This window comes from Sus scrofa, chromosome Y (genome assembly GCF_000003025.6).
Source record: "Sus scrofa isolate TJ Tabasco breed Duroc chromosome Y, Sscrofa11.1, whole genome shotgun sequence".
NCBI lineage: Eukaryota > Metazoa > Chordata > Mammalia > Artiodactyla > Suidae > Sus > Sus scrofa.
The window spans coordinates 10,116,883-10,188,971 of NC_010462.3; the positions used below are offsets into that span (position 1 = coordinate 10,116,883).

At 38.2% G+C, this 72,089-nt stretch overlaps 2 protein-coding genes across 2 annotated transcripts; both read left to right on the forward strand.

Annotated features, from left to right (window-relative positions):
* On the forward strand, positions 7,929-15,802 carry AMELY (amelogenin, Y-linked). The gene is given in 6 exon segments (NM_213800.1): positions 7,929-7,974; positions 9,389-9,454; positions 12,096-12,143; positions 13,508-13,552; positions 13,824-14,240; positions 15,655-15,802. Coding segments are annotated over 5 exon segments (570 nt in total). The 5' UTR covers positions 7,929-7,974; positions 9,389-9,400; the 3' UTR covers positions 15,661-15,802.
* On the forward strand, positions 46,665-48,850 carry LOC110257905 (thymosin beta-4-like). Its single transcript, XM_021080912.1, has 3 exons — positions 46,665-46,818; positions 47,886-47,999; positions 48,414-48,850. Exons 2-3 carry the CDS (start codon positions 47,900-47,902, stop codon positions 48,446-48,448), a joined length of 135 nt encoding a protein of 44 aa, XP_020936571.1. The 5' UTR covers positions 46,665-46,818; positions 47,886-47,899; the 3' UTR covers positions 48,449-48,850.

Below are 72,089 nucleotides of genomic sequence, written 5' to 3' on the forward strand. Positions count from 1 at the left end.
CTATTAATATAAGCATGCTATGGTCCCCTACAATTATTGACCAGTTTCTCATTTTATGTCTGTTTGTATATGCCTCATATACTTAGGTGCTCCTGTATTTGGTCCACATTTGTTAATGAGTACAATTTCCTCTTTTAGTACTAATCCTCTCATCATTATATAATACTCTTTTTACTCTTTTTTATAGCCCTTGTTTTAAAGTTTGTTTTGTTTAATATGATTATTACTCCTCCAAATTTTGCAATTACTTTTTTGCATAAGATGTCTTTTCCATCCTCTCATTTGACTTTGTATGTCTCTAACTTTAAAGCGAGCCTCTAGCCTTAGTTGCTACATCGGGTGTCCTGGGGTTGTAATTCTTCTGCTCTCCCAAAAAAACTCACTTTCAGAAACTCCATTAAAAGGCTCTGGCCTTTAATGCTCCTGTCTCTGCCACCTGAGCAAAACCTGGAGCTTCCTTGGTAGCCCTGTATAGTATGCAGTGACTCCCCTTTGGCATCTGTTTAAAACCCACACTGATGAGAGATGCTTCCAAGTCAAATGGGAAGAAGTTCTCCACCCTGAGGTTTTACCAAAACTCAAGATCACTTCCAGCCTTGCTCCATCCTTGTTCCAGCAGTGGCAATGAGATGGCTATAAGATGAAGAGCAGAGTATACATCTCAAAAATTGGCAGTTCTGTTTCGGAGGCTTAACAATGCAGCAGATGTTATAACAAAGGAGAAGATTAAGATGGTGGACTAGAACGACTAGAGCTCAACTTCTCTCCTAAAAACAACAAAATTCACAACTAAAGACTCAACATTATTCACCCAAATGGACCAGAAACCTTAAAAAAGATATCCTACTCCAGAAGAAAAAGAGGAGGACACATCAAGAGGTAGGAGGGGGTGATTTCGCGATATATAAACAACCCCATACCTCCCGGTTGGGAAGCTTCACAGACTGGAAACTAACTGGTTCACAGAGACTCGCCTACAGGAGTAAGAGTTCTGAGCCCCAAATCAAATGCTCACATGAGGGGAACTGCCCCTGGGAGAAAGAGCCCTTGAAGTATCGGGAATTGAAGGCCAGTGGGGCTTGTGTGCAGGAGCTCCACAGGACTGGGGGAAATGGAGACCCCACTCTTAAAAGGTGCATACAGACGTTCACGTGCACTGGGTCCCAGGGCAAAGCAAAGTCTCCATGGGACTCTGGGTCAAACCTGACTGCAGTTCCTGGAGGACATGCTGGGAAAACAGGGGTGAATGTGGCTTGTTGTGAGGGAAGGACATTGGAAGTGAAGCTCTCAGGAATATTCAGCATTTGCCTTTCTCTGGAGGGGGCCATTCTGGAAAATCTGGCCCCACCTGTCAGTCAGCTCTGAGAAGGCCCAGGGCAAACAACAATCCAGGTGGGATCACAGCCCCACCCCTCAGTAAACAGGCTACCTAAAGACCCCTCAGGCACACAGCAGCTTCTAATCCCATCCAGAGTCTAAGCCCCACCCACCAGAGGGATTAGAATCAGCTCCTCCTACCAGGGGGCAGGCATCAACCCCTCCCATCAGAAAGCCTACACCAAGCCCCCATAATGACTTCAGCCACAGGGGGGGCAGACACCAGAAGTAAGAGAGGCTACAACTCTATTATCTGTAAAAAAGTCACCACACCAAAAACCTATAAACATGAAAAGACAGAGGACTATAACTCAGATGAGGGAGAAAGAAAAAAACCACAGAAAATCAGGTAAGCAATGAGGAGAATCTCAGCCTCCAGGAAAAAGACTTTAACTGTTTATGTGGAAGATGATGCAAGACATTGGAAATAAACTGGAGGCCAAGATGGGTAACTTACAGGAAACCCTAAGCAACAAGATATAAAACTTAAACAAGTAGAGATGTAAAATACAATAACTGAAATAAAAAATTCACTAGAAGCAGCTAACAGCAGAATACAGGAGGCAGAATAACAAATAAGTGAGGTGGAGGACAGATTAGTGGAAATTATGGATGCAGAAGAGAAAAGGGAAAAAAGATTGAAAAGAAATGAATAGAGTCTCAGAGAACTCTGTGACAATGTTAAATGCACCAACATCCATATTATAGGGGTGCCAGAAGGAGAAGGGAGAGAGAAGGGGACAGAAAAAATATTCCAAGAGATAATAGCTGAAAAATTCCCTAACATGGGAAGGAATCACTCACTCACATCCAGGAAGCACAACAAGTACAATATAAAATAAACCCAAGGAATAACACCCTGAGACAACTATTAATCAAACTGACCAAAATTAAAGACAAAGAGAAAATCTTGAAAGCAGCTAAGGAAAAGAAACAAATAACATATAAGGGAACCCCAATAAGGTTATCGGCAGATTTTTCAGCAGAAAGTCTGCAGGCCAGAAGGGAGTGGCGTGATATACTTAATGCGATGAAAAGGAAAAACCTCCAACCAAGATGACTTTACCCAGAAAGGCTCTCATTCAGATTTGAAGGAGAAATCAAAACCTTCACAGATAAGCAAAAGCTGAGAGAACTCAGCGACACTAAACCAGCCTTACAACAAATACTAGAGGAACTTCTCTAGGCAGAAAAGAACAAGAGAAGAAGGAAAGAAAAAAGAGCAGCAGAAGCAAATCCAATGCAATTAATAAAATGTCAATAACAACATACATATCAATAACTACCTTAAATGTTAATGGACTAAAGGCCCCAACCAAAAGACTTAGATTGGCTGAATGGATACAAAAACAAGACCCACATATATGCTGTCTTCAAGAGACCCACTTCCCTTCTAGGGACACATGCAAATTGAAAGCGAGCAGATGGAAGAAAATATTTCATGCAAACGGGGATCAAAAGAAAGCTGGAGTAGCCATACTCATATCAGACAAAGTAGACTTTAAAATGAAGACTATTTTAAGGGACAAGGAAGGTCACTACCTAATGATCAAAGGATCAAATCCAAGAAGAAGATGTAACAATTTTAAATATCTACACACCCCACACAGGTTCACCACAATACATAAGGCAACTGCTAACAACCTTAAAAGGAGAAATCGACAATAGCGCAATCATAGTGGGGGACTTGAACACCCCACTTATAGCAATGGATGGATCAACCAGACAGAAAATCAATAAGGAAACACAGACCCTGAATCATGCGTTAGACCAGATGGACTTAATAGATATTTATAGGACATTCCATCCAAAAGCAACAGAATACACATTCTTCTCAAGTGCACATGGAACAGTCTCTAAGATTGATCATATTCTGGGTTGCAAATCCAAACTCAGTAACTTTAAGAAAATTGAAATCATATCAAGCATCTTTTCCAACCACAACGTTACACACAGCTGGACATCAACAACAAGAAAAAAACTGCAAAAAAAACAACCACGTGGAGACTCAACAACATGCTCCTAAAACAACCAAGGGATCACTGAAGAACTCTAAGAGGAAATTAAAAAATACCTAGCAGCAAATGACAACAAAGATACAACACTCCAAAACCTATGGGATGCAGCAAAGCCACTCTAAGGGGAAAGTTTATAGCAATACAAACCCACCTCAGGAAACAAGAAAAAGCTCAAAGAAACAAGCTAACTTTACATCAAAAGCAGCTCGAGAGAAAAAAACACACGAGACCTAAAGTTAGTAGAAGGAAAGAAATCATAAAGATCAGAGCAGAAATCAATAAAATAGAAACAAAGAAAACAATGGAAAAGATCGATGAAATGAAAAGCTGGTTCTCTGAAAAGATCAACGAAATTGATAAACCCCTAGCCAGACTTATCAAGCAAAAAGGAGAGAGGACTCAAATCAATAAAAGTAGAAATGAAAAAGGAGAAGTAACAACAGACATCACAGAATTGCAAAGGATCCTAAGAGACTACTATATGCAACTATATACCAATAAATCAGAAAACCTAAAAGAAATGGACAAATTCTTAGAAAAGTACAATCTTCCAAGACTAAACCAAGATGAAATAGAAAAGATGAATGGACCCATCACAAGAACTGAAATTGAAACTGTGATTAAAACACTTCCAACAAACAAAAGTCCAGGACCAGATGGCTTCACAGGCAAATTCTATCAAACACTGAGAGAAGAGCTAACACCTCTCCTTCAGAAACTATTTCAAAAAATTGCAGAGGAAGGGATACTCCCAAACTCATTCTATGAGGCCACCATCACCCTGATACCAAAACCAGACAAAGATACCACAAAAAAAGAAGACTATAAGCCAATTTCACTGATGCACATCGATGCAAAAATCCTCAACAAAATACTAGCAAACCACATCCAACAATACATTAAAAGGATTGTATATCATGTTCAAGTGGGATTTACCCCAGGGATGCAAGTGTCCTTCAATATCCACAAATCCATCAGTGTGTTACACCACATTCACAAACTGAAGAAGAAAAACCATATGATCCTCTCCATAGACACGGAAAAAGCCTTTGACAAAATCCAACACCCATTTCTGACAAAAACCCTTCAGAAAGTGGGCATAGTGGGAGCCTACCTCAATGTAATAAAGGCCATATATGGCAAGCCCACAGCAAACATCATTCTCAATGGTGAAAAGCTGAAAGAATTCCCGCTGAGATCAGGAACAAGACAAGGATGTCTGCTTTTGCCACTACTCTTCAACATACATTTGGAAGTCCTAGCCATGGCAATCAGAGAAGTAAAGAAATAAAAGGAATCCAAATTGGAAAGGAAGAAGTAAAACTATCACTCTTTGCAGATGACAGATATCATACCTAGAGAATCCTCAAGACTCTACCAGAAAAATGTTAGAGCTCATCCACGAATTTGGCAAAGTCACACGATACAAAATGAATACACAGAAATTGATGGCATTTCTATATACTAACAATGAAAGAGCAGAAACAGAAGTTAGGGAAGCAGTCCCGTTTACCATCACATCCAAAAAAAAAAAAAAATACCTAGGAGTAAACCTACCTGAAGAGACAAAAGACCTGTACTCTGAAAACTATAAGCCACTGATGAAAGCAATCAAAGATATCACAAATAGATGGAAAGATATACCATGCTCTTGGATTGGAAGAGTTAATAAGCTACCGGAACAAAGGCAGACTAGAGATCAGTGGAACAGGAGAGAAGGCCTAGAATTAAACCCACACACCTACAACCGACTCATCTATGACAAAGGAGGCAAGAATACACAATGGAGAAAGGACAGCTTGTTCAATAAGTGGTGCTGTGAAAACTGGACAGCCACATGGAAAATAAGGAAATTAGAACACTCCCTAACACCATACACAAAAATCAACTCCAAATGGATGAAAGACCTAGATATAAGACCAGACACTATAAAGCTCTTAGAGGAAAACAGGCCAAACACTCTCTGACATAGGTGACAGGGACATCTTCTCAGATCCACCTCTTAGAGTACTGATGGTAAAAACAAAAATAAACAAATGGGACCTACTAAAACTTCAAAGTTTCTGCACAGCAAAGGAAACCCTAAACAACACAAAAAGACAACCCACAGAATGGGAGAAAATCTTTGCAAGTGTTTCAGCTGACAAGGGATTCATTTCCAAAATTTACAAACATCTTCTGCAGCTCCATACCAAAAAAACAAACATCCCCATCAAAAAAATGGGCAGAAGATCTAAACAGACAGTTCTCCAAAAAAGACATACAAATGGCCAAAAACCCCATGAAAAGATGTTCAACATCACTCATTATTAGAGACATGCAAATCAAAACCACTCTGAGGTACCACCTTACACCAGTCAGAATGGCCATCATCCAAAAGTCTACAAACAATAAGTGCTGGAGAGGGTGTGGAGAAAAAGGAACCCTAGTACACTGTTGGTGGGACTGTCACTTGGTGCAACCACTGTGGAAAGCAGTGTGGATATTTCTCAGAAAACTAAACATAGAACTACCATTTGATCCAGCAGTCCCACTCCTGGACATCTATCCAGAGAAAACCACGACTCACAAAGACACATGTACCCCAATGTTCACAGCAGCACTCTTTGCAATAGCCAAGCCATGGAAACAACCTAAATGTCCATCGACAGAGGAGTGGAACAAGATGTGGCACATATACACAATGGAATATTACTCAGCCATTAAAAAGAACGAAATACCCGCATTCTTAGCAACATGGATGGACCTAGAAACTATCATGCCAAGTGAAGTCAGCCATACAATGAGACACCAACATTAAATGCTTTCACTGACATGTGGAATCTGAAAAAAGGTCAGACTGAACTTCTTTGCACAACAGATGCTGACTCACAGACATTGAAAAACTTGTGGTCTCCGGAGGAGACAGTTTGGAGGGTGGGGGGATGTGCTTGGGCTGTGGGATGGAAATCCTGTGAAATCAGATTGTTATGATCATTATACAACTACAGATGTGATAAATTCATTTGAGTAATAAAAAAAATCAAGTAAAAAAAATAAAATGAGCTTCTATTAAACAGCATGTAGATTTTTTTTTTAACCTACTCAACCACCTCAGCATTTAGTCCATTGACATTTAAAGCAATTTTTTTGGGCATATACTTGCCTCAGCCCCTCTTTTTTTGGCTTTTTTTCATTTGGTTTTGTAATTTTTACTGGTATTTTTTTTTCTTTTTTTACCTGTGTTTTGATGATTTTCTTTTCTTTTACTATTGAGTATAGTTTTTTTAAAAATTTTTATTTATTTTTGTATTTTTTAGGGCTGCACCACCAGCATATGGAATTTACCAGGCTAGGGGTTAAATCAGAATAACAGCAATGACAGATCTGAGTAGTGTCTGTGACCTGTACAGTAGCTCCTGCCAATGCTGAATCATCCACTGAGTGAGACTAGGGATTGAACATATGTCCTCAGGGATACTTGTCAGATCTATTTTCACTGAGACACAATGGGAACTCTGATGATTTTATTTAATAATATGTCTTTGTTTGTTTCTTTTTAGTTTTTGTGTATCTATGGTAAGTTTTTGACTTGTGCTTATCATGGGATGTATATATGCTAACTTTTAACTTTATCTACTTGTTCTAAAGTGTTTTGTCACCTAAGTTCAAACACATTTTAGAAGTTCTATGTTTTTACACATTCTGCCACTCTTTGTGTTTTCCATGTCATATAGCATGAATTTAACAACCAGGTCATAATAGTTCTTTTTTAGGCAAAGACTATGCTGCCGAGAACATGGGGACAATGAAAATAAATAGACAATTAAAAGGTTCTGAAAAAGGGAGAGATTTGGGTTCTTGTATGAAAGAAAATAGCAATGAACTAGAAATGCCAGAGAGAAAAATGGCCTTAATGCTAAGAAAGACTATTGCTACATAGAATGGTGGTATATACTCTGTTTAAGTATATGTGTATTGTGTATTTAAGTATATGCGTTACATGCATATTGCCTTGTCTTTCAGACCAGTATTGTTTAAAAGTATTGCTACTATGATAACCTATCTTGCTTTGGTGGCCAATACATTTTACACTGGGGCTAAGGAAGATAGATTTTTGTCCCTTATTTGGGGTAGACAACTACAATGGTGATCAGGGGGTAATCACAGGGAAAAGAAGACACACCTTCAATGAAAGCAGAAAATAGAGCAGTGTTGATTCCAAAATGGTAACTCCCTCAAATACAATGTCATAACATGTTCTTAAAAGTAAACTTGAACACATCAGCAAGTTCAGTCAGCCAATTTACTGACTTAAAAATAGTCCAGTAAATTCTTTTTGCTTGTTAAACCCATTATTTCCTATAATGAAAAACTGTGTACCCTAATCACAATATATCATTTTAAATTTGCCTACATTTGCTAAAAAATCATGATACAAGGATTTTTAGTTATATTGCACACATTTTTCTCTTTCCAAAATATGATTGGTTGTTCTAGATACTATGAATGATATAAATTGAGCTCATCCTTGGAAGAAATCTAAAAGCTCCAGCATCCTTGATTTTCAGATAGAAGCTCTCTCTGGGTACATTCAAAGGTGTGTAGATTTTATTCATGAATTCATACACTTTCTATCATGTATCCTTTCTGTTGTGCTTCTTGGTTTCTCTGTATTTCATGTTATCAGATGCAGAGATATTCCACATTTCTCATACTTTATGCTTCCACAATAACATTCTTTGGACTATAATTGAATTAGTCTTTGATTATTTTGATGACTTAAAGTTTTACTTTTTAGTGTAACAAAGTATTTGCCTATTTTAATTCGAGTTCCAGAACTTAAAAAGACTTTCTAAAACCAGGAAATATTTATTTTAATCTTTTACCTATTACTAAAATTACATTTTTAAGCTATGATTTATTATGCTTTGAAAAATATTTTATGTAAGTACATCAAATAACTTATTTTAAAATACAACAATTGACTACATTTTTAAAACACGTTTATCATTAATTCACAAGACAATAGAGCTAAAATACTTACAACCATATTGCAGTTCCTGTATCAGTTTTATGAAATATTATATTTGCTTTTTATCAAAAAGAAGTTTAAGATTTTCTACTTATATTTTCAAAGTGAGTCATAAATTTGGGACATGAAGCAATGTGCATTTCTTAGGACATTTGGGTTTTGCTTCCTATTCCATATGTGTAATTTGTAGAGAAATTGAACAGTAGCACCTAACAAGAGGAAGATGCTATTGATTAAAAGTAGAATCTTTTGGGTAGAAATCATTCCATATTCATGGAAGAATAAAAGAGTAGCAGAGTAAAAAATTAAAAACCTCTATTTCTGAGAGAAGTTCTGTTCAACCACATCTTTGCAATGGGATACTTGGAACTAGAGCTCTTACTAGAGGGTCTTATCTGAAATCCTTAAGAGTTAGAACAACTAGAACTAAATCCTACCCATTCCTTAATTTTTTTTGACAATTTACTTAGTACTCTTTTCTTGAATGATTATTCTTTGTTTTCAGCAGTAGCAATACCTAGTGGAAAACATAAGAAACATTTCTGCTATTCCTTTTTCTATCATTATCACTATGCAATAATGATAAATAGCCTAATGTCTCCTGAACTTTTAGAGCCAATTCTATTCCTTTAATCATTACTTATAAATTACATTTAGATTTGTGAGTATAGGTGGCTATAAGGCTGAATACAGAAGTATATAATAATGGTATTTTAAGTTATAAGGTGATAAATAATTTATTTCCCCCAATTTTTTTTGCTCTCAACCTAAATTAAAAACATCTTTATACTATAACCAATCCAAAAATAATGAAAAAAACTGAAAACTTAAAATCATGTATAAATGAAATAACCTCACTGAAAAATATCTCAATCTTTTGCTAGCAAAAAAACCACTGAATTATATGTATATTATGAAACACTAATTATATGCATATTTTATGTGAATTAAGAAAATTGGATGTTGACCTATATTTCAGGGCCATCAAGAAATGGGGACCTGGATTTTCTTTGCCTGCCTTTTGGGAGCATCCCTTGCTATGCCTGTGAGTATAAAGCTAAGTCCAATTTCATAAGCTTGGAAATAAAAAATTGCCACATAGATGGTAAACTTCAGGGCTTAAAACAAGACCAGATGGGAGTTCCTCTCTTGGCTCAGATGAATCCGACTAGGAACTGTGAGGTTGAGGGTTCAATCCCTGGCCTCGCTCAGTGGGTTAAGGATCCAGTATTGCCGTGAGCTGTGGTGTGGATCTCAGATGCGGCTCAGATCTTGTGTTGCTGTGGCTCTGGTGTAGGCCGGCAGCAACAGCTCAGATTAAACCTCTAGCCTGGGAACATCCATATGCCTTGGGTGCAGCCCTAAAAAGCCCAAAAAAAAGATTGGTTGTCCTCAAATATTTCTGGGTTTAGCAAACACTTTAAAGAGCTTAAACTTTTGGATTTCCCATCATGGAACAGTAGAAATGAATCCTACTATGAATCATGAGGTTGCGGGTTCCATTCCTGGGCTTGCTCAGTGGGTTAAGCATCCGGCATTGCTATGAGCTATGGTGTAGGTTGCTGTTGAGGCTCAGATCTGATGTAGCTGTGGCTGTGGTGTAGGCTGGCAGCTGTAGCTCTAATTGAACCCCTAGTCTGGGAACCTCCATACACCACAGATGTGGCCCTAAAAATCAAAATAAAGAAATAAAGAGTTTAAAGTCTTTTTTTGACTTTTATTTCATTTCTTTTAGGACCACACCATGCCATATGGAGTTTTCCCAGGTTAGAGGTTGGATCAGAGCTGTGCCACAGCCACAGCAACATGGGGTCCAAGCCACATCTGCAGCCTACACCACAGCTGATGGCAAAGCCAGATCCTTATTCTACTGAATGAGGCCAGGAATGGAACCCGCAACCTCATCATTCCTAGTCGGGTTTGTTTCCACCATGCCACTACACAAAATCCAAGAGCTTAAAGTCTTTAAACACTTTTAAAGAGTTTAGAAACACTAAAGAAGTCTTTGCTCAGGAGTGTTCATTTTAACAAGCACACTTGAAGATTCTATTAAAATAATTAGTTTGTAATAGATGGAGGAAATTTTGGAAGGGACTCTCAAAAGGTTCCCGGAGTATTTAATCAGCCTTAGATTAATATAAAAATATCATTTTTACTGAAAATGTAATTTCCTACAAGTTTTCAACTATTTTCCTGTCCTCCAAATTACAGTGCTCTTATCTTTTAGAAGGTTAGATTTATGTGTTAGGAATTTTCTTGAACCATCTTCTTGTTCTCAGAGATCTTGTACTTTTGGGTGCACCTGCTAAGAACATGATTTACATCTGCTTTCCTGGAATCCTAACTATGCCCAACTTAAAGATATATTTCACATTCATATATACCAAGGACCTAAAGTCTCATCCATTCTCACAAAACGTAGGTACATAAGAGCTTAGATCACATGCAGGCAAAGCAGGATCGGTCTGTTTTTCGGGGGCACAAAGGGCAGTTGATACAACCAGAAACCAGCTAAGCTTGCATATCTGCATCCTGTCTTCCTTTCTCACCGACAAGACCAAGATGCTGTGCTCTGACTTCCTGAAATCCTGCATTGTGGCAATTCCTCGTCCCCAAGAGGTCTGCATTACAAATTCAGTCCCCTTTCCATGCCTAAACTCAACACCCCTATTCTCGGAGGGCTTGCATCAAGAAGATAGAGAAAAGGCAGTTCCCTGATTATAATAATCACACTCAGATGAGAGGAATAAGCCCTCTTATGAAATACGAGCATTTGAAAAACTAGAGCCTTAATCAGCTCACTGTCTGAGGGAGATGATCTGTATGCCTCTCCGCCTTTGCTCCTTCCAAGGCTTCTACATCAATCACTTGGCTTTCACTTTTGATAAGACATTCTTGGTATGGATAATTATTCAGGTTTTTTTAAATTGTGAGCTTTAGCATTTTTCTTCCATAAAAACGCTGACAGAATAATTTCTTAAATCACAAAATAATAAAAATAATCACCCAGAAATTCATAAATCTACTCTTTCATTTTCCACGAGATTTATAATGTTTCCACTTTACTACACCCATCATGTTTTCACATTCATTGACAATTCACACACAGTTTTTTCTTTGGTTGTTGTTGACGCGTTGTTTATTTTGCATGCCAGTTATGAAGAATCTCTTTGGTAATTATGCATTTATCTACCTCCTGACCTATAAGGTAATTCTATTATTGTTGAGACAATTCTACTATTGTTGGGTTTTGAATTGTGTTAAGAGAAACATATTACTCTTCCCAACATGCAATGAATTTCATCAGGAAAGGAAATAATGGGTGGGCTAGAGTAGGATTAACTGAGCACAGGGGTGGGAGGGGTGTCTGAAGATGACTGGAGGATAAACTGCGTGCTGATTTCTGCTTCCACTGTAAGGTTACAACCTCTGGGAAAATCATTTTGTTACCCTGGCCCTGTTTAAGATAAGAGGGCTCCTCTCCTACCCAGCATACATGTTCCAACTAAAAGTAGACCTCCAAGATATTCTGCACTATATAGATTTTGTAAAAGTATCTTCAGTCTCTCTTAATGTGAAAATTGCATACTGACTTATCTCTTCCCCTCTCTCTCTCCCCCTCCCCCCTTCCCTCTTCCCTTGCACCCCTCACTCTTCTTCTTCTCCTTTCCCCCTTCCTATAAAAGCTACCACCTCATCCTGGGCACCCTGGTTATATCAACTTCAGCTATGAGGTAATTTTTCTCTTTACTAATTTTGACCATTGTTTGACTTAACAATGCCCTGGGCTCTGTAAAGAATAGTGGGTGGATTCTTCATTCAGGATGTTTGTCAGTCCCATTTTTTCAGTTCTCACTGCCAGCTTCCTAGTTTAAGCCCTGATGGGTCACCTCAAGCCTGCATTGCCCCAGAACCCTCCTACCTGCCCCCCCCCGACTCAGTCTCTCCTCTGTATACAGCTGTAAAATGAACACCCCCTGGAGGGGGGACGGCATGGTAGGGCAGAAACTGAACTCTGGCTGACCAGAGTTCTATCCCGGCCTGGAAAATATGGGGACTCAGGTAAGATGTTATCAACCTAAGGTCCTTTCCAGCCAGACCACTCCTGGTCCTAAGACGTGCACACTCTACGTGTCTCCCTCGCTGGTCTTTCGGAAAGATGAGTGACCAAGGGGGCTGTGTGACATTCTGCAGAGCAAGGGAAAGTATGAGGTGGCTAGAAATTGGGTTTGAGTGCTTCTCAAGGCCATACGAACCATGGGACCTTGGGCAAATCATTTTCTCTCTCTGGAAATTTGGTTTCTTCGACTGGAAAAGGGAAATAATTATAATACCCACACTTTAAAATATTGGTTTTTTGAGAAGGAAAATAGTTAAGCAACATAAAAGGTGCTTCGCTACATATAACTTTAGCAAGGCTAATAGTTGTTTATTACATTAATATCAAATCTTATTGCTATATAGAATCCCTGGACCTCTGGTTAACCAAGGTATAAGTATATACTATTTAGTAAGGAAGGAAACTCTCACTTCTTTTGTAGGTTCAGATGACAGTATGTTTATTCCTACAAGCTGAAGACAACTGTTGATAAAAATTTGAAACAAGATTTTCTGTTAAACATTAAAAGATTGGCATATTGGACCTGAAACCTTTTGTTTCTAGGATGAGAGACAGTGTTGTTGTCTCATTTATTTTTTTTCATTGTGACATCAAATTTAAAAAAGGATATAATTCATATTATGTCTCATTAATTTTTTTTGTTTGTTTTTCTCTTGCAAAGTAGAGCAGGAGCTGGGAAATGAGACTTACTGCTTTTGTAACCTCAGTCAAGGTTATAAACATTCTTTAACTCACCATCACCTTGTCTGTAAAAATGAGGGTGATGCAACTTGCCCCAGAGTATGTGAGAACACATGAAAAATGTGTGTGATGGATGTAAGGCAGTGCCTGACACACAGGAAGCCCCTCACCAGTGTCTGCCTTGTGCTTTCTGATGTAGGACTTATACTTGGAGGCTATCTGTATTGACAGGACTGCATTCGTGAGTCTATGGAGCTAAACTAAAACAAATGCCTTCTAATGTCTCTTTCTCTTAAGGTGCTTACCCCTCTGAAGTGGTACCAGAACATGATAAGACATCCGGTATGTAGGTTTTTTGGTTCTTTCTTCCCTTAAAATAGTAAGCGTGCACTTCAGTTCCCTTTGAAGACAGGTAGCATATCTATGCCGCACATAGACACTAATGGGAAATCTAGCTTGTAAAAGGTCCTATCCGTATACACAGTTAGAAAGTCTTGCACAGGAAGAGGTGGATAAATATGAATATTGTCATCATGACAAAGAAAGCATTGCTGCTTCTCTAGTTGGAAGTCGAAGGAGCGGATGGTAAACCTGACTCTTTGTTTCTCACCAGTACACTTCCTATGGTTACGAACCCATGGGTGGATGGCTGCACCACCAAATCATTCCCGTGGTGTCGCAGCAGACTCCCCAGAGTCATGCCCTTCAGCCTCATCACCACATCCCCATGGTGCCAGCTCAACAGCCCGGGATCCCCCAGCAGCCAATGATGCCACTTCCTGGCCAACACTCCATGACTCCAACCCAACACCACCAGCCAAACCTCCCTCTGCCCGCCCAGCAGCCCTTCCAGCCCCAGCCCGTCCAGCCCCAGCCTCACCAGCCCCTGCAGCCCCAGTCACCCATGCACCCCATCCAGCCCTTGCTGCCACAGCCACCTCTGCCTCCGATGTTCTCCATGCAGTCTCTGCTTCCTGACCTGCCTCTGGAAGCTTGGCCAGCAACAGACAAGACCAAGCGGGAGGAAGTGGTGAGTATACCCTAAAGCCACTACAACGTCTATGAGAAACGGGAAAGCAAAATTGGCCCCCAGCCTCCTAAATTCTCATACAATCCAAGGTTAGAATTTCACTATCTACAGTTAAATGACTCTATTAACCCTAACATTTGTTAAAACTTTATACTATAAATGAGTTTTCTATCTATATGGCATGTTTATTGTGGGTTCAAAGTCTACAATCATTTTGAATTCCAGCCACAGAATGCATTACTGATATGCCTTCATTTTAAAGACAATAGTTCTCCTTATCTTTCAGTGATTTGACTAGCAATAGTAGGCTAGAATTACACTGAAACATACAAAAAGATTATTTTTGTGAATGATGATATGCAAATATCAGAAAAGTTTAAAAAGTGGGAGGTAGGAAATTCTTTAAAGATCTAGCTAGGAATATTACATTAGGTGGTTTTTTGATGTAATTTGGAGGCAACAAAACTAGACAAACATTTAGATTCCATTCCTTTGCTAGGATTAAATACAAGATTTTAATAGGAATTTTTCACAAGTTAGTTCAAAATTTCCTTCCATTACAGGAAGGAAATAATGCAAATAAATGAGAAGTAATTTCTACAATTTCTATACATTCATTTCTATAAACACTTATTGCTTTATATATGAGTTTATGTAATTGTACAATAAAACTGTTAATGATTTGCTACTTAGAAACAGTGAGGGGAGTGTAGAAATGACCCAAATGTGTAGCCAGAATACATGATTCTAGCATTGGCTTTGCAGTAAAGTTCTAAGTGTTTGTTTTCCTCTTTCTAAAATAGGGAAAAGTGATCATTTTAAAGTCTCAGTTTAAGTATTTTTATGTATTGTGCAAACAGTAATTTTAAATTTAATCAAAAATTAACTGAAATTATTTAATTAACAAAATATTTTTATTAAAAATAATTTGCCAATAAAGCATTTTATATGCAACATAGGATTTATGAGAAATTTAGACTGAATATTTAAAAACTGATTATATCTCAAAAACCATGATAACTATGGTTAATTATTTTTGTCTAAGCTACATGTTCTGTCATTATATAGAAAATACATTGTTTATTAACAGATAAAGCCATGGACTTTACCATGTCAAAGAAATATATGGAAAGATGACTTTGGTTGGGTAGTTTAAACTTGTTAAGACTAGTTTCTCACTGGGTAAAATTAGGGTGTAAATGGATCTTCTTAGAGTTGCTTATGGATAATAATATAAAGTGATTACCTGAGAGTCAGGCAGGCTGGAGGTACTCAGAGAAAAACAGCTTTTATTATCTGAATGTTATATAAAGGTTTTAAGGCAGGGGTTATCTTCATGGGCATCTCATAATATAATGACAATGAAATGACAATATTTGTAATTTACTTTAATGTTCTTTTTTCTTTTTTTCAGGATTAAAATGAGAAAACTAAATTAGACATTTCAGTTGCTTTTAGAAATGACACAAGAATAAAATGATTTGTTCCTATGATCAATTGACCAGTACATTCTGTAACTAAAAATAAGTACTATTAGAAGCCAATAAAATGTTTTAAACATTATACTTGAATTATTTTGAATTAAATATAAAATTTCCTGTCACTTGGGGAACATAATTTACCACCTACATACTGAGGATTTGGCAAGCAAGTAAAGCTATTTCTTTCATTCTTTCTTTTCTTTTTTTTTTTTTTTAATGTTACTAACCAAATGTCATTCCATATGATTTTCATTTGTTATTTTCTAGTAAAGTATAGTTTCTTTACAATGTTGTGTCATTCCTTTCTCTTTTTTTCTTTTCTGGCCACATCTGCAGCATGTTGAAATTCCTGCACCAGGGACTGAACCTGCAACACAGCAGTGACCCAAAACATTGTGACAATGCTGGGTCCTTAATCCATTGAGCCACAATAGAACTCCATAAGGCTATTTATTTTCAGAGAAATTTAAAATATACTACTTTAAATATTTTTAATGTTAGTTTATACATGATAAAGTAAAAAAAAAACATAACTATGTAAGGTCACTGAACCTAAACTCTTGAAAAATATTTATATTACAAAATGAATCAGCACTCAGAACACTGATATTATACTTCATACCGTTTATCAAAATCTAGTCTATACTGATTCCATGGAGCAATATTTTTAAATGAAATTCTGTGATATGCATAATAATATACCAAATATAACATTACTGTTAGTTTTTATAAAGAAAATTTCTATTTAATTGGAAATTTCCATTAAAAATATAATTTACAGCATTTACATGGTCCAAAAAAATATGGCCATCATCTTCCAATGATGACAAACTTTCCTGGCTAGGATTCAGAATAATTAGTTTGTCAATAACTTTTTTAAAAGGGAATCCTGTATGTCTCTGTCCATGTCCATGTCCACATTCATCCCCATGCCCACATCCATTCCTATCTATATATCCTTCTAAGTGCTCCTCAGTGCATCCCCCTCTGTTGGCTTTTTATGGTTCTTGAAAATACCATCCTTATATTTATTACCCCTTTTTTTTTTGGTCTTCCTAGGGCTGCACCCATGGCATATGGAGGTTCCCAGGCTAGGGGTTGAATTGGAGCCATAGCCACTGGCCTACACCAGAGCCACAGCAATGTGGGGACCAAGCTGAGTCTGCAACCTACACCACAGCTCATGGAAATGCCAGATCCTTAACCCACTGAGCAAGGCCAGGGATCAAACCCACAACCTCATGGTTCCTAGTAGAGTTTGTTAACCACTACTCCATGACGGGAACACCTACTGCTGGGAAATACTTTTAAGACAAAGTTTAACTTCAAGACTACAAAAGGAAATAAACTGTAACCATGACACCTATGATCAATTAATCTTTAGGAAAGGAGGCAAGAGCATAAGATGGGAAAAAGACAGTCTATTCAGCAAGAATTGCTGGGAAACCAGGACAGATGCATGCAAATCAAAGAAACTAGAACACACCCTCACACCATGCACAAAAATAAACTCTAAATTGCTGAAACACTTATTCATAGGACAAGGCACCATCAAACTCCTTGAAGAGAACATAGGCAAAACATTCTCTGACATCAACCTTACATATATTTTCTCAGGTCAGTCTCCCAAAGCAACAGAAATAAAAGTAAAAATAAACAAATGGGACCTAATCAGACTGACAAGATTTTGTGCAGCAAAGGAAACCAAAAAGAAACCAAAAAGACAACTTACAGAATGGGAAAAAATAGTTTCAAATGATGCAACTGACAAGGACTTAATCTCTAGAATATATGAACAACTTAAATAACTCAACAGCAGAGAAACTAACAAGCTAATGGAAAAATAGGTAAAAGACCTGAATAAACATTTTTCCAAAGAAGATGTACAGATGGCCAACAAGCACATGAAAAATGCTCAACATCCCTGATTAGCAAATCAAAACTACCATGAGATACCACCTCACACCAGTCAGAATGGCCATCATTACTAAGTCCACAAATAACAAGTGCTGGAGAGGGTGTGGAGAAAAGGGAACCCTCCTGCACTCTTGGTGGGAATGTAAACTGGTACAGCCACTATGGAGAACAGTTTGGAGATATCTTAGAAAGCTATACATAGAACTTCCATATGACCCCACAATCCCACTCTTGGGCATATATCTGGACAAAACTCTACTTAAAAGAGACACATGCACCCACATGTTCATTGTAGCAGTATTCACAATAGCCAGGACATGGAATCAACCCAAATGTCCATTGACGGATGATTGGATTTAGAAGATGTCATATAAATACACAATGGACTACTACTCGGCCATAAAAAAGAATGACATAATGCCATTTGCAGCAACATGGATGGAACTAGAGACTCTCATACTGAGTGAAGTAAGTCAGAGAGAGAAAAGACAAATACCATATGATATCACTCATATCTGGAATCTAATATACAGCACAAATGAACCTTTCCACAGAAAGGAAAAGCATGGCCTTGGAGAAGAGACTTGTGGTTGCCGAGGGGGAGGGAGAGGGAGTGGGGTCTTGGAGTTACTGGATGCAAACTATTGCCGTTGGAATGAATTAGCAATGGGATCATGCTGTGTAGCACTGAGAACTATGTCTAGTCATTTATGGAGAATGATAATGTGAGAAAAAAGTATGTATACATGTATGTGTAGCTGGGTCCCCATGCTCTACAGTAGAAAAAAAAAATTGTGTTGAGGTAATAACAATAATAAATTTTTTTAAAAAGGAAATAAACTGTGACACAACTAGATTAATAAACTAAAGTAGTGGTGTGAATAGCTACGGGAATCACAGGAGAAACACCGTTTTAACCATCTTCCCACATTTCCAGACTTGTTGGCATATAATTGTGTTTAATTCTACTTTATCAAAAAAATTAGTAATCAAATTTTATTTGCTGTAAAATGCTTGTTAATTGGAATTTTTTGTTTACGGTTATGTGATTTGGCTTTTCATTCCTTTGCCCTGATATAAATTAAATGTTTGTGCCCCCTACCCATCACCCAATTCTTATATTGAAGACCTAATTTCCAATGTGGATTTGCTTAGAGATTGACATCTAAGGAAGAATTTAGGCTTAAAAGAGTCCTAAGTCTATGCCCAGATTTGACAAATTACTGTTCTTATAATAAGAGACATCAGAAAGCTTTCTCTCCTACATATCTAAGCACATAGAAAGGAAAGGCCATGTAAGGAGGTACAGGAAGAAGGCAGCCAAACACAAGCCAGGAATAGAGTTCTTACTAGAACCAAAGTTGTCCAACACCTTAAACTTAGACTTTTCAGCTTCCAAAAGTGTGAGAAATAAATGTCTGTTGTTTAAATAACTTAAAACTGAGGTGAAGTCTTGGGTAAGCTTGAGCCACTTATTTCATCTGGAGTCTATCACCATGAATTATTGGTTGGTACTTAATTACTCAAAAATGTATTGCTGCCAGTCAAAAAATACGTCTTGCCCATCTAGAAGATAAACAATATGCTTAAATTGTATTGGTGGTCCAAAATATTAACATAAATAAATAATAGTTTACAAAAATATAAAAATATTAAGATCAATAAAGTTTTTCAGCAGATAGTAACCCTATGGTCAAGAAAAAATACTTTATGTTCCAGTATTTCTTTTCTTCTTGCTAATCCAAAGATAACAATGTTAAAATACCTAAATGCTGTCAGAATACCTAAACCTTGTTTTCCTCTCCAAATAATTTTCCATACTTTGAATTTGTGGAAGATGAATACAATATGATCAAAGCCAGAAAGCTGTTCTTCTTTTTAAAAAGTTTTCTTGTCAGTTTGACTTTGCAAAGACCTGTCACATAACTAATATTAAATCAAACAAAAGAAATTTGGTCAAAAACAACTTTGTAGTTGAGTGGTAGAAAAGAGTTTACTCTTGTGGAGTTCCCGTCATGGCGCAGTGGTTAACGAATCCGACTAGGAACCATGAGTTTGTGGGTTCGGTCCCTGCCCTTGCTCAGTGGGTTAAGGATCCGGCGTTGCTGTGAGCTGTGGTGTAGGTTGCAGACGCGGCTCAGATCCCACGTTGCTGTGGCCCTGGCGTAGGCCGGTGGCTACAGCTCCGATTCAACCCCTAGCCTGGGAACCTCCATATGCCGCAGGAGCGGCCCAAGAAATAGCAAAAAGACAAAAAAAAAAAGAGTTTACTCTTGTAATAAACTGCCACAACAGAGAAAAAATTCTGTAAATATGGACAAGCACACTAATTCTGAGAAGGCCACAGGTTAGGAAAGCCATGGCAATTAGATAAGACGAAGTATCCCATCTGTACACAGCAGTTCAGATCACCCAAAAAATTCACCTAAATTTTTCTAGTAAAAGCTGTAAGTGAAAATAACAATGTCAAATTCTGAAAATCAAGGCTTCCTCCCCTATGTTCTTTCTCAGGTAGTCCAATAAGAATGTCAATATAAACACTCCAAATAACAGATTTTAATATACCCATATTGATTAATATAATTATGTTCATTTCAGATGATAACACAAATAAAACTCATTTCACTTTAATTAGAAAATTCTTTACAGACAACAAATACTCAGATTAAGCTAATTTAATTCAGTGAAGTTCTGTTTCCTAGTGAGAAGTATTAATGTGATATTTTGTTTTACACTATTGAAAATAAACTAAATATTCAACTTACAGTAAGTTGTTGGGATACAGGTCTTGAACTAAAAAACAAATAAGAAAAGGACCTCTCTGAAATAAAATATTTTAACAGATAACACTATTAGTAAAAATAAAGAAAATCAGCATTATTTCTATGACAAAATTTATTATGCAAATATTTTGAAACTAATCATCTCTGAATTTTAAAAAGTATGCTACCTGATTGCTTTTTGACCTATCCACCTAATTAATATTTCAGTTTTCTCAAACATAACTTAACCACTCATGATCTCTTGCTTCTGCTAGCAAATATCTTTGCAAAGTCTCCCCCACCTCAAGAATCATGCATGAAGCAATTAGCAAAGTGTCTAGCATGTGGCACATGCCCAACAAATGTTACTTAGGAGTAGGAAGAGAAGAATAATGATTATGATGATGTCAAAATCTGAGTACACTGTTTCCCCTTTATTGTCAGGGGATACTCTGTCCAAAGTGAAAGAATAGAAAAAGTTATTCCTTGCAAATTGTTACCATAAAAAAGCAATAACGGATATCTATTATCAGACAAATGGACTTTAGGTCAAAATAACTACAGGAAACAAATAAGGAATTATAGATTGATAAAAGGGATAACTGAAAAAGAACATATTGTAATTGTAAAGATATGTTCATCAGACATCATAACTTCAAAATATTTAAGCAAATATAAAAAAATTGAAGGGAGCAAGACATAGCTCTAAATAATGGTAGAAAGCTCAATATACCATTTTTAATAATGCATAAAAACAAACTGGAGATTAATGAAAAAACAGGTAGTATATATAACACTTTAATCCTGCTAAACTTAATAAACACAAAAAATTCTCCATCTACCAATACAGAATACAGATTTTTCTCATGGAATATTTTTTGAAGAATTAATATTAACTTACCGTCATGAATGTTATGACTTTCCATTTATTTGTATCTTTTAATTTTTCAGTAATATTTTATAGTTTTCAGTACACAAGATTCATACTGCTTTTTTTTCTAGAAATAGAAACAATCTCTCTATGTGAGATAGAATTTAAAGAAACTTCAAATAGTCAAAAGCATCTTGGCAAGAAAAAATGAGAATTCACACTTCCTGATTTCAAACTTACTAAGAAGTTATAGAATCAAAACGTGATTCTGGCATAAGGATATACATATAAACCAATGGAATAAAAAAGAGATTACCCAAATAAAGTTTTGAATCTGCAACCAAATGATTTTCAGCAAGGATGCCATAGCCATTCAATGAGTAAAAGGCAGTCTTTTCAACCAACTCCAGGAAGAATGAGGCATCACATACAAAAACACAAAACTGGACCCATGCTTTACAGTGCATACAAAAATTAACTTCAGATTGATTAAAAATCTAATGCTGGGAAGTTTTAAAAGAAAATAAGGAGAAAACTAATGGTACTGGATTTAGCAGTGATTTAAAAAATATATTTCACACAAAAATTTAATATGTAATGGGGAAAAATAAACTGGACTCCCTCAAAATTAGAAAATTTTATGTCTCATTATCAACAGAGTGAAAACACAACTGGAACTATGAGGGAAATATTTGCAAATCATACTGGATAATAGACTGATGATTATATAAAGAAATCCTATAATTCGACAATAATAAAAAACAGTTTAATTCAAAAATAGGCAAAGGATTTGAATAGAAATTGCTATTGGTATATTCAAACACAACTAGTGTTGAATGTTTATCATTAATAATGCAACTTTGCTGCATGTATTACCTCCAGTACTTTCGGTGAAATAACTGACACTTTAAATATAAGACCACATCCCTTCTGAATAGAGATGGTCTTACTTCTCTAATTTATATGCTTATTTTTCATTTTGCTCATTTATCTGGTTTGAATTTCAGTAAAATTATTTTTTCCTTTAATCATGTCAATGTTTGTTTCATGTATGTTATGGGTTTGGTATTTTTTTTTTGATGTATTAATGATTTTAATTGATGTATCTTATTTTTTCCAAAGTATTAAAATTCTAATTTACTTCAAATGTTACATATCAAAATTGAAAGTGCTTTATCATTATCATTATCATATGGTATAATGTAAGAAGTTTGGGTTGAGTAGTAGTAGTATTATTATTATTACTATTACTATTGTTTCCCTTTCACTATATGTTTTCTTGTTTGTATTTTTTAAAGATACAAATGACATATAACACTATATTAGTTATAGGTGTAGTATATAATGATTCAATATTTGTATATATTGTGAAATGACTACCATAAAAACAAAGTCTAACTAAATTCCACCACTGTAGGTAGCCACAAATTTTTTCTTATGATGTTTTAAAAGCTTTACCCTCTTGAAGTTCCCACTGTGGCTCAAAGGGTTATAAACCTGAAGATGAGGATGCAGGTTCAATCCAAGGCCTCACCCAGTGCATTAAGGATTCCATGTTGCTGCAAGCTGTGGCATAGGTTGCAGACATATTGCACAGATGCTTCTTGGATCTGGCATGGCTGTGGCATAGGCTGACAGCTGCACCTGATTTTACCCCTAGCCTAGAAACTTCCACATACTGCAGGTGTGGCTCTAAAAAGCAAAAAATAAAAAAAAAGCTTTATCCACTTAGTAACAACTTTCAAATACATAGTACAATATTATTAACTATGACAAAATGCAGTATACTATATAAATCTAACTGTTTATTTCACAGCTGTAAATTTGTACTTTTTAACTCCCTTCACCCATTTCACCTACCCCCAATGCCTATCTCTGGCAAACACCAATTTGTTCTCTGTATCCATGAACTGTTTTATTTATTTTTTGATTCCACATATAAATTAGATCATATGAAATTTGTCTTTCTCTTAGTTTACTTAATATTATGCCCTCAAGGTCTACCTAAGTTGTTACAAATGTCACTATTTCATTTTTATGACTGAAATATAATATTTTCATATATAATATACATACTTTCTGAATATTCATTAACCAAAGAACATTTAGGTTACTTCCATATCTTGGATTTTGTAAATTATTCTTCAGTAAAATTGGGGTGAATATATATTTTTGAGTTAGTATTTTTTTTCTTTTGGATAAATACCCAGGAGTCATATTGGTAGAGCACATAATTATTTTTATAATTTTTGAAGAAAGCTCATTTTGTTTGCCATAACTGCTGCACCAATTTAAATTCCCAAAAATGGGAGGGGAGGAAAAGATGGCGGAGGAGTAGGGGGACACGCTCGCCCTCTCCCACAAACACAACAAAAAAAGCACATCTACAGAAGAAATGACTCGCACAGAACAGCAACCAATCACTGGCAGAGGAACCTAAACTCCAATAACGGCAAGAAGTTCGTGACATTATTGGGCAGAACGGGAGAAAAGAGGAGAGTGAGAGAAGGTGAATCCGAGCGGGACGGGCGCTCCCGAAAGGGAACTGCGGAGGAGAAAGGGATCCCGCACCCTGGAAAGTCTCCTACTGGGCGAAAGATCAAATGAACCGGAGGAATCCCCAGATGCAGAGAAGAGTGTAGCAGTAAGTCGGAGTACGGAAAAACGGATCAAGAACCCAACGGACCATCTGAACTACGGGCACAGTCACCAAAAATTGAGACGCCTGGGTGGGGGCTGGGCACCGAATCCTCGGCTCCAGAGGTTAGTCCCCGGGAAAGGGCCGGGGGACGCCTGGGTGGGGGCTGGGCACCGAGACCTCGGCTCCAGAGGTTAGTCCCCGGGCTAGGGGGGCGGGGAAGAGCGGAAACTGCTTGGGAGGTCTCTAAACCATTTGACGGGGCAGAGACTGCCTGGGAGACTAGAAAACAAAGCTGTCGCAGAGGAAGGGAGCAATACTCTAGGGGCGGGGAAGTGGAAAGCCGCCTCAGAGGGAACCTGGGAGAAGAGCCTGGTCTGCACCCATGCTGGGGAGCGGAGAGAAGAAGGGGTGGGTTCCCATAAAATACCCCCCACGCCACAGCAAGCTTACAGGCCCGCTAGCTAGCAGAAAGCTGTGCTTCCCAGTGCATTCCCTCCCCCCACCCCCGCCACCCCCTATGCTCTCGCAGAACCTGGGGCTGCCTGCCATCCAGGAGGGCTGGCCTCAACAATTGCCTGAAGCCTACCACCGCAGGGGCTCTCCCTGCACAGGCCTGCTTGCCCTTTGGAGGGGCTACACTTCCACAGAGCAGCACCAAACACCACCAGCCCCCTAGAAAAGGCCTGCAGCCCAGAAAAGCTAGAACAAGCCTAGCCAGGCCGTGAATAGATCGACCTAATTCTCCGACGGTTTTTCTGAGACGGGCTCCCCCGGGGAGGAGCCTCTTGGGTCTCCAAGGGCCTTGCTACCCACCCAAGACCCCAGGGGGTGCTAAGACCTAGTGGGCCAGCTGCATAGGACTGCCAGCTCCAGGCAGGACCCCCTGCAGCCCAGAAAAGCTGCAACAAGCCTGGCCGAATCAGGAAAAGATCTCAGACGGTCTTTCTGAATCGGGCTGCCTTGGGCAGGAGCCTCTTGAGACTCCAAGGGCCCTGCTACCCACCCAAGACCCCAGGGAATGCTGAGCCCTAGTGGACCAGCTGCATAGGACTGCCAGCTCCAGGCAGGACCCCCTGCAGCCCAGAAAAGCTGCAACAAGCCTGGCCGACTTGGGAAAAGATCTCAGATGGTTTTTCTGAGTCGGGCTGCCCTGGGGAGGAGCCTCTTGAGTCTCCAAGGGCCCTGCTACCCGCCCAAGACCCCAGGGGGTTCTGAGACCTAGTGGACCAGCTGCATAGGACTGCCAGCTCCAGGCAGGACCCCCTGCAGCCCAGAAAAGCTGCAACAAGCCTGGCTGAATCAGGAAAAGATCTCAGACAGTCTTTCTGAATCGGGCTGCCCTGGGGAGGAGCCTCTTGAGTCTCCAAGGGCCCTGCTACCCGCCCAAGACCCCAGGGGGTGCTGAGAACCAAGTGAAATCTGCTACCATCGTGGGGTGGACCTCCCAGTCCTGTCTGCCCTCAGGAAGTCCTCCTTTGCTTCAAAGAAACACTGTTAGTCCCATCAACACTCCAGAAAAGCCACACTGCCTCAAAAAAGATTGACCAACAACGCCAGCCCTCAGGAAATATTCCACGGCAGTGACAAGGCAAACACTACCCGATAATGGAGAGTACAGCTCCCTCAGGAGAAAGAAGACAACAAGCAAGATGAAGAAGCTGAGAAACCACCCCCAGTCAAACCAACAGGAGAACTCACCTAAAACAGTCAACAATGAAACAGATCTCTGCAGTCAGACAGACCTGGAATTCAAATGAGAAATAGTGAAAATACTGAAGGAATTAAGAGAAGATATGAACAGTAATGCAGATACCCTCAGAAAGGAGCTAGAAAATATAAGGAGGAGCCAAGAAAAACTAGAACATTCATTTGCAGAGATGCAAACTAAACTAGGGGCAGTAAAAACCAGAATGAATAATGCAGAAGAACGAATCAGTGATATGGAAGATAGAATAATGGAAATCACTCAATCTGGTCAACAGACAGAAAACCGAATCAAAAAACTGGAAAGCAATATAAGAGACCTATGGGATAATATAAAACGGGCCAATCTACGCATAATAGGAATTCCAGAAGGAGTAGAAAAAGATAAGGGAATGGAAAATATATTTGAAGAAATTATCGCTGGAAACTTCCCAAATCTAAAGGATACTGGATTCAAGATACAAGAAGCACAGAGGGCCCCAAACAAACTGAACCCAAACAGACCCACACCAAGACACATCATAATAAAAATGGCAAAAGTTAGTGATAAAGAGAGGATCCTCAAGGCAGCAAGAGAAAAACAGAATGTTACCTACAAGGGAACCCCCATAAGAATATCAGCTGATTTCTCTACAGAAACACTACAGGCCAGGAGGGAATGGCAAGAGATATTTAAAGTGCTAAAAGGAAAAAATATGCAACCTAGAATACTCTATCCAGCAAGAATATCATTTAAAATAGAAGGGGAAATAAAAATTTTTCCCAACAAACAAAAACTTAAAGAATACAGCAACACAAAACCCAGGTTAAAGGAAATATTGAAAGGGCTTCTCTAAACCAAAAAGAAAGGAAGGAAAGGGAAGAAAAAAGAAAAGAAAAAAAAAAAAAGAAGAAGAAGAAGAGGAAGAACTAGGACTGAGGAAACTGCAATCAGAGAGCAGTCACTCAAATAAGCCAGCATACAGATTTAATCATGAACATGCTTCAAACAAAATAAAATTAAAAAGAAAAAAATAAAAGAGTCATCAAAACCATAAAATGTGGGCAAGGGATGTTAGGAAGTAAATAATCCTTTTTGTTTGTATGTATGTCTCTCTTCTTAATTTTAATATAATAATGAAGTGTTTGAACTTACAGGACCATCAGGCTAAAACACACAATTATGGGAAGGGGTTAGCATACTTAAAAAACAGGGCAACCACAAGCCAAAACCAAATATTGCATTTGCAAAAAATGAAAAAAAAATTACACTCAAGCAGATAATAACAGGAGACCATCCAACCAAAAAAAAAAAAAAAAAAAAAAAAAAAAAAAGAAGAATGGAGAACCATAGAATCAACTGGAACACGAGGATCAAATGGCAATAAATAATCATCTATCAATTATCACCTTAAATGTCAATGGACTGAATGCCCCAATCAAAAGACACAGAATGGCTGAGTGGATAAAAAGGCAAAAACCTTCAATATGCTGCCTACAAGAAACTCACCTTAGGACAAAAGATACATATAGATTGAAAGTGAAAGGCTGGGGAAAAATATTTCATGCCAATAGACATGACAGAAAACCAGGAGTCGCAACGCTCATATCAGACAAAATAGACTTTAAAACAAAAGACATAAAGAAAGACAAAGAAGGACACTATTTAATGATTAAGGGATCCATCCAAGGAGAGGATGTTACTATCATCAACATATATGCCCCAAACATAGGAGCACCCAGATACACACAACAAATATTAACAGACATAAAGGGAGATATTGATGAGAATACAATCATAGTAGGAGACCTAAAAACCCCCCTCACATCAATGGACAGATCCTCTAGACAGAAAACCAATACAGCAACAGAGATCCTAAAGGAAACAATAGAAAAGTTAGACTTAATTGATATCTTCAGGACACTACATCCAAAAAAATCAGAATACACATTCTTCTCAAATGCCCATGGAACATTCTCAAGAATCGACCACATATTGGGACATAAAGCGAATCTCAATAAATTTAGGAGCGTAGAAATTATCTCAAGTATCTTCTCTGACCACAATGCCATGAAATTAGAAATCAACCACGGGAAAAGCAAAGAGAAAAAACCTACTCCATGGAGACTAAACAACATGCTACTAAAAAACCAATGGGTCAATGAGGAAATCAAGAAGGACATTAAAAACTACCTTGAAACAAATGATAATGAAGACACAACCTCTCAAAATCTATGGGATGCTGTGAAAGCAGTGCTCAGAGGGAAATGTATAGCAATACAGGCCTTTCTCAAAAAAGAAGAAAGATCCCAAATTGACAACTTAACCCTCCACCTAAATGAATGAGAAAAAGAAGAACAAAAAAGTCCTAAAGCCAGCAGAAGGAAGGAAATTATAAAGATCAAAGAAGAAATCAATAAAATAGAGACTCAAAAAACAATAGAGAAAATTAATAAAACCAAGAGCTGGTTCTTTGAAAAGGTGAACAAAATTGATAAACCCCTGGCCAGACTCACTAAAAAGAGGAGAGAAAGAACCCAAATCACCAAAATTGGAAATGAAAAAGGAGAAATCACAACGGATACAGCAGAAATACAAAAAACCATAAGAGAATACTATGAACAACTATATGGCAATAAGTTTGACAATCTGGAAGAAATGGACAATTTTCTAGAATCTTACAGCCTGCCAAAACTGAATCAAGCAGAAACAGACCAACTGAACAGACCGATCATTAGAAATGACATTGAAGAGGTCATAAAATCACTCCCTACAAATAAAAGTCCAGGACCAGATGGCTTCACAGGTGAATTCTATCAAACATATAAAGAGGAATTGGTGCCCATCCTCCTTAAACTCTTCCAAAAGGTTGAAGAAGAAGGAATACTCCCAAAGACATTCTATGAGGCCACCATCACCCTCATTCCAAAACCAGACAGAGATACCACCAAAAAAGAAAACTATCGCCCAATATCATTGATGAATATAGATGCAAAAATTCTCAACAAATTCTTAGCCAACCGAATCCAACAACATATGAAAAAAATTATACACCATGACCAGGTTGGGTTCATCCCAGGTTCACAAGGATGGTTCAACATACGCAAATCAATCAATATCATACACCACATTAACAAAAAAAAGTCAAAAATCATATGATCATCTCAATAGACGCAGAAAAAGCATTTGACAAAGTTCAACATCCATTCATGATCAAGACCCTCGCCAAAGTGGGTATAGAGGGAACATTCCTGAATATAATCAAAGCCATTTATGATAAACCCACAGCAAATATAATCCTCAATGGGGAAAAACTGAAAGCCTTCTCCCTCAAATCTGGAACAAGACAGGGATGCCCACTCTCACCACTGCTCTTCAACATCGTTTTGGAAGTCTTAGCCACAGCAATTAGACAAACAAAAGAAATCATATAGGAAGAGAAGAGATCAAACTGTCACTGTATGCAGATGACATGATTCTATACCTAGAAAACCCTAAGGACTCAACCCCAAAACTCCTTGAACTGATTAATAAATTCAGCAAAGTGGCAGGATATAAGATTAACATTCAGAAGTCAGTTGCATTTCTGTATACCAGCAATGAAACATTAGAAAAGGAATACAAAAATATGATACCTTTTAAAATTGTACCACACAAAATCAAATACCTCGGAATACACCTGACCAAAGAGGTAAAGGACCTATATGCCGAGAACTATAAAACCTTAATCAAAGAAATCAAAGAAGATGTAAAGAAATGGAAAGATATTCCATGTTCCTGGATTGGAAAAATCAATATTGTGAAAATGGCCGTCCTACCCAAAGCAATCTACAGATTCAATGCAATCCCTATCAAATTACCCATGACATGTTTCACAGAACTAGAACAAACAATCCAAACATTTATATGGAACAACAAAAGACCCAGAATCACCAAAGCAATCCTGAGAAACAAAAACCAAGCAGGAGGCATAACTGTCCCAGACTTCAAGAAATACTACAAAGCCACAGTCATCAAAACAGTGTGGTACTGGTATCAAAAGAGACAGACGGACCAATGGAACAGAATAGAGAATCCGGAAATTAACCCTGACACCTATGGTCAATTAATCTTTGACAAGGGAGGCAGGAACATCAAATGGGAAAAGGAAAGTCTATTCAGCAAGCATTGCTGGGAAACCTGGACAGCTGTATGCAAAGCAATGAAACTAGAACACACCCTCACACCATGCACAAAAATAAACTCCAAATGGCTGAAAGACTTAAATATACGACAGGACACCATCAAACTCCTAGAAGAAAACATAGGCAAAACACTCTCTGACATCAACATCATGAATATTTTCTCAGGTCAGTCTCCCAAAGCAATCGAAATTAGAGCAAAAATAAACCCATGGGACCTCATCAAACTGAAAAGCTTTTGCACAGCAAAGGAAACCAAAAAGAAAACAAAAAGACAACTTACAGAATGGGAGAAAATAGTTTCAAATGATGCAACTGACAAGGGCTTAATCTCTAGAATATATAAGCAACTTATACAACCCAACAGCAAAAAAACCAATCAATCAATGGAAAAATGGGCAAAAGACCTGAATAGACATTTCTCCAAAGAAGATATACAGATGGCCAACAAACACATGAAAAAATGCTCAACATCGCCGATTATAAGAGAAATGCAAATCAAAACTACCATGAGGTACCACCTCACACCAGTCAGAATGGCCATCATTAATAAATCCACAAATAACAAGGGCTGGAGGGGCTGTGGAGAAAAGGGAACCCTCCTGCACTGCTGGTGGGAATGTAAACTGGTACAGCCACTATGGAGAACAGTTTGGAGATACCTTAGACATCTATACATAGACCTTCCATATGACCCCACAATCCCACTCTTGGGCATCTATCCGGACAAAGCTCTACTTAAAAGAGACACATGCACCCGCATGTTCATTGCAGCACTCTTCACAATAGCCAGGACATGGAAACAATCCAAATGTCCATCGACAGATGATTGGATTCGGAAGAGGTGGTATATATACACAATGGAATACTACTCAGCCATAAAAAAGGATGACATCATGCCATTTGCAGCAACATGGATGGAACTAGAGACTCTCATACTGAGTGAAATGAGCCAGAAAGACAAAGACAAATACCATATGATATCACTTATAACTGGAATCTAATATCCAGCACAAATGAACAACTCCTCAGAAAAGAAAATCATGGACTTGGAGAAGAGACTTGTGGTTGCCTGATGGGAGGGGGAGGGAGTGGGAGGGATCGGGAGCTTGGGCTTATCAGACACAACTTAGAATAGATTTACAAGGAGATCCTGCTGAATAGCATTGAGAACTTTGTCTAGATACTCATGTTGCAACAGAAGAAATGGTGGGGGAAAAACTGTAATTGTAATGTATACATGTAAGGATAACCTGACCCCCTTGCTGTACAGTGGGAAAATAAAATTAAAGAAAAAAATTCCCAAAAATGATACAGAATTGCACCCTTTTCTCCGCATTTTCAATATTTATCACATTTTTTCCTGATGATAGCCATTTTGACAGGTTTTGTTTTGCATTTCTCTAATGATTAATGGGTTAGAGATGTTGAGCATCTTTTAATGTACTCATTGGCCAGCTCTTTGTCTCCTTTGGAAAAAAGTTTACATGGAATCTCTGCCAATTTTTAAATAAATATATTTTCATATTGTTTGAGTTTGAGTTTCTAATTTTTTGATATTAATTTCTTACATTTATGATTGGATTTTTCATTTGGTTGACAAGATTTCCTTGTGGTACAGAAAATTTTTTAGTTTGATATAGCCTAATTTATTTATTTTTGTATTTGTTATATTTGTTTTTGCTGTCAAATGAAAAAGAATCATAACCAAGACCCTTGTCAAGACCTCCCCCCTTTTTTTATTTTTATGGTTTCTGTTCTGACACTCAAGACTTTGATGATTTTGAGTTGATTTTTGTACACAGTATAAGATTTATACCATAACCAAGAAGGATTTATCTCAGGTATACAAGGCTTTTTCAGTATTCAAAATTCAGTTTAGGAGTTCCCATGATGGCCCAGTGGAAATGAATCTGATTAGCATCCATGAGGATGCAGGTTTGATCCCTTGCCTTACTCAGTGGGTTAAGGATCCCGTACTCCCTGTGTGCTGTGATGTAGGTCAGAGATGCAGCTCAGATCCTGCGTTGCTGTGGCTGCGGCATAAGCCAGCAGCTACAGCTCTGATTCAACCTATAGCCTGGAAACCTATGCCATGCGCGTGGCCCTAAAACAAACAATCAAAAACAATGTAAACCATCACACCAACAGATGAAATAATAATAATAATAATGACATGATCATATCAATATATGCAGAAAAACATTTGATGATATCTTTCTCTCATTCACAATAAAAACTCTCAGTGAATAAGAAATAAAGAACTTTCTCAGCTTGATAAGTACTAGCTAAAAAAATCCTGCAGTTAACTCATATTTCATGGTAGTAAACTTAAAAATTTCTAATAGTGGGTAAAGGTAAGGATGTCTCCTGTTACCACCCCTACTCAAGATCACACCAAAAGTCCTTCCTAAGGCAGCAAAACAAGAAAAGGAAATAATTGTTGAACAGATAAAGAAGGAGAACATAAAATTGTCTTTATCCACAGATGACATGTTATCTAGGAAGAAAATGTAAAACAATATGCAAAAGAAAAACTGCTGGAAATAATAAGCAATTATAACAAAGTGGTGGGATATAAGGTTAATATACAAAAGAAAAGGGCAAGGCTGAGATGACACAGTAGAAAGACCTCAAGCTCACTTATTCCCATACCAAAATCACAACTAAGTACTGAACAACCCTTAACAACAATAGCAAAAAAGCCTGGAACCTACCAAAATAGAGTTCGTACAACTGAAGGTATAAAGAAAACACAATATGACACACTCATGATATAACCAAATTCTATACTCACCAGGTGGATGACCCAGAGAGTGAAAAAAAAAATTATATTGCAGATACTTTCCCACAGCAATGAGAGTTCTGAGACCCACGTCACAGACATGCCTTCCCAGCCTGAGGATCAGGCATCAAGAACAGGAGCCCCTATACCACTTGGCTTTGAAGGCAAGAAGGCAATTGCAGGCCCCCACAGGACTAGGGTAAATAGATACTTGACTCTTAAAGGGACATCCAAAAGCTCCTTGTACAGGAACCCAGAAAAAAAGCATTAATTTCATAGGATGCTGGGTCAGACATACCTCTAGTCTTGGAGGCTCTCCTGGGAAGACAGAAGATGGCTGTGGCCTACTCGGGGGTCATAAAAGTTGGTAATGGATATATTGGGGAGTATTTTTATGTAGGAACTCATCTCAAGTTGAAAACCTGCCCCCACAAACAGCCTGTAGGCACCAGTGCTGGGATGTCAAGCCAAACAACTAAGCTGGTGGGGTCATAGCCCCACCCATCAGCAGGAAGGCTTCCTAAATACTTTCTGAGCCCACAATTACCTCTAGACACACACCTAGACATGGCTCCACCCACCAGGGGTCCATAAAACTTCTCCACCCACCAGTGGGCAAGCAGAAGCCCCTCCCACCGGGAAGCCTGCACAAGCCTCTGGACCAGCCTCACCCATAAGGGGGCAGAAAACAGAAGCAAGAAAACTATGATCCTTCAGTCTGTAGATCAAATCAGCAAGTGCAGTCCACACACTGATACTGGCCATTGGCACTTGGGTGATGAGAGGATAGGATGGAGCTGAACATACAGGATGACAACTGCAAAGAGCTACTTTTTCAAGGGTGAAGGATATAAGTAACCCAACATGTATATAAAAATATAAATTGGACAAAATGAGGTGGCAGAGGAATACATTTCATATGAAGGAACAAATTAAAACCCCAGAGTGACTAAATGATGTAGAGATAGGCAATCTACCTGGGAGAGAGTTACTTAATGAGACTTGCTTTGTGCCTCAGCATTTGATCTGTCCTGGGGAATGCTCTCTGTGTCCTTAAAAAAATGTGTATTTTGTTAAAGACCCCCAAGTTTATTTTGTTTCTGTGAATTTCTCCTTTTGTGGCTGTTAGGAGTTTCCTTGTATGTTTTGGTGCTCCTGTGTTGGGTGCATATATATTCACAATTGTTATACCTTCTTGGATTGATCCTTGGATCATTATGTAAAGTCCTTCTTTGTCTTTTGTGAACATCTTTATTTTAAAATCTACTTTGTGTGATAGGAGTATTGCTACTCCCACTTTTCTATGATTTCCATTTTCATGTAATACTTTCTTCCATCCCCTCACTTTAAGTCTGTATGTGTCCTTAGATCTAAAGTGGGTCTCTTGCAAGCATAAGTATAAGTCTTGTTTTTGTATCCATTCGGCCAGTCTGTGTCTTTTAGTTGGAGAATTTAATCTATTTACATACAATGTAATTATCGATAACTCTGTACTTAATGACATTTTCTTAATTTGATTCTTTCTTCTTCCTTTCCTCTGTTGTTGTCTTCTCTTGTGATTTGATGACCATGTTTAGTATTATGTTTGGATTGATTTTTTTATGTGTGTGTACCTTATGGTTATTTGATTTGTGGTTCCTATTATATTTTGATATAACCAGCTACATGTGTGCAGAATTGTTTCTGGTTGCTAGTTTCTTAATTTCAAATGCATTTTCAATGTTCAGCATTTGTCTTCTCCTCTTCTCATGCTTGCTAGTTTTGATACCATATTTGTCAGTGGGTGACTTCTTAGTTTTATGTTATCTTTGCCTTTACAGTGAGCTTTTTTTCTATTTGTAATATTCTTGTTTCTAATTGTGGCTTTTCCTTTTTTGCCTAGAGAAAATCCATTAGTTGTTTTTGCAGAGCTTATTTGGGGGTGCTGAATTCTCTTAGCTTTTGCTTGTCTCTGAAGCTTTTGATCTCTCCATTAAATCTGAATGACAGCTTGGTTGGATAGAGTATTCTTGGTTCTAGGTTCCTCCTCTTTATCACTTCAAATACATCTTGTCACTCCCTTCTGGCTTGTAGCATTTTTGCTGAAGAATCAGCTGTTATCCTTATGTATGTTTTTTGTTGCTTTTCTCTTGTAGTTTTTAATATTTTTTTCTTTGTATTTAAATTTTGTCAGTTTGCTTAGTATGTATCTTGTTGTGTTTCTCTTTTGGTTTATCCTGTATGGAATTCTCTGTGCTTCTGCAACATGAGTGTTTCCTTCCCCATGTTGGGAAAATTTTTGGCTTTTTAATGTCTTCAAATATTTTCTCTGGCCATTTCTCTCTCTTTTCTCATTCTGGAACCCCTTTGCTTCAAATATTGGTATGTTTAATGTTGTCCCAGAGGTCTCTTATTCTCTCTTCAGTTCTTTTAATTCTTTTTTCTTTCTTCTTTTCTGTGGCAGTGATTCCTAGCACTCTGTCTTCTACCTCATTTTTTCATTTCTTCTGTCTCCATTATCCTGCTATTAATTCCTTTTCGTGTATTTTTCATTTCAGATATTGTGCTATTCATCTTAGTTTCCTTGCTCTTTAAGCCCTCTAGCTCTTTATTAAACATTTCTTTTAACTCTTTGATCTGAGTCTCCATTTCCCCCCCAGTATTTTGGATCATCTTTACTATCAACAACCTGAATTCTTTTTCAGGTAGAATGCTTATCTCCTCATCCTTTAGTTGTTTCAGTGTGTTTTTGTCTTGTCACTTTTCTGAAAGCTACTCCTCTGTCATCTCATAAAGTCTTATTTTCTGTTTATCATCCCTGTGCCAGCTGTTATATAGATGAAGCTGCAGGTTCCCAGTCCTAGAGTTCTCAGAGGTTGTAGCTAGGAGCTCATGGGTACCCAGAGCATGTGATGGGAGCAGTGGTATCACCTATACTGGGAATGGGTGGCTGCTAGGAATGGGGTCTGTGAGGGAATTGCCACTGATTCACAATTCACAGGATTGCTTTTATAGCATTTGGGGGTAGCAATGGTTCTTGTGACTTCTGCTACCAGTTAGCTCTCAGTAGTATTTCCTGTAGCTGGCTATGTCAGCACCTTCTTCTGGAGTCCCTCCCTTTTCCAAGGAGGCTCTTGGCTACTGCTCTCTGTAGCTGTAGGGGCAGGTGACTTTCTGCCTTTGTTTAGCCACTTGAGTTATTGCTCTATAGCCACAAGGCAGAGAGGCTGGCAAGGCAGAGGAGCTGCTTCCTAAACATTGCTAAAAGGCTCTCTCTGTAGCTGCAGGATGTGTACTGCTGGTGGTTTCCTTCTCTTCCCTGGCTCATTGCAGGAGTTCTCTCTGTAACCACCATGGATCAGGATGTGACCAATAGACCTCCTGAGGTTCTTTTGGCATGGAAGGAATACCACTGTTATGGGCTTCCACAGGGCCCTTGCCAGGAACCATGGTGGTTGTGCTTTCTCTAGCCAGGCAGCCTGCAACTCTATGCAGGGAACTTTCACCTGGCACCCTACCTCCCTACCCCTTTAGCAAGGATCAGGTGCCATTAGCAGGGGTCCTGCAGGCCTACTGGCTGGAGCCCTGGAGCTTGTGCTTTTCCCTTTGGGCAGTTTGCAGATCCTGCAGGGAACATTGCTTTTGGTGCAGAATGGTTGCTGCTAGTGTGGAAGCCACTGGCAGAAGCCCCAGAGCTTGTGCTATTCCCGCAATTACACTGCCTCCCCGGGACTCTCTGTAGCCCTAATGGTTGGGCTGCTCCCCATCTGTTGCTAGGTAGCACCTGCTGCAGAGTGTCTCCCACAGCTGAACCACACAGTGTTATGCAGCCTGGGGGTATACTCAGGTAAAAAGGCTGTAGTGGTGGATTGCACCACCTCCCTCTAGCACCTCCAAAACAAGCCCAACTGGGTTAGGGTTAGGGTTAAGGTTAGGGTTAGGGGTTAGGGTTAGGGTCAGGGGTTAGGGTTAGGGGTTAGGGTTAGGGGTTAGGGGTTAGAGTTAGGGGTTAGTGTTAGGGTCAGGGTTAGCTTACAGCCTCTCCCTATGCTTTAGTTTCCTTAAGCTGTATCCCCATGGTCAGCCCTGTTTTTTTCCCCAGCTATCTCTTTGAGTCTGAGCTCTAGGGCCAGGGTTTTAGTTGTCAACACCTACTGGCATGGTCATATAATTGCTGTAGCAGTGATAGTTTCTGCAGAGTTGTTTCAATTTCATTTTACACACAAATTTCTGTGTTCTCTTGCAACACGTTAAAATCTCTCCTGTGTCCTGGATAATCTTGTCTCTGGTGCGGAACTTCCCAGGTTGCAGGAGATTTTCCTGTTTCCAGCTTCCTCCTAGAAGTGTAGGACCCATCTCATTTTTCTCTTCTCTCTTCTTTATTTTCTCCTATATGCTTTCTTGAAGTTATTATTGCTCTGTCATAATCCTTAAGTCTTTTGTAAGCACGCAGCAAATTTTCTGTATAAATAGTTTCACATGTAGATGCACCCTCAATGTATTTGTGGGATTAGGGACCCTCACAACCTACTACTCCATTATCTTCCTCTTCATCCTAGGCATGTTCATTATTATTTTTATTATTATTACTCTAAAATCATGAGAAAATAATAAAATATTCTAGGGTTTGGCATTAAGTAAAATTTTTACATGTTTTTATATTTGTCATTTCTCATTAGTACTAGTAAAAATTAGAAAAATTTTCAGTTTTCTAGCAAACTGAAAATAGCACCTTTTGGTGGCTGATGCCTCATAACAGTTAGGGTAAATAGTAAGTGTTTTACATGTGCTTTGGTCTTGCATGCCCATGGCCTTTACACAGGGATGGGTTTACAGATGGGGAAGCAGGCTTAGACATCTAATGTTCTGATAACTTGGCCAGCAGTCACTCTGTATTATTAATGCTAAGGGGAAACCCTGTGCCCTGAGTGTGTACCAGGAAGAGCCTAAGGCAGGCTGCTTTATTTCTCACAATGCCTGATATGATAGCAGTTGCTCTATAAACATTTAAAGCATGACATGGACTTGACTCATTTCTGTAAAGAAGGTCCTTGAGTCCAGCTCTGAATCTGTGACTCTAGCCACTGTGCTTTCTTCTGTATCCAGATGATTTAATTCTTTCAGAATTAGTATTTCAGATGTTGGGTATAATTCCTGCCTCAGAGAAGCTACCATTCATAAATAGGTTACTGTAAACACACAGGACACAACAACTATAAAACTGGCACCTCCAGTTTGCATTTTGTACTCTGGGTTTAGAGCTCTCTCTCTAGTAAAATATGAGTAGACATCCCACCTGGCCCTTGCCCGAGCTTCTTAATCTCATGGGCCACAGTTCCCATGCAGTGGCCCTCTGCAAGCCCATGACCAGTGGAACCAGGAAGAGTTGTCAGGGCATACTATGCTTTATTTTGCTTTAATAAATCAGGCTACACATAATTTATAGCTATTTCCAAATCTGGGGAAATATCCCTTGAAGACAGAGTGCATCAAAATTGTTTTTTTTTTTTTTTTAGCTACTACATTTTGTACAGAGCACTGATCAGAGAAAAGGAAGAGAGGGATGAGGCCAGGCTCCTTACTCTGCTTTCTCCATCCCAGGTTGCTTTGCCTGTGTTTCAGAGCCTAACTCGGAGGCCCTTGATGACTGGGAGATGATATTTAGTGAACTAACTAAATGTCAGACCATCTGTTAAAGCCCCTTATGCACCACCTCTGATTCCAACCTCACCTGTGCAGTGGCTACTAATATCCCATTTTATTGCTGAAGAAACTGAGGCTCAGAGAATATAAACAACGCTAGAACTATATCTCCCAAGTCTACATCCTCCCATAGAGGTCCATCTCTACCAGATTCCCAGCTTGCATGGCTCCACATTGTATGGAGTAGAAATTTATGGAAGAGAAGCTTTCTCAACTAGGGAGCTAAAGAGAAGGGAGAGTATAGGAGAACTAAAGAACACTTTTTAGAATATCAGGAATATCAGACCCTGTGGTGCTAACTTTGTTACCAAGTCCAAGTTGCTACTGTTCACCATACAATATGCCAATTAATTGAGGGACAAGTTGTGGGGGCAAGGGATAGTGACTTTATCTGGAAAGCCAGTAGAATGAGAAGATGATAGACTAGTGTCCCAAAGAACCATCACTTGAGATAGAATTCAGTCTTCTTTTATACTAAAAGTGGAGGATGCATGGTTGGTTGTTGCAAATTTCTTAGTGTCAGAATCCTTTGTTCTTGTAACTTTCCATGTATATAAGATTACAATATTGCTATAAACCCCCAACAAGAAAAATGTTATTTCCTGTTCTGCAACTTTTTAATCCCTAGATAAAATATATTACACCTTTAAATGTCAGAGTCTCTGAGAGTGGACTAGCTTCTACATTTCAAGCTATAAGCAATATTCTTAACTTGTAGCAAATGTGGTAGAATACAAAAGTTAACCTAAAAGAAACAGATCCAATATTGTTATATTTATTCTCTCTTTTAAAAACTTTCCTTTCCATTTCATTGATTTGATGCTTAGAGCCAAAAGTAAATTTATAGGTGAATCTCATTCAACCCAGTTCCCTTCTGCAGCTTGAATTTGCCAATATGACAACCCCTCCAAGTGGTTATTATGTTACCAATAAAATGGCAGTTCCTCTCTTCTTGTCTTTTCTAAAGAAATACTTCAATCAATAGGCACAGGCAGTTTCAAGGGGCAACTCAAGTAAATTGAAAGTACAGCTAGAAAAGAAAAGAGAACAGGCTGTTTGGAAACCAGAATCAGCCTTGCTGATAGGGTAGGTTTGGTTTTTATATCTTTTTACAGGGTGGAAATACCCTTTCTTGGGCCCAGTGTCATTTGATTGACATTTTTGACTATCAATTTTTTTTTTTTTTTTTTTTTTTGTCTTTTTGCCTTTCCTAGGGCTGCTCCCGTGGCATATGGAGGTTCCCAGGCGAGGGGTCGTATCGGAGCTGTAGCCGCCAGCCTACACCACAGCCACAGCAACGCAGGATCCGAGCTGTGTCTGCGACCTACACCACGGCTCACAGCAACGCTGGATCCTTAACCCACTGAGCAAGGCCTGGGATTGAACCCACAACCTCAAGGTTCCTAGTCGGATTCGTTAACCACTGAGCCACAGTAGGAACTACAGATTAACAATTTTATGTTATATAAATTTCCACCTTGTGGAGAAGCACTTACCCATAAGTACCCCTATAATACCCATATTGGGGCAAAAACTGCAATGCTAATTTATTATGATTATGGTAAAGCAGCTTCTTGGGTCAAAGACTTCTTCAATGCACCTGTGCCAGATTGGGTTGGTGGTTTAGAAAGTCCCACTGGTCTTCTAGTAACTGGTTTAGCTTTGATAAAAGAGGAAATTCAACAGTCTTAAACCTCAAAGGAGAGGAGTCCTTGGTGTGGAAGGAGGAAAGTGACCATGTCTAGGATGGGATGAGATTCGTTCAAGTCTAATTAACTACCTAGCATTCTCCCATCAAGAGTTGGGACCCCAAAATGTCTGAGAATTGGGTATCATCTTGTTATTGCTGCTGAAAGGGGGCATAGAGGGTGTTCTTTTAGGGTCCCTCCTCTTGCTGACTCTTGAGTATCTGTCCTGCTGTCTTGGATGGCCAATCAGGGATATCATGTAGGATGACACTGTTTCTTGGGTGTTGAATGAAAAGGAAAATATTGTGGCTACAGGTACTGAACTTATGCCCTGTTGTCTTTTGAAGAGGTGTTGTCTAGAATCCTCTATGGGGTTTTCCTCAGCAAGTGTAATTTATGGCTTGAACCTGGTATGATGAATTAAGCTAATAATGTTTGGTATCTTGTTGGCTATAGGGGGAGAGAGTAACACTGTGAAAACATCCTTCCACATGGGACTCAGTTGGGAGCCTGGACATCATCCTTCCAGATCTTTATGAGAATTTACCACTAGAGTGCGCAAAGAGAGTTCCCATTATGGCTCAGTGGGTTAGAACATAGCATTCATGACAGTACAAGTTTGACCGCTGGCCTCATTCACTGGCTTAAGGAGCACTGCCACAATCTTCAGTGTAATTTGCAGATGTGGCTCGGTTCTGGTGTTACTGTGGCTGTGGTGTGGGCCAGCTGCTGCAGCTCCAATTCAATCCCTAGCCTGGGAATTTTCATATACTACAGGTGTAATCCTAAGAAGAAAGAGAGAGCAAGAACGAGAGAGAGAAAGAAAGAAAGTAGGAAAGAAAGAAAAGAAAAGAAGGAAGGAAAGAAAGAAAGAAAGAAGGAAAGAAAGAAAGAAAGAAAGAAAGAAAGAAAGAAAGAAAGAAAGAAAGAAAAAAGAAAAGAACGGAGGGAGAGAGGGGGAGAGAGAGGGAGAGAGAAAAAGAAAAAAAAGGAAGGAAGGAAGAAAGGAAGGAAGGGAAAGAAAGAAAAAGAGAAAAAAAAGGAAGGAAGAAGGGGAAGGAAGGAAAGAAAGAAAGAGAAAGTAAGTGTTTTCATAAACAACTTATGGGAGAAGTGAAATTTCTTAATAAGGGCTTTTTCTTCTACACGTACAAGCTGACAGGATTTAGAGAAAGATCACCAGAGAAAGAAATAAGCGCTCAGTATGTGGCTCCTATATTTAATAGTAAATTTGCAGTTCTATTTGCCATGTCCAAAGTTGCCCTGGGCTCTGTCCTGATAAAGGTCTTTGATTCGGGGGCTGCTCAGAGCTGAGGTCCCCTTCAGTTTAATAACATGATTAGATCAGGGCTGGACTATGATCCCTCCAGACCTTTGGGCAGTCCCTTTTCCAGTAGTTGAAATAGAGTTGAGGTCAGTGGCTGAATGAATTGCATTAGGGGCAAGACCAATACAGTGGCTTCTCTGATTAGGGCCTCAACTTTTCCAGCAGTAAGAGTTGCCAAGGGGGTGTCTCCTGATAACAACTAGGAGTTAGCTCTTGACTTGTCATGCTGCCAGTACTTGGGCCTACATCTTGTCTTTGTGTTTTTCTCTCTTTCTTCCTCTCCTCTGCCACCCTGTCTTAGCTATAGAAGACAGAAGAGGTGGCCTTGAGGAGGTTTGCTGTGGGAGTATTCGGTACTACATTTATCTCTCTCATTTCTTCCTTCCTCTCTCTCTTTCTTTCTCTCCCCATTTCTTTCCCTCTCCCTTCCCTTCTTTCTCCTTTTCTTTCTTTTTCTCTCTGTGGTTCTCTCACCAGGTTTAAAAGAGGTTCCCAGCTGATTTTTGCAGCAGTTGATAGTCATGTGAGTGCCATGTGTTCAGACCAGAAATCAGATCTGCTAAGCTGTCTCTTGCATACTCCACTGGGAAAATCTCAAAATAATGTGAGAGACTATAATTGATAGCATCACATTACATTAGCCATGTTTAAAATGATCACTTAAAAGACTTTAAAATAGATATTTGAATATCTTAACATATGACTCAGTTTCTCTAAGCAGTTCTAAGAACAGGTCAGCTTTAACAAGACCCTATAAGTTAATTATAATATTTAGATCACTGAGATATTATACCACCATAGAGATTATTTTCTTAACTGACTAGAAAGGAATTTTGGTGAATTTAATCATTCTGATGTATATGAGCACTCATCTGAAAACCAAAGAAACAAAGAAACAAACACAGAGCTCTTAAGTTAGCAGGAAAGCAGTTTTCTTGCTGCAGCCTGATTTTAATCACTTTACCTCTTTTTCCTGTCTCTTAATGTCTAAGGAGTTTAGGATTTAACTTTCAGATGTTCTCTCAAAGAGCAAGAGTTCCAGAGTAGGCAAAAACAAGAAAGAAAAAACAGAGGCACTTTCATATTAACTGTAACTGTGATTATGTCTTTGACAAAATTATTAAAAGAATGGCTAGGAGGCCATGAAGGACACATCAAACATGGCTGACACTAAAACAAAGGTTTTTCAGTTGCCACTTGTTGGTCACGAGGGAGATCCATCCCAGTTTCATAGTCTACTCTATGAAGCCCTGTGTGTCTGGGACCTCATTTCATACACCTAAGTTGTAGCAAAAAAAAAAAAAAAAAAAAAGGATCAAACTTAAGGATCATGCATCTTAACATATACACCTTCTTAAAACTATTCTTGTTTTTGGAACCACAAACTTAGTCAATGCTTACCACTTGCTCTGACCCTGGCCAATGGCTTTGGAAGGCTTTTCTCTGGACAGCTACATGCAAAAGAATTAAATTAGAACATTTTCTACCATACAAAAATAAACTCAAAATGGGTTAAGACCTAAATGTAAGGGCTGACACTATAAAACTCCTGGAGGAAAATATAGGTAGAGTACTCTTTGACATAAATCACATAAATGCCTTGTTTAATACTCCTCCCAGAATAATGAAAACAAAGTTAAAAACCTAATTAAAATTAAAAGCTTTTGCACAGCGAAGGATATCATTAAAAAAAACAAAAAGACCATCCAGAGAATGGGAGAAATCTTTGCAAATTATGCAACTGCTAAAGGCTTAATCTCCAAAACATACAAACAAACTTTACAACTCAACAACAAAAAACAGACAACCTGATTGGAAAATGGTCAGAAGACCTGAATAGACATTTCTCCAAAGACATACGGATGGCCAACAGGCACATGAAAAAAATACTCAACATCAGTAATTATTAGAGAAATGCAAATCAAAACTCATGCTGGTCAGAATGGCTTTCATTAATAAGTCCGCAAATAACAAACGCTGGGGGGGTGTAAAGAAAAGGGAACCCTCATGCACTGTTGGTGGGAATGTAAGTTGGTACCATCACTATTGAAAACAGTATGGCAGTAACTCAGAAAACTAATATAGACCAACCACATATCCAGCAATCCCACTCTTGGGCATATATCCAATAAAACTTTCATTCAAAAAGATACATGCGCCCCAATGTTCATTGCAGCCAATAGCCAAGGCATAGAAATAATCCGAATGTCTGTCAACAGAGGAATGGATTAAGAAGATGTGGTACATATACAAAATGGAATATTACTCAGCCACAAAAAGGACCAAGTAATGTCATGGATGGAACTAGAGATTATTATACATCTAGTAAGATATATACTTACATCATAAGTGAAGTAAGTCAGAAAGAGAAAAACAAACACTGTATATCACTTATATGTGTAATCTGAAATACAGCACAGATGATCCTATCTAAAAAACAGAAACATATCACAAACATGGAGATCAGACTTGTGTTTTCCATGGCTCTGGGGGTAGAGGAGGGGACAGACAGGGAGTTTGACATTGATAGATGCAAAGTATTACATTTAGAACAGATAAGTAATGAGGTCCTAATGCACAGAACAGGAAACTGTGTACAGTCTCTTAGGTTAGAGCATGATAGAAGATATAGGGCTGGGTCACTTTTGTACAGCAGAATTTGAAGGAACATTTTAAATCAACTTCACTTTAATACAAACTTTTAAAAAAGAAAAGGAAAGTGCTTACTATCATGTGGTCTCCAATCATTTTGGCATCCCAACAACTCTGCATGATAAATTCCCATTTAATAGGTGAGAAAATTTCAGCACAGAAAAATTAATTAACATGCCAGTGTTATACATTTCTTAGGAATATTTCTTGAGTTTCATTTGCTTCCACTCTCTCTAGATTCCCAACAAGTTGGCAATTCAAGCCCACATGGTAGACTCTTTTCCTTTTACAAAGTTTCCTTCCTCTTTTTCCCTCCTCTCTATCCATATCTAAACATATCTGAAGGCTGCTTGTTACCAAGCTAGAAAACTTCTCTCCATCTTTACAAATTTCCACTCCTTTATCTCCTTTGGCTACACTGCTTTGCAAGGCATAATCCTTTCTAAGAAAAAGAGCTTGGTTAAAAATGGAGGTAAGGGGGAGTGGTTGCTTACTACCGGATACCCCAACCCATAGTTCTATGAGATTTAACCAGAAATGCTTTAACCAGAAATGCTGTACTGTCACTGACTGGCAGTACACTTTGGGAGGAAATACATGTGTTAATAGGATGCTCTATGCTTTGGACAAGCAGGCCCCTTAGATACTTAAGATGCAAATCTAAGGAAGTATTTCACTGATTCCAGATTATTGCATCCTGGCTAAAATCACTGCCTCAGGATGTTTAATCTTTGTGTCTAGCAGTAATCTTTAAGCAAGATGTATGCTTGACCTACCCATATTCCTAATCAAAAATCCCATATAAACTGGCTTCTCCCTACTTCTTTGGAACAGCTTCCCCTGAACTACTAAGCAACTATCTCCCAAGGTTATAGTCCTTGGAAAGTCCCTGCAAAAAACAAACTCAGAATCCAGGCTGTGTGTTTTTTCTTTAAATTGACAGGCAGAAGTAGGAATGAGCTGGTAGTGGTATTTACTGTAAACAGGAGATATTGGGGAGAAAATATGTGATTTTTCTTTGTCTTTTTTTAGTTGGCACCTGATATATAAGGTTTCCAGGCTACGTGGTCCAATCTGAGCCGTAGCCACTGGACTACCAAACCACATCTGTGAAGACCTACATCACAGCACAACACCTCATCCTTAACCCACTGAGCAAGTTCAGGGATGGAAATAGCAGCCTCATGATTACTAGTGAGATTTGTTTCCACTGAGCCACCATTGGAACTCTGGAAAGAAGTTTTTGACAACAGCTGGTTGAAAGAAGAATAGAGAACCTATAGAAATGCAGCTGTACTCCTATAGAAATGTACAATGCAGTTGTCAGCTGAAACCCAGCAAAAATCCACCCTGCACCATATTTTGTTTTCTCTCATGGCGGTAAACTAAATTGGATTAGGAGGATGATGGGATAGGATCAGAGAGGTGACATCTCTTTCTTACGACAGCATAAAAAGTCCAATGTCCCCATCTGTGAAATGGGCAACCAGCGGAAGTCCCTACACATCTCCCTTCCTCCTCCCCACAAAGAAGGAAGTACAGTGTACTGAAGGTGGAAGTTGAAAGATTTTAAGCTTCCGTATAATAGACTAATGCCGAGTGAAACAAAAGCTTCTGCAGTAAACATGAATTGCAAGTGGTTTCTTGGAAACATTTTCTGAGGACACAGGGAGGGAGAAGTATTGTGCATGCCGCATTTCCTCAAAACCTTAACTACCTGGCTCTTCATTTCCCTGACCCTGTGAAGCCGCCACCACCCACTCATCCTCCCCGTAGCATCTGTAACTAATTTAAGCCGTAAAGGAGGGTCCCCAGTATACACTGAGTCACGGGCCATATTAAAATCTGCTTCCTTGTTTCCAGATGTGACTCAGAAACACACTTCAAAATGGAATCGTTCTAAAAAGACTCCCTTCAAAATACGGAGTCTTAAATCATGTTTCTTAAAATGCTAAATTTCATCTTTAGATTTTAGAGACGATGGGACTGCATTCTTTGACCTTCCACCCCCGCCCTCCTTGGCAATGTTTTTAATTTAGGAAAATAAGGACCAGGAAAAGTAAAAGAACTTCCTACTTATCAGACAGCAAGTCAACAGCAGAACTTGAACTTATTTTTTTTAGGGGAAGCAACGGCTCTTTAAACTCCAAAGAAATTAAATTCCATCAGATATTCCAGTTATTTGACTAGAGTCTAAAAAATTACAGTGATGAAAAAAGGAATGAATGTATCACTGGGAAAATTTTTCTCCTCCCATTTGAGAGTGCTTTGCCTCCCATCCAAGTCTAGGTGAACACAAGCCAGGAGAAAAAGAGGGCCCAGGTGGGGTATAAGGCCTGAAAGTTGTCACAGGAATCTCACCCTTGCACTGGGCAAGGCTCTGGGAGGGACATCTGACCCCTCCCTGGGGATGTCTGAATCAGACAAAAACAGCTCGGCAGTAAAGGAATGCCTGCCCCCAGGTACCACCCAGGCCCTTAGTTACCAAGTTTCTATCTCCAAGAGTGGGTTTCCTCTGCTGCCGGGAAAACCCATTATGCTAGAACAGACATACTGCATTATGAAGTGTCACAGAATGGGCTAAACGCGTTTTGTTTCCCAGCTTCACTGTCTTTCGGTGCATGGATGTCCGCGAGGAGGGCCCCCGGGGGAGGCCCCCCGCCCCCGCACGCAAGAGCGTCGTCGTCCCCCCTCCTCCCCAACACACACCCACCCACACCCACCCACGCATCCAGGTTGGCCACGGAAGCCTTTCCGGAGACGTGTTGTGAAGGGTTAAGCGGGCCGGCGGATGACATCACCTCATTTACATAGGAGCTCGCATATAGCTACGCCCTCTGCATCCCGCCCAGCACTCAGCAGCGGCCACTGCGTAGACTGGTTTCTACCTCCTCGCGCTTCTCTCGGGTGAGCTCTGGGGTCTCTGCTTCCCGCCCTCCATTCCCTTTCGCTGCCCGCGCGGGCTCTCCCAGCCAGCATCCCTAAAGCCGAGTCGTACTTCCGGGAAAGGCTGCCTGGGGGAGTTTGGGGATGCCAAACCTTTCCAGATGCTGGGTCGGGAACTCGGTGATATATAGATATAGATATAAAAAAACAAAAACAAACAAACAAACAAAAAAACTGGCCTTTTGCTGTGCAGTTGCAAAGGGAACAATTTTTCCTTTTTCCACCGCCGCCCTCTCCAAAGGTATTCTGCTTTGCCACTTAGGCGGTGATTAATAAGAACAGGGAGATCTTTTGTTCCAACTCACACCCACCCAAACCCGGGATTTCACAGTCCCATTTTCCTTCTAGCCTCGCAGGCTGCATTTGTTCGGCTCTAAGGAAGCTGGGCTATACTGTGAAATGTTTAAAAGGTCTTTCTTGCAAGGGAATGCGTGCAGAGCAGCCTTATTACTCCAAAAGGCAGATCGGGGTTGATCTAGAGGGTGCGGGGCAGCTTTGTGCGTGGCTGGCTGCACTGTTGTGAAGGGAGGAAGTAGGCAGGGCGGTGGTCATTTGCGCCCAGCTGCCGCCTTTGTGAAGAGAGGGAAGAAAGCAGGGCGGCCCGCATTTTGGAGGGAGAGGCTGCGAATAGAAAATGGAAACGCTTTGTGCAACCTGGCCTCATTTTAAGAAATTTTCTTCCCGTTGAAGAAGAACCGGCTTCACTATCTCTAATGTTGAAATGTGTGATTGGCTAACAACGTTCGTTAATTTCAATGTTCGGAGATATTGGGCCTCCTTACGTGAACGGTCTTCCCAGTTTGGTCCCCAGCCTTTTGAAATATTGCAAGGGAGTGGGAGTGGTTTGTTTGTTTTCTTTTCTTTTTTCGCTGTAGAAAGAGGAAGGTCTTTTTTAGCGCCAGTGAAAACGGAAATAGGCAAAGGGGGTTTCAGCAGGAAAGGCAAGAGCGGAAGCGCATTTCTAGGTTAGTAGAGAAGAGGGTGGGTGGTTTGCCTTCAACGTCCCTCCTGGCTTTGTACCTTTGCAGCTTCCTTTGCAATCATGTCTGACAAACCCGATATGGCTGAGATTGAGAAATTTGATAAGTCGAAATTGAAGAAGACAGAAACGCAAGAGAAAAATCCACTGCCTTCAAAAGAAAGTTAGTCCCACCCCACCGGACTTCCTTAAAAAAAAATCTGGGCGGGGTGGATAGGAGGACTTGGGAGGGGCTAGGAGAATTATTGTGGGAGGGGGAGGAGACCACAATTTTTTGTTCTGTGTGACTTGGAAAGGTTAATTTAAAATTATTTGCAGCCAACAAACGGCTTTAATAATTTCACGGTGGAATGTTTTATAATATACCGTATTAATATGCAAATACTTTGATTCTTTTGTGTTAAAATATTCTATTACATATAAGTAATGTATGATGCCTAATGATACTTAGAAAATTTTTATAAGGAAAGAAGTTTTAAAACGAAAGTACGAGACTCCTATCCTAGGCTATACTGAATTCGCCTTGTCAGCCTCCTCCATCTTTTTTTTCTTTTTGTCTTTTTCTTTCCGGTCACAGCGATTGAACAGGAGAAGCGAGCAGGCGAGTCGTAATGAGGCTGTCACCGCCAGTATACTCTGTACATTCCGCAAGCACTGCCTTCTTGTTTTACTTTTAGCTGTTTACCTTTTTAAGATGCAAAAAGATTGGATCAAGTTTAAATGATTGTGCTACCCCTTTTCTCATCAAAAAAAGGAGAACTACTGACACGAAGGCCGCGCCTGCCTCTTCCATCTACTTGTCTGGGTGCCAGGGAAGGAAAAGAACTTGCATGTTGGTGAAGGAGGAAACTGGGTGGGAAGAGAGTGAAATCTAGAGAAAGCAAACTGATCCGTGATGTCCTGAGGGCTGTAAAATGCAGTTTATTCAGAGTGCCATTTTCTTTTAGTTAAAATGATTTTTAAAGTATGGAATGCACAATTTTTTAATATGCAAATAAAAAATTTTAAAACTTAGCTTGTGTGACTGATGTCTGGAAGAGAATGATGTTCCTAGATGAAAGCTGTATGAAAAGGTCTTGCTTCTTGGTCTCACTGGGGAGAAATAAATGATTAAAACTGTAACAGAGACTAAAAAGGAATTTGATATTTATGACATTGTCTAATGGCTGACTTTTAATTAGAATTCAACATTTAGAATTTATTTATTTATTTATTTTGTCTTTGTAGGCCCACACCCTGGGCATATGGAGTTTCCCATGCTAGGGGTCCAAAGGAAGCTGTTGCCTCCCACCCAAGCCACAGCCACAGGAACTCAGGATCTGAGGAACGTCTATGATCTACACCACAATTCATGGTAATGCAGGAACTTTAACTCACTGATGGTGGCCAGGAATCAAAGCCATGTCCTCAGGGATGCTAGTCTGGTTTGTTAACCACTGAGCCACGATGGGAACTCTTAGAATTTTTAAAAATGAAAAATACATGTACCTTTAATAAATATGATTTTAGTATAACTCATCTTAATTTGTATAATTAAGAATATTTGGATTTTAAAGTAACTGTGGTACCACGTTTGCACTAAATTTATTTCAATATAAATTAGTTGGCTCACTTCAGGTTCTTATTAAATATAATACTTCTCATAATTTGAAGTGTTTTTAGTGAGGAGAGAAAGTAAAAACTTTGTGTTTAAATCATTTTACTATGCAATTTTTTTTCTTTTTAATTTGGTCTTTTTAGAGCCACATCTGAAGTAAGTTCCCAGGCTGTGAGTCAAATCAGAGCTTCAGCTGCCAGACTATGCCACCGCCACCACAATGCCAGATCTTATCCTGTGCTCAATATTCTAGGAATAACCAAGAGAAAAATCTCAGAATCTAAAGTTTAGGTATGTGGTCAACAATTTAAAGGGCCCAAATCTAGACAATTGATATACAAGTTGAAATAACTAGACAGCTATGAACAAGACAGTTTTTTGGTTTTTTTTTTTTTTTTAGGGCCACATCCGATTCACTCCTGTGGCATATGGAAGTTTCCAGCCTAGGTGTTGACTCAGAGCTGCAGCTGTAGACATACACCACAGCCACAGCAACACTAAATCCTTAACCCACTGAGTGAGGCCAGGGATTGAACCTGAGTCCTCATGGATACCAGTTAGGTTTGTTGAGTCACATCTATTTTTCTTTTTTAATGGTCTTAATACTTTATCTTAAATGGCTTCCTTTGTTCTCTGAGGAAGCATTCAGAAATAAAAAAGAACACAATTTTAAAATGGTAATTTATGCAATATCTCACCTTAAATTTACAGTGCAAATGTAGAAGAATGTAAATTTTTTCATCAAAAATTGATATCTGAAAATAGCTTTCTAGCAGGCAAGATGGGAAGAACAGTGAGGAAAAAGGCAGGTGCAAATTCTTGGTCTGATTTAATAAACCAGTTGATTTCATTTCCTTTGCTCAACACTTATTTTGAGAAATGCACAGGAAACCACCTAACTGTGGTTTAGACAATCAACCAAACCATCAAAAGTCTCTGTTGCAAGAAAAGTGGTGTGTACTTGCAGGAAAAAAAAAAAAAAAAAAAATGAAGTGCCACTTCCTGCTTTAAATCACAAAAAATGTAGGAGTTTTCTCAAAATGTAGCTTGGCCTTTAGCCTTTCATTTTCTTTTGCTGCCTGCAAGGATGGATGTGGGCAAAGGGAAGATGCCTAGATGCGAAGATAAAAGAAGCCCATATATGTTTTTGTTGTGTGCATTTTTAAAACGAAGATAAGCTCAGAATGTAATAAATGGCTATAAATCCAGTGCTTCTCATTTTAAGTGGATATAGGGAAATAGGGTTATGCCATGATATCAAAGAAGTCAAAGAAGATGTTTTTTCCTTAGAGGGCAAGGTAAAATTTCAATAATAAGTGAATAAATAAAACAGCAGTAATGATTGAATTACTTACTTGTGGGCTGGGAATTCAGAATTTTCTGCCTAAATCAGATTCTCTTTGAATACTTAATTTCTTCATGTGAAGGTGAAGGTGGAAGGGGTAAATTACTTTTTAAAAAGGTAAGGGGAACACCATTATTCAGGTTTGGTTTTGGTTGTTTGTTTTCCCCAGACATGGAAGATAATCATCCCAATATATTTAGGGAAATTTAAGAATCAGCATGGGAATTTATTTTACTATAGGAGAACATGTCCCAATAAAAATGTAGAAAGGAGAGACCCCAACCATGATGACTAAGCAAAGTCTACCAACTGCCCCAACCACCCCTTCCCCACACATCTGCTTCTGTAAACTTGTTTCCACATCTACTACCTTGCCATCACTCCAGTCCAACTAGCCAAGCATGGACCCAGAAGAGGTAGCCCATAAAAGCCTTGTGAAACCCTTCTTCAGGGCTCAGGCTCCAGAGATCGATCTCCTCTGAGCCCGCCCGCGTAATAAACCTGAGTTCTCCAACTCTCCGTGTGCTGGCTTGGTTTCTTGCTGGGTAAAAGAGCTGATTCACTGCAGCCACAGAGCTGTTGGAGCTGGTTCACTACAGCCACAGGGCTGTCGCCAGAGCTGATAACACTGAGGTGCAGAGCTGCTGGGCAGCTGCAGTAACACTACTACTGTGTAGGAGCTTGGAATGAATAATGGATTGCCTTTGGATTCTCATAATGATTAGATTCTCCCAAAATAATGTCCATGTTAAATGTGCAAGTAAGATCTGTTTATTTCCATCAAAGAAGCTGCAAACTCAATCTTAAGTGGGAAATGCCTGACATTGAATTCCAGGTGCCACCAAAACTCTAATCAACTTAAAATCTGGAAGGCCGATCCCTCCCCAACAATGAACTGCCTTGGGGACTAGTTAAACTTATTCTGTTGGGGGATGTTTATTTAGAACTTCCCTCTACCCCCTACCCAAAACCGTTACTCACATTCTTAGGGAATTTTCTCCCCCTAACCCTTGAATACTGACTTAGGCCTAAGAACAAATCTGTGCTAAAAATAGAAACTACCTCTTTTCCTACTAATTGCACCCTTAGCAAAGGAGAGCTGAGTTCTCTCAGTGCTTCTGGTCAATCTATTGATGAATAAAACACACTTGCTTGAAGTTTCAGTGCTGCAGCCTCCTGCCTCTATGATTTTCCACTCTAATATTGAAGACAGAATATTTTCTATTACTCTAAATGGATGCGGCCATATTCATATTTTAGAAAGAACAGTGCATTTTATAAAGAATAATAGCTCCCAAATAAAGCATCCTAAGCCTTAGTACAAGAATATAAGCTCAAAATCACTGGTTAGTATTTAGTATAACAAAATAGGTCACCCTCAAATATGCCACTTTAGTATATTGATTATTTTGAATTGAATGCACTTAGTAAGTAGCAAATGCTTTCACTTGCCTCCCCCATCTGCCTAGGGATATATCCACCAAAAGGAAGACCATTAGTATCAACACTTCTGTACCCCCTGCAGACCCTGTCCCCCACCTCTGGGGGAGGTTCATTAACTAAGGAAGATTGACTTATGACATAGGAAGACAAGGGACAAGAAGACAACACCAAAAAGTTGTCACAAAGTATCATACCTCTCATCTGCTATTCTGAGGGCCCCGTCCAGTCACCTTTTCAAAAAATCACTTACTCTACCCTGAGAGGCCTATAACCTATTGTGTTATTTAATCCTGAGTTTTAAAGTTACTTCTTTAAATAATATAGTTTTCTTGGATATATCATACACATACATATGTTAATATACTTCTGTATGTTTTTCTGTTATTAGTCTATTTTCTTATTACTAGTTGTTAGTTCCAGCCCTAGACTTGGCCTCTGAGACATATGTGGTGTCCAAGTACTCTGTTCATATTTACATACAATTCCTTCTACATCCAATAGTGCCTCACATGTAATAGACACACTTCAGTGCCTCAGTATACACTTTTTCCTCTGTGAATTTATAAAAACTAAATTTAACATGCTTGTTTTGGGGTAACTTTCAATATGTGAATGTCATGGTATATATGACAATTTTTAAATATTTAAAAAATTATTTAAAGAACTTTGAATACTAATTTGCTACTTTCCTTGGTTTTTCCAAATATATGTAGAGTACTTATATTCTACTCCTTCCAAAAGCTTAATAGCAAATGAAGTTTAATGGAAATCAACCAATTATCTGCATTACAATTTAATATACTTTATCACCTGAGAGAGACTGTGCATGATAACTCTTGCCTGCTACACTTTAAATTTTATTTTTATTTCTTATTTATTTTTGTTGTTGTTTTTAAGACCACAACTGTGGCACATGGAAGTGTTCAAATCAGAGCTGCAATACCTGTGCCACAATCATAGCCAGATTTAAGCTTCATCTGTGACCTACACCACAGCTTTTGGTAACACCAGATCCTTAACTCACTGAATGAGGTGGAGGTTGGAACTCACATCCTCATGGATTCTATGTCAGATTCTTATCCCTCTGAGACACAATGGGAACTCCATTTTTTTTTTTTTTAGAAAATTGCAATATGATCCATATATAATATCATGTGCTTGCTGATTTTGATTTTTTAATGCTATACTCCATTTATTGTTGATATAAACTACTGGCTATATTCCCTATGTTATGTGATATAACTTTATAGCTTATGTATTGTATATATAGTAGTTCATACTTCTTAATTCCCCACTCCTTCCTATCCCTTCCTCTCCCTAATGGTGAACATTAGTTTGTTGTCTACATCTGTAAATTTGTACGCCATATTTTCAATCTATTCATCTAGAGAATGTTTCTTATCTTTGCTATTGTAAATAAAGCTGCTATAAGCATTGGTATAAATACATATTATCAAATTAGTGTTTTAATTTTCTTTGGCAATTACCCAGGAGTGGGAATTTCTGGATCATATGGTAGTTTTATTTTTAGTATTTTGAGAAACATCCACACTGTTTTCACAATGTTTGTATCAATTTACATTCTCACCAACAGGATACAAAGATTCACTTTTCCCCAACATTCTCACCAATATTTGTTGTGGTCTTTTTTTTTTTTTTTTTTTTTTTGCTTTTTGCCTTTTCTAGGGCTGCACCCATGGCATATGGAGGTTCCCAGGCTAGGGGTCCAATCAGAGCCACAGCTGCCCATGCCAGAGCCACAGCAATGTGGGATCGGAGCTGCATCTGCAACCCACACCACAGCTCACAGCAATGCCTAGTCCCTAACCCACTGAGCAAGGCCAGGGATCAAACCCACAATCCCATTGTCCTCAGTCAGATTCGTTAGCCACTGAGACATGATGGGAACTCCATATGTGGTCTTTTTGATGACAGCCATTCTGTGTATGAGCTGTGAGGTGATATCTCAATGTGACCTTGACATACATTTCTGTAATACTTGAGAAATCAAGTTGAACATCTTTTTTATTCTTGTTAGAAACGTTCTTTGGAAAAATGTCTATTTGGTTTTATTACCCATTTTTAAATCTGGTTGAGTTTTTGTCATTGTTGTTTGGTTGGTTTTGCTGATATTGAATTGTATTAACTGTTTATGTATTTTGGATATTAACTCCTTAACAAGTCATATCATTTGTAACTATTTTCTCCTATTTCATACGTTATTGTTTTGTTGATGGTTTTCTTTGCTGTGCAAAAGCTGTAGGTTCCATTTGTTCATTTAATCTTATATTTCCTTTGACTTAAAAGAAAGATCAGGAGTTCCCGTCATGGCTCAGTGGCTAACGAATAGGACTAGGAACGATGAGGTTGTGGGTTCAATCCCTGGCCCCGCTCATTGGGTTAAGGATCTGGCATTGCCATGAGCTGTGGTGTAGGTCGCAGATGAGGCTTTTATCCTGCATTGCTGTAGTTGCAGTGCAGACCAGGGGCCACAGCTCTGAGTAGACCTCTAGCCTGGGAACCTCCATACGCCATGGAAGCAGCCCTAGAAAAAGACCAAAATAAATAAATAAATAAATAAAAATAAATAATTTTAAATTAAAAAATAAAGATCAAAATACATGTTTCTATGATTAATATATTTTGCCAGGATTTTTAAGGTTTCCAGTCTCCTGTTTAATTTTTAAGCCCATTTTGAGTTTATTTTTGTATATGTTAAGAGAGTATTCCAATTTCATTCTCTTTATTCATCTTTGCCTTCAACAACTGTGGATTTTGACTAACAAAGTTTGAAGGTGCTCATTTTTCTAATTTTTTCTGTAGCTTGGAGAAATCATGATAGGAATAATAAGGATGAAATCTAAACTTTTACTGAAACTTTTCATTCATTTCCCTCACAAATATCTCTTCATACATTCTGAAAATATAGAAGGAGTGCTAAGGATTTTATAAAGTTTATGAGACTCATTAGCTCTCAGTTTTCCAGTGAAAAGTAAAGAAGTACAGAAAGTGAAGCCAAGCCTTAATTATATGAATAAAAACACCAAAGAGAAATTTTCTTTCCTATTTGGTAAGTAACTTTAATTCTGAAACTATAAGTTTCTCATTTTGTTATTTCATTGATTTCTTTGACACTTGACTTCATCGTATAGACTAGAGATCAGTCTCTATTTTCTGAGCTTGTCCCTGTGACGCAGAAGTCCCAGGTAGATATAAAACCTGGTTCTCTATTCTGGGGGCTCTGTTCCAAGTCTTAACCTAGACCTTGAACACAGGCACATTTTCTTTCTCAGAAGAAGTTTTCACGTGAATTTTAAAAATAACTTTTTATTTTAAATAACTCCAAATTTAAGAGTTGCAAGAATAGTGAAAATAATCCCTTAAACCCTTATGCAGATTCACTGATTGACATTTTGCCAGTTTTTAATCACTGTGTATCTCTTCCCCTTTTTGGGGGGGTATGATTTTCATAGTAGATTTATTTGTAATATCCCAAAACTTGAAATAACCCAAATGTCCATAAAGAAGTAAGTGGATTAAAAAACTGTTGCATGTCTATTAATGGACGTTATCAAAAAAGAATGAAGTACTGATATATACTACAACATGAACAAATCTCAAAATAATTATGGTGAGTGAAAGAAATCATACTAGAAACAGTACACTTTGTACAATCCCATTTATATACAATTCTACAAATTCAAATTAATCTTGAGTTCCTGCTATAGCACAATGTGATCACAGTATCTTGGGAGCCCTGGAAGGCAGTTTCAACACTTTACAGCCCAGTGTGTTAAGGATCCAGCACCGCCGCAACTGTGGCTTAGGTCACAACTATGGCTCCAATATGAACCCTGGCTTGGGGACTCAATATGACATAGGGCAGCCCAAAAATGAAAAAAAAAATTGCAAATTAATCTGTAGTGACAGAAGCAAATCAGTGATTGTCTTGGGATATGTAGAAGGGCTTGGAGGGGGCACAGGAAACTTTCAGGGATGATGGATATATTCATTATTTTCCTCATTATGATAGTTTCCTAGATAAAGATAGATAAAATTTATCAATTTGTACATTCTAAATATGTATAGTTTATTATTTTCCATCACTCCTCTTGTCCTGGGATTAGCCCCTGATACAAAGGAGGAAACCCTACTAGTCATGCCACTACCACATGACCGTGCCTTCCTTGTCATTCAGTCCATCTAATGGCAGGTCATTAAAGATGAAAATTGGGGGTGTCAGTATTCTAGGAAAAAAGTCTACAATTTTCTGCTTCTGAGGTCCCTGATATCCTTTGGCTCTAGTCTGTCCAAAGACAGATTACTTTAACTCTTAGATTTCAGGATGTGACTGTCCAGCTGTTGCCAGAGCTTGGCCTCTGCTTACTAGTGCCAGGTAGAAACATGGAGACAAAAGTTTTGGGTAAAGGAGAAAAAATAGCTTTATTGCTTTGCCAGGGAAAGAAATCATACTAGAAACAGTACACTTTGTACAATGCCATTTATATACAATTTTACAAATTCAAAATAACCTTGAGTCACAGCAGGCTAATGCCTTAAATATTGTGGCCCTCCCTTAAGAGAGGTTGGGAGGAGGTTTTATAGTTTGGGGAGTGAAAAATAGAGCCACAGATAAGGATCAGAGTAGAGGCAAGCTTGCAATATTTTCAAAGTTTATGTTCAGTGGTCTGGTGGTTTTGTGGACTAAAAATTGCTTCATTAACATCTTCCATGGGGTTGGAGGTGCTTTAGTTCTTCAGAAGAACTCAAAGATGCTCTTATCTATATTACCTGAGGAAGGACCTGGACAAGAGACCTGAGGCACTCTTGTCTCTTGACGGGTCTTCCCTGGTCTCAGCATCCCCTCCCTTCTCTAATTAGCAAGTGTTGGAACCTGCTCTTTGGAACTCAGGAAAGGTCATGGAGGATGAAATTCATTCCCTAAAAACCAGAAATGAGGGACACAGAGAGGCTTGTGTGCCCAGGATCCCCATAGGGCTCTTCTCAGTTTCACCGTCAATAAATGTGTTTTACTTTTGCCAGCTATAATTGGTGTATGTTGCCTGCCACCACTCAGTTGCCCCCAATATGATTTCTTGCACAGGAAAAAAAGAGGTACAGGAACAACCAGGACTCTGAGAACCACATACAACTGTGTGTTTATGTCAGAACATGTCAACAGATCATTAATCTGAACAAATCAGCCATCTAAATATTTCTGATCAATCATAGAGGTATAGAAGTCAAGCAAATTTCACTAAAATCTAGAGGTGTCTGATTATACTTTATTTGCTTTTGTCTTCCTATTCTTCCATGTGTATTAAATTCATGTGATTTATTTTCTGAGATCTAGTAAATGTTGACTGCTCTGAATATAAATGATGATGTTATATCATTAACTTGCTCCAAAAACAGGGCTACTGAGAAAAATTCCATGTATAAATCATATGCAAGTTACAGAATATCTATAGTGAAATAGACTGACATTCGCAATCAATGGAAGAAGTGATAAAATGCCTGGGGCAATGTTCTCTGTAGAGTAAATGACAAAACCATGCTGGGAAAGGCCTGGCAATTTCTTCAAAACTTGTAATTCTCCTTTAGACTCTGAGAAAATGTTCCAAGCAGAGAAGATGTAATACACAGTGAAAAAAAATAGCAGTCAAATATACCAGGTCCCTACAGCCCTTTTTTAGGTAATGTCAAAGTAAAAGGAACTCGGTGAAGCACTGTTGATGAAATACCCTGTTGCTGGAGTGCTAATACCAAGCTGCAACCAGGCAATTTAATAACCTGCAGCTCTGCAGCAAGTAAGGCAAGACCTGAAAATCTCATATCTCTAAGGAACCAGGGAGGCAGATAGGCAAGCTGCCTCAAGATGTCTTTCTGCAAAATTGGGAGCTTAAAAAAAAAAAAAAAAGGGGGCAGATGAGAAAATGTTCATCTGAATTTTCCTTATAAAACTGCATGTCTGACATATTCTCCTTTCTTTTTTTTTCTGAATCACTTTCTGGATCCTTCTAAAGCACTTCATTTTATATTTCCTAAGAATTAATTCTTACATAACCAAAATGCCGTGATCGAATTCAGGAAATTGATTTTCAACTACACTTCTTTTGAAACTGACAGCACTAATGTCTTGAACCCAGCCAGAACCCAGCCAAAACCCAGTCTGGGACTTGAACCATGTGCAGAGACTCAAACCCAGCCTAACCCAGATTGGGACTTGAACCCATAGTTTTTAAATTAGCATCACTCACTTGGTGTCTGGACTTCCTGAGGTTCAGGTTCTTTGTGCTTCAATGTGGAAGGAATTCAGCAAAAGGTAAGAGACAAAGTGATAGGAAAGATATAGTTTTATTAGGATAGGACACTTGAGAGAAATACAAGTGGGCAGGCAAGGAGGCTCTGCCCCAAGGATCCAGTGGGCTACAGTTTTATCCAGGGGGGAGTGGGAGTTGGAAAAGACTGCCTCTGGGAGGCAGTAGCTCCTCCTTAGTATACAGCAAGATAGTATTTGACCCTATAAGCCCAGACCAGGACTGTCATGGTACTTGTTCACATCAGTAGAAAGGTGGTCCTTAAACTCCTTCCCTTGGTCAGAACCTGAATGCAGACCTTCCCCCAACGCCCACCCAATGATCTGAGACATATCTTGTGCTTCCACTCATCAAACAAGACTGCCTCATTCTGATGGACTTCTAAAGCAGTTATGAACTTACAGTGGTCTCCCAAAGGCCCCTACATTTCCCTATCTATGGTCCCTTGTGGGGACTTCCACAACCACCTGTGTAACTATCCTACTCCATCCCTGTCACCAGTATGATTGACAGGGCTTCTTCATTCTGAGTAATTGTATAGGTATAGTCTCAGTCCTAGTTTGTTGAGACAGAGAGAGACCTTGTGCAAATGTATATTGTTTGAATGAGGGTGTGTAAATATTTCCTGTGGTACCCTCTGCCTTCTTGAAAATAACTGAAAGCACATGTTCTCTTGAAGAATAGCCAGAAGTGCTGTCTTTCACTAATGAAGACTGTTTGATTATAATTAAAACTTTCATTTTATTATTAAAATTAATGAACTATAAACTAACAAACTTAAAACCTCTGGGAATAAGTCTAAAAATCCTCTACAATTAGAGAGCTATAAAACTTAAGAAAGACAAATTCTATTTTAATTTTTTGGTAACAAATTACAGCTTATCCTGGGTGAAAAAAATTTTTTTATCTTGCCTGGGGTTGTTACATGAAATCTCTTGCATATTATAAAATAGACTTCAATTGGAAGACTGATTGCGTCTTCTGACTAAATACATATTGCATAGTAGAGTAATCAGGTCATGATATTTTGAGATTAAAATTTCTATATTTTATACTTAGGTGTTGAGTTATTGAGTTTATTTGACTAATTTAGTTCCATAAGCTTGAAAATTTTATTGTAATAATGAAAATAATATTTAAGGCACTACCTCTTATCAAAAACACAAAACATTCATTTTTTTTTGCACATTTTATTTTTACCAGTCTATATTTTTCAAATGCATAAGTTTAACATAATATAATATAAACATATACTATATTATAAATATATATAAACATATAAATATATTAAATATTTTTGAGATTGCTTTATTATGTTGAGGAATAAAATAGAACATGAAAACACAATAAGAATATAATATATACAGATTTCTCATAAAATATTTTCTGAGCAAAACAAGGTATTTTGGTATTTTGGCCTAAGTTTTTTACCTCAAGGAAAATTTTTTTGCCAAGGCAATCTAAACGTTAAATTTAGGTTTTCATTTATTCTGTTTTTTTCCATTCTCAGTCTCATTATATGTACTTTTTCCTGATAAATATTACTCCTTAGTTTTCCTTAATATTGAATTTTTAAAAGTTGCCCGTGATATATACTGTCAGAGAGCAAATATTTATTCTAAAATAAATTCTTACCAGATTGACCAAGAAAGTACCCTAGATTTTCATTATTCATCAAACTATTATATTGTAGTAGATACAATGACGTAAAAATAGTGTAGCCAAACAAATTTCTGATAGTATAATAAAAATAGCGTAGCCACAAAAAATCCTGATTATGTATATTTGACAATAAAAAATCATGGACACATTTTTCTATGTAGTTTTGGAATAGAAATTTGCAATTTTATTTTTTTCCTTTTCCTTCTGATGTATTTGAAAATGTAAAATTATAGACATAGTATCTGGTTTCTAATAATTTGGATTTTGAGTTGTGGAATTTCAGTTTGCCATTTTTCCCAATGACTGAGATCCCTTTTCTAAGAATATGCAAACAATGTAATCCAGTATTCTATTTCTTTAAAATTTAAATTTATATGCTTTATAATGTAATATTATCATGATCCTACAGTCAGTTTTATGTAAGTTTAACACTATGTTATATTCAGAAGAACAAATGAGAACATGGAAAACTGGACATTTGAGTTTGCCTTTGATTATATTGAACTGACAAAAATCTAGATGTGGGTGAATCACTTCTGGTAAATATCTCTGATAACTGCAACCAATTACATTATAGTTTCTACCATCACATGACCCATTTTTCATGTGCATGACACATTGTGTAAAGGACTCAATTACAATAAATTCTAACCTACTACCTAGGTATTCAGTTGTAAGAACTACCAAGCACCTCCTATTTTTGTTGGCAAAAACTAAAACCATGTCCTCTTCATAGACTGGCATCGGTTGTGAGTCTGAATTTTTTTTTTTTTTAGGACTGCACATATGGTGGTTCCCAGGCTAGGGCTGAATCAGAGCTACAACTGCTGGCCTATCCCACAGCCACAGCTTTGCAGGATCCAAGCCGCATCTGTGACTTACATCACAATTCAGGGCAACACCATATTCTTAACCCACTGAGTGAAACCAGGGATCAAACTCATGCCTCATGGTTCCTATTCAGATCTGTTTCTGCTGCACCATGACCAGAACTCCTGTAAGGGTAATTTTGGCTAACTTAATATCTATCTATATATATATACCTACTTCATCTTTTACCCATACATAAAATTTTTTATTCCAAAAATAAAAAATGTTTTTAATGATTAATAGATTAGTTCTGATATTATCTAAGGACTAGGAATTTGGCAAATTATAGACCCATTGTTCAAACATGTTCTGCTATCTCTTTATATGGCCCATGTGTTTAGAATAGTTTTCATGTTTTTCAATGATTTTTTTTTTAAAGTCAAAGAAACATATATTTCATGGCATGTAAAAATTATACAAAATTCAAAATTCAGTGTTCCTAAATAAAGCTTTATTGGCTTACTGCTACATTCATTCACTTGCAACTTATCTTTCTGTTCTTATGCTACAATGGCAGAGTTCAACAGATGCAATAACACCAAATGGCCCTAAACATTGAAAACATTTACTGTCTGCCTCATTATAGAACAAGTTCGTTGTCTCTAGACAAAGCTATTTTCAGAAGAATTTAGGAATAGCATGAAACATTTAGACATATAATTTACCACAATGAATTAGTATGGAACATAATCTAATTTTCCATTTGCTATAATTTCTAATGCATAATCAGGGAAAGAGAAAATCTGGAGATTAAAGTGAAAAATATATGGGGAAATGGAATAGAATAGAGCAAAAATTTTTAAGCCATGTATTAACTATTGCCAAAATATTTCTGTTTGGGACTAGAATGGGATATGCCACACTTTCTCAAAGCAGAGCTGTGCTACAAATAGGCAATAATTAACCCTTGCTGTTTGACTAATGGATGAGCAACACTCAGCTTTGAAACCAGTCTGAGCAGAGAGTGATGAGGGTAAGTTTTAATATCTAATATTTTAAAGTAAACACATTTTGGAAATCTCATGAAAAGGCTGAGTGTATATCTGAATGTTAACAGCCCCCTACAAGGACTATGGTCAGATTCTCAAAAAATAAATTGCCTATTCTATTTATTTTCAGCAATTTTAGTCCAGATAGGGTGGAATAATATTTGTTATTGAAGAGAACAGTCAGTGGTAGAGGAGGGATATAGGTAAGAAAAATAGTTATATTTTGTAATTTCCCGGTGTGTGTGTATGTGTGTGTGTGTGTGTAATACATTATTTTGAAATAGTATAGAAGCTCGTGTATACAATTTGTAAATACATAATTCATATTCATCTTGTGTATATTTGTGTTCTAAAATGGTATTGATTTTTTTTTTTGTCTTTTCTAGGGCTGTACCCACAGCATAGGGAGGTTCCCTGGCTAGGGGTTTAATCAGAACTGTAGCTGCCAACCTGTGCCACAGCCACAGCAATGCAAGATCCAAGCCACATCTGCAATCTACATCACAGCACGGGCAATGCCAGATCCTTAACCCACTGAGTGAGGCCAGGATTGAACCCACATCTTCATGGTTCCTAGTTGGATTCATTAACCACTGAGCCATGACAAGAACTCCAGATATTGATAATTGTAAACTGTGTCAACCAAAAATTTGGGCCATCGCTCTGGTTACAGCTGATGTATGAGTTCAGTCTCTGGCCTGAGAACTTGCACATACAGTGGGTGTGCCATAAAATGGGGTGGTGCATTTATTGTTTAAGTTGTTTACTGCTACATCAGAAATTACAATAAAATTTGTGGCATGAAAACATATTCATAATCTCACAGTTTCATTCTATTAGAAGTCTGGTTGTGGTTCATATGTTGCTTTGTTCAGTCTCACAAGGCTAAAATTAAGGTATTGGCAGGGGTTACATTATCATCTGGTATTTCAGGATTTTCTTCCAACATCTTTTTTTTTTTGGCCAAATTCAATTCCTTGAAGCTATACAGTACATTGTGGCTTGCCACTTCAAGATCAGTAAGAGAAACTCACTGTGATTCAAAGAAGCACTTTTATAGGATGCCCAATTAATTAAATCAGGGTCACTGAAGATACTCTGCTTTTGGCTAAATTAACTAATTTGAACTTCAATTATGTCTCCAAAATTCCTTGCCATAATATAATATAATCAGTGGGATCAAGATAGCAGAGGAGTAAAATGTAGTGCTCACCCTCTCCCACAAACACATTAAAACAACAGCTACTACTACTACTACTACTACTACTACTACTACTACTACTACTACTACTACTACTACTACTACATGTAGAACGATTTTCAAAGACATCTACTGAAAGCTGGCAGAAGACCTAAAAACTCCAAAAAGAGCAAGAAACCCTTCACATAACTGGGTAAAATAAAAGGAAAAGAGAGAGAGAGAAAAGGAATCAGGATAGAACTAGCACTCCTCAGAGGGAGCTGAGAAAGAGTAAAGAAACCCACACTGTGGGAAGCCACTTCATTGATGGAGAGATAAGCTGAGATGGAGCAACCTGAGTCTGCTGGGTGCTAAGGCTCAGGATCTGCTGGTCAGTGCCAGGGAGAGGACTAGAGTTGGTGGTTGGATATACCCTGAGGGAGAGAGAGAACATTGCCTCAAGGGATGGGGGGTGGAGTAATAGAGCCAAGGAACACGGGAGGAGATCTGGACCCACTGGAGAAGAAAGACACCATTGTTTGTGAGAGGAATAAAAGGACAGTTGGACTGTTATAGGAATATCTTTCCTTAGCCATGTATAGACTCCTGGAGAGTGGGACTGTGGTGATGAGGGGCCACTTGTGTGGGCTGTGATGGCCCCTCTTGTGCCAGCTATGAATAGAGGCACATCCTGCCCAGGCTAAGTGGGACAGGGTGCTTCTTGTGTAGTCCACAGGGGGTGGGGGAAAACCACCACATTTATCTCTGACTCCAGAGGTGGGAGTGGGAAGTAAGGGATCCATGAACAGACACCACCTGTAGCCTCAGTCACCTCAGGGATTGGCACAGAGGAGGATGCAATCAAGAAAAACCTCTTCTTGCTCTCAATTCCCTGAAAATGCACAGCACTGCTGCTGCCACTGCCAAATGCCTTGAGCACTGCCTAAACCTTCCTGAAATTCATTACTACTTCCCAAAGACATGCAACCAGGAGCAGCCTACACCACCTTCCCATGGGTCCTTACTACTGTCAAGAGCCCAAAAAATAGGCTTAGACTACTGGCCATGCCCATTGCCTCCATCTCCTTGGCAGCACAAGCAGATCATACACCAGCATTTGGATGACAACTTGCACACACTGAGGAAAGAGACAGCAATAAAAGAATCCATTCAAGAAGGGTATATTTACAATCATCAACATATATGCCCCTAATATAGGAACACACAGATACATAAAACAGAGACATAAAAGGAGAAATTGATGGGAATACAATAACAGTAGGAGATTTTAACACCCCACTCACATCAATGGAGAGATCCTGTGGACAGAAAATCAGAAAGACAAGAGAGATCCTAAATGACCCAATAGAAAAGTTAGGAAGGGAGGGAGGGAGAGAGAGAAGAGAAAAAAATCAATAAAACCAGGAACTGTTTCTTTGAAAGGATAAACAAAATTGAGAAACCTCTGGCTAGACTCAACAAGATGAAGAGAGAAAGAACCTAAATAAACAAAATAAAACATGAAACAGAAGAAATCTCAATGGATACTGTAGAAAGACAAAAGAGAGAGAAAGAGACAGAGAGAATACTATGAACAAATATATGACAACAAATTTAACAACTTAGAAGAAATGGACAGCCTTTTAGAGACATACAGTTCACCAAAACTGAATCAAGACAAAACAGATCAGTTGAATGGTCCAATCACTAGAAATGATATTGAGTATGTAATAAAGCACTGTCTACAAATAAAAGTGCAGGACCAGATGGCTTCACAGGCGAATTCTACCAAACTTACAAGGAAGAACTTATACCCATCCTGTTTAAACTGTTCCAAAATGTTGAAGAAGAAGGAACACTCCCAAAGACATTCTATGAAACCACCATCACCTGAAACCAAAGCCAAAGATAATACCAAAAAAGAAAATTATACACCATCTTTGATGAATATAAACACAAACATTCTCAACAAAATTTTAGCCGACTGAATCCAACAACATAAAAAAATGAGCATACACCATGACCAAGTGGGATTCACCCCAAGTTCACAAGGATGGTTCAACATATGAAAATCATTCAATGTCATATACCACACTAACAAAAGAAATGTTAAAAACCACATTATCATCTCAACAAGTGTAAAAAGCATGTGACAAAATCTAACATTTATTAATGATAAAAACTCTTACCTAAGTGGGTATAGGGGAACATATTTTAACAAGATAAAGGCGATTATGACAAACCCACCTCCAATATAATACTCAACAGAGAGAAGTTGAAAGCCTTCCTGCTAAAATCTGAAACCAGACAAGGATGACCCCCTCAGTACTTTTATTCAAGGTAGTTTTGGAAGTCTTACCCACAGCAATCTGACAAAAGAAGGAATAAGGGAAGGGAGGGAGAGAGAGAAGAGAAAGAGAGAAAGAAGAAAGGAAGGAAGGAAGAAAGAAAGAAAGAGAAAGAAAGAAAGAAAAGACATCCAAACTGGAAGAGAGGAGGTAAAATGATCACTCTATGTAGAAGACATGTTACTATATAGAAAACCCTAAGGACTCCACACAAAACTTCTGAAACTGATTAACAAATTCAGCAAAGTATCAGGATAAAAGATTAACATTCAGATATTGGTTGAATTTCTGTATGCTAACAATGGCATATTAGAAAAGGAATGTAAAAATATCTTTTAAAATTGTATCCCGAAAAATTAAATTGGTAGGAATAAACCTGATGAAGGAGGTGAAAGACTTATATGCTGATAAATACAAAACATTCATCAAGGAAATTAAAGAAGATTCAAAGAAATGGAAAGATATTCTATCCTCCTGGATTGGAAGAATTAATATCATTAATATGGCCATACAATCCAAAGCAATCTACAGATTTAATGCAACCCTGTCAAATTACCCATGACATTTTCCACAGAACAAGAACAACCCAGAAATTAAATGGAAACAGAGTACCCAGAATACCAAAGCAATCCTGAGGGGAAAAGAAAAACAAGCAGGAGGCATAACTCTCCCAGATTTCAGAAAATATTACAAAGCTACAGTATACAAGACAGTGTGGTACTAGTATGAAAACAGACATACAGACCAATGGAACAGAATAGAGAACCTAGAAATAATCCCAGACACCTATGATCAATTAATCTTTGACAGACAGCAAGAATATAAAAGGGGAAGGAGACAGTCTCTTCAAAAAATGGTTTTTCGGAAACTAGACAGCTGCATGGAAATCAATGAAGCTACAACGCACCCTCACACCATGCACAAAAGTAACTCAAAATGGCTTAAAGACTTAAACATAAGACAAGACACCACAAAACTGTTAGAAGAGAACATAGGCATTCTCTGACACCAACTGCACAAATTTTTTTTTTTAGGTCAGTCTCCCAAAGCAATAGAAATAAAAACAACAATAAACCAATCAAATGTAATCAAACTTACAGGGTTTTGCTCAGCACAGGAAACCATCAAAAAAAAAAAAAGAAGCCAGGAGTTCCCGTCATGGCTCCGTGGTTAATGAATCCAACTAGGAACCATGAAGTTGTGGGTTTGATCCCTGGCCTTGCTCAGTGGGTTAAGGATCCAATGTTGCTGTGAGCTGTGGTATAGGTTGCAGATGCACCTCAGATCTCACATTGCTGTGGCTCTGGTGTAGGCTGGTGGCTAGAGCTTCAATTAGACCGCTAGCCTGGGAATCTCCATATGCCACAGGAGCAGCCCTAGAAAAGGCAAAAAGACCAAAAAAAAAAAAAAAAAAAAGACAGCTTATGGAATGGGAGAAAAAAATTTTCAAATGATTCAACTGAAAAGGAATTATTCACCAAAATATACAGAGGTTGAGTACAACTCAAGAGCAAAACACACAAAACACAGTTGAAAAATGGGCAGAAGAACTAAACAGACATTTCTCCAAAGAAGATATATGGATGGCCAAGTGACACATGGAAAAATGCTCAACATCACTAATTATTAGAGAAATGCAAATTAAAACTACAGTGAGGTACCCTCTTACACTGGTCATAATGGCTGTCAATAGTAAGTCAACAAATAAATGCTGGAGAGGATGTGGAGAAACGAGACCCTCCTACACTGTGGGTGGGGATGTAATTTGGTACAACTGCTATGGAAAACAGTATGGAGGTACCTCAGAAAACTAAATATAGAACTACCTATGATCTAGCAGTCCCACTCCTGGGAATATATCTGGATAAATCTTTCATTGAAAAAGATACATGCTTCTCTATTTTCATTCCAGCACTATTCCCAAGAGCCAAGATGTGGAAACAACCTGACAGATGAATGGATTAAGAAGATATTACATATATATACACAATGGAATACTACTCAGCCATAAATAAAAAACAAAATAATGCCAATTGCAGCAGCATGGATGGAACCAGACTTTCATGCTAAGTGGGCAAGAAGACTATCATATGATATCACTTATACCTGGAATATAATATATGGCACAGATGAACCTATCTGCAGAAAGCAGCCAACTCAGGAACCTGGAGAACAGACTTGCAGTTGCCAAGGGGAAGTGACCAGTATTGGGAGAGACTGGCGGTTTAAACTTGGAAGATGCAAACTTGCTTTTGGAGTAGCATAGGGAACTGTATCCAGTCACTTGTGATGGAACATGATGGAGGATAATATGAGAAAAAGAATGTGGGTATATGTGTGACTGGGTCACTTTGCTATACTATAGAAATTGCCAGAACATTATAAATCAACTATAATAAAATTTTTTTTTAAAAAAAGAAAGAAAATTTAGGAATGACCAAAAAAAAAATGAAAAAAAATTCCTCTGAAATAAAGTAATGCACTGCTTTTTAAATTGTAGATTTTATTTTATAGAGTAGTTTTAAGTTCACAGCAAAATTGAATAGCACATTTGTTACAATAAATGACCTGGTAATCACTTGATGTCCATAGGGTTCACACCTGGTGTTGTAAATTCCATGGCTTTGGAAAAATGTGTAATGACATGTATTCACCACTACAGTATCATTCAGAGTAGTTTCACTGACTTTAAAATCTTCTGTGCAGCACTGGTTCATTTCTCCTCCCTCCCCAGTCTCCTAGAAACCACTGGTCATTTCACTGCCTCTGCATGTTTTTTTCTTCCACAGTGTCATATAGCTTGAATCATAGCAAGCAGCCTTCTCAGATTTAGTTCTTTCACTTGGTAATATTCATTTAGGGTTACTTCATATTTTTTCATTGCTTGATATTTGTTTTTTTTTTTAATGCTGAATAATATTCCACTGTCTAGATGCAGCACCATTAACTTTTCTTTTCTCCTGCTAAAGGGCATCTTGGTTTCCTCCAGGTTTTAGTGACTATGAATAAAACGGCCATAAATATCCATGTGCACATTTTTGTGTGGACATGTGTTTTTAGCTCTTTTGGGTAAATACCAAGGAATGTGGTTAGAGAATCATATTGTAAGAATACATGTAGTTTTACAAGACACAACTAAGCTGTCTTCCATAGTGACTGTATTTATACTAATAAAAAATGAGAGTTTTCCTTGCTCTACATACCAATGAGTGTTTGGTGTTGTCAGTGTTTGGGATTTTTACCATTCTAATGGGTATGTAGTGATATCTCATTGCTGTTCTCTCTCACAACTACTGAATGACCTGATATATAGCATCTTTTCATATGTATTATTGCCATTCATGCTGGATTTTTAATGAAATATATGTTCAGATAATTAGCCCATTTTTTAACCAAGTTGCTGTTTTCTTACTGTTGAGTTTTAAGATTTTATTATATATTTTGGTAACAGAATTTATCAGGTAAGTCTTATTTCAAGTATTTTCTTATATTCTGTGGCTTTTCCTTTCACTCTTGATAGTGTTTTTCACAGAGCAGAAGTTTTTAATTTTTGTTTGGTTTTCTTTTTTTTTTCTTTTTACAATTGCACCTGTGGAATACAGAAGTTATTGGGCTAGAGGTTGGATTGGAAGGGCAGCTACCAGCAGCCAAGGCAATGTTGGATCTGAGGTTCTCATCTGTGACATACACCACAGCTTGCAGCAACACTGAATCCTTAACCCACTGAGAGAGACAGGGATCAAGCCCACATCTTCAGGGACAGTATATTGATTGCATTTTAATTTGCTGAGCCACAATAGGAATTCTAGAATTTTTTTAACTTTAATGAATTCCAGCTTATAAATTATTCTTTCATGGATCTTGTCTTTGATCTGGTGTCTAAAAATTCATTGTCATATCCCAAATCATGTAAGTTTCCCGATTTATAACTTTGTATTTTGCATTTAGGTTTGTGATCTATTCTGAGGTATCTGAGTGTGTGTGTGTGTGTGTGTGTGTGTGTGTGTGTATGTACCAGGCATAAAGGCTATGTAAAGATTCCTTTCTCTGGGCCCCACCCCACCCCCAGCATGTGTATGTCCAACTGTTCCAGCACCATTTATTAAAAAGACTATCTGGAGTTCCCGTGGTGGCGCAGTGGTTAATGAATCCGACTAGGAACCATAAGGTTGCGGGTTCGATCCCTGCCCTTGCTCAGTAGGTTAACGATCTGGCGTTGCCGTGAGCTGTGGTGTAGGTCACAGATGCAGCTCGGATCAGGTGTTGCTGTGGCCCTGGTGTAGGCTGGCGGCTACAGCTCCGATTCGACCCCTAGCCTGGGAACCTCCATATGCTGCAGGAGTGGCCCAAGAAATGGCAAAAAGACAAAAAAAAAAAAAAAAAGAAAAGAAAAGAAAAAAAAAGACTATCTGCCTCATTGTGTTGCCTCTTCCCTTTTGCCGTATATTAATATGAATCTATTTCTGGGCCTTGGGATCTGCTCCATCAACTATTTGTCTCATCTTTCACCAATACCACATGTCTTAATTCCTTTAGCATTTAGAGTAAGTCTTGAAGTAAGGTAGTGTTAGCCCTGTAACATAGTGTTGGTATTCTGAGTCTCTTGCCTCTCCATGTAAATTTTAGAATCAGTTTGTTGATATCTATAAATACCAAAACTTTGTTGGTGTTCTGACTGGAATTGCATTGAATTTATAGATCCAATAGTGAAGATCTGTTATCTCACAATACTGAGTTTTTCTATCCATTCATTCAGTTTATTGATTCAAATATTCAGGATAGAATTGGAGGATGCCATAAGACTATTTCCAAGTCTTAAAATGAGCATAATTATTTTACAATGCTACTTGAGAAGGAAACCCATCTACTAGGCCTGCTAATCTTGAGGAAATGCCTGTTTTCCTCTTAATTCAATGGGAAGATAACCAGTTTCCTAAAACTTTGGATCTCTCAGAGTTGCTATTGTGATTAGTGGTGACTGTTTCTAAAAATAAAATGGTCAGATACACTTTCATTGCAAAGGAAGAATTTCTGAAGTCCCAAATGGAGAGTCATTTTATAAAAGTTTGATCAGATTTTGAAAATAATAAAACTGTGCCTATCTCTGTAAAAAGAAATCTTTATTTTTATGATGCATTATGTGCTAGGAATAGGTCTGCTAAACAGGAAAAATTATGGTCTCCTCTCTTTCCTTACCAGTTATATGTAAGAGAAAGCCTGAGTTGGCAAGAAAGAAAGTAGATTCCACCCTTTCTATTCAAAAATGAATGGATCAAATCTAATACATAGATCACAGTATAGCAGATCATAGGTGTAACCTTTGCATTTCTTCAGATCATGAATTTGGGCACGTTATATAATGAGAGAGATTTAAGAATAAGTACAAAAAAGCATTTTACCTGCAGGGCAATTCAATCTGGACCACAGCAATGAAGTATTGCTTTTTGATGCTAGTTCTTCAATCACTCAGACAAATCTTTGATTCCCTGTTAGAAAAGTACAGAAGATCCATGCCTTAAATCTTTGAATTTTGATATTTCCAAGGAAACCCAAATTTCACTTTGTCTTATATATAATATAATTACTGAAATGACTGACAGGCCCAGAGATCTTTGCGTAATTAAATCAAGAGAAGAGGAGTACTAGGCAGTAGTATCTGGGATTGATATCTCTCTTGGATGAGGTCCTATTAGTCTTAGTAAGATAACCGAATGAAAGGAAAGAAAAACAAAAGCGAAAACAAATAAATACAACTACTGATGAATTTAAGAACTAGGATTTTTTCCAAGGGCAGGTTGTTAAACTCACACCACCAGTGAGATGGAAAGGAATCCATTAATCAGCCTCAAATCAGCATTAGGCACAATTCATTCTTGCTATTTTAATAAAATATGGTAAGTTCTTTATTTTTATAAAATGCAGGTTAATATTATCAGCCTTGCTTTACAGATAGATAAATTTTTCTCTGAGAGTCATCAGCTATAATGAAGTCTAGAATACAGTTAAGGCCAGAACTCAAACTCAAGGAGTTCTGCAGGAGATTAATAATCAGATTATAACAACTTAAGTTCTGTGAATCATAATTATGGTATAACTCTGGTTCTAAAATTAAACTTAAGGTGAATCATGACATGAGTAACAACTTTTCATTGAGGGTCTACTTGATTGATTCTGTTGATATCCTAAGTACACAAACAAAAGGTAAATAATAATAAAAATATTAATCCAACAGTGTATTGTACAGGGTAATTCTTGATTGGTATTAAAAGTGACTCCTTTAGCATTTTCAGCTTCATTGAGGCACACTTGATGCAATTGCATATCTTTAAGATGTTCAGTATTGTAAATTTTGATTTGGGTATACCCATGTCACCACAATGTACAAGACAGAAATAGAATATCTTGTACTTTGTGTCACCACTCAGTTGTTCAGCAAATACAGATTGAGCTCTTCCTATGTCCTAGGCACTGCTGTAGGTACTGGGGACACAGTAATAAA

Coding starts and splice junctions, on each gene's coding strand:
- LOC110257905 (XM_021080912.1), top strand. CDS start 47,900: ATGTCTGACAAACCCGATATGGCTGAGATTGAGAAATTTGATAAGTCG. Junction 48,000..48,413: donor TCCACTGCCTTCAAAAGAAA/GTTAGTCCCACC, acceptor TTCCGGTCACAG/CGATTGAACAGGAGAAGCGA.